General features: G+C 42.7%; 1 protein-coding gene across 1 annotated transcript; it reads left to right on the plus strand.

Moving 5' to 3' along the window:
- The first annotated feature begins 1,832 nt into the window (after nt 1-1,832).
- KIT (KIT proto-oncogene, receptor tyrosine kinase) lies at nt 1,833-57,200 on the plus strand. Its single transcript, XM_063401945.1, has 21 exons — nt 1,833-2,045; nt 20,039-20,278; nt 23,865-24,143; nt 26,714-26,850; nt 29,515-29,674; nt 32,497-32,686; nt 33,353-33,468; nt 38,676-38,790; nt 39,978-40,171; nt 41,251-41,357; nt 41,451-41,577; nt 41,836-41,940; nt 42,028-42,138; nt 43,772-43,922; nt 45,732-45,820; nt 46,176-46,303; nt 48,993-49,115; nt 52,762-52,873; nt 52,966-53,065; nt 53,701-53,806; nt 54,965-57,200. Exons 1-21 carry the CDS (start codon nt 1,949-1,951, stop codon nt 55,088-55,090), a joined length of 2,913 nt encoding a protein of 970 aa, XP_063258015.1. The 5' UTR covers nt 1,833-1,948; the 3' UTR covers nt 55,091-57,200.
- Nucleotides 57,201-71,637: the final 14,437 nt, after the last annotated feature.

Here is a 71,637-nt window from a genome sequence, read left to right on the forward strand (position 1 = left end):
GTGGCGAATACTGTTGCCACTTTGATTTTGAGATCCAACATTGAGCTAATGCTCGTTAAAATGAGGCATATGATGCAGAGCCACGCGGAGTTCGGCTTCATGTGATCAGGGATGTGCAGGACCTAAAGGCAGGCCACTAACTGAAAGAGCACTAATCAAGGAGAACAGGGAAAAACCTGCCACAATAACAACATCACATGCTCCTTGATAATGCTTTAGTGAAAACATCTTATAGTATACTCTGCCCTGCCTTTGCATCTTTAAGAAATTAAACGCTCCAAGTGTTTACATTAAAAAATTCCAGCTTTTTTTCTCCTACAGAAACAAAATCCAGAGACACCTGGAAAATCAAGGGGACACGAATAAATTAAGTGTTTCAGTTATTTTTTCCTCCCTAGACTTAATTTGATGAGGCTAGCACCCAGTAAGAAATATGATTTTAAAACGTTATTTGATTTTTAAATTGTTGGTGTGCTAACAAAAAAGTATTCCATTTTGCAGCAGAGGAAGGATTCACCTATCAAAAGAGGCTGGCTGTCAGAGATGAAAGAGAGTAAAGAAATAGAGAGAGCCGTTTTAAACATATAAGACAAGACTTTCATCTCATGCTGGACCATGTGGGACAGCGCTATTAACCTTGGGAAAAAATCTGACAGGAGTGAAAAAGAAAGGAAGATGAAGGAAAAAAAAAAGGAATGTTTTACCTTCAATAATTTTTCTGATCTGTACCGACACACTTCAAGAAGTCTACATTTATGCTTTTCCAAGGGTGAAAGTTTTGCCATGTGTCCTCTACCTCTTTCTGTACATCCAGAAGTGTTGTTATAGGTTTTCTGACAGTCTGTGCATCCTTCACCCACCTGGGTGAAGTTCAGGTGCTGCCTGTGGATACCTTGGCAGAGCATGGCTGGTCAATGCATGCACAACTCCTTTGCCTGGGTTAGCTGCATAACCTTCTTTCACCTCAGCAGTGTGTGACTGCCAAAGCAGTGTTAAAGCTAGTAATTCGTGTAGTTTGTCTTATTTCTGCCTGCAGAGCAGCTCCACTCCAGTTCTGCAGCTACAGAAGGGAGAGCTCCCAGATCCTCGTCAGTGGTCTCATCAGCGCTTAAAAAACTCCCTCTGTGGGATTCCACAATTCCTTCTCGCAATGCATTTGTAGTCTAAATCCTCCTTGCTCTTTGCAATTGCTTTCCTTACATTTAAAGAGATTTTTTTTCCCCCGAGAACTAAATGGATAACTTTTTATCTTGCCCTTGAGGGACATGAAAAACAAACGCTCGCAATCCTTTTCTTAAGGACCTTTTCCATGTTTAAGCTCCCTGTCAGTTTTCTCTCTTCCATACCAAACCAGCCACTTCTTTCAAGTCTTCGCTTTGTGCCGCAGCATACACTTTAAAGACTCACTCGAGGTGCTCTGGCCCTTGGTAGGTGATGGGCTCAGTCGATCTGAGCAGCTTGAGCCAGGGCGGAGGCGATACCTTTGGCGCCTCCAGAATCTACTGTAACACCTCCAGGAGCGATCAGTGAGGATTTCAAAGCTGGGCAAATGGCTCTGTACCTGCCCTTTGAGGGATGCTCTCTCCGTTTCCAGCCCCCGTGCTCCCCCCCACCTTTCTCCCGTTCCACATGGGCTTACGCAGCCCCGCGGCCGCGATCCCTCGGGTGCTCGGCACGGCAGAACGCCGCCCGAGAGGAGGGCGAGCGCGACAGCACCGGGCGCACGTTCAGGCTCTACCCTCTTTAATCATTCCTGTTAGGGGCTTTCTGGCGAGCCCCAGCGAGGCGCCCAGCGCTGCCCTTCCCGGGGGAGGGGAGCTGCTCACCTGCGCCCATCCCCGCGGCGGGGCGGGGGCGCGGGCGCGGGGCGGGGCCGCCTCTACTCCGCTCCCTCCCGCGGGGCTCGGGCATCTCCGCGCCGGGCGCTGCGAGCGGCGGCGGCGCCGGGATGGAGGGCGCGATCCTCGCCCGGGAGCCGGCGCACACCCTGCTGCTGCTGCTGCTGCTGCTGCTGCTGCTGCTGCTGCTGAGCCTCTTCCCCGCAGGTGGGAGCCGCGGGCGCGGGCGGGCGCGGAGCCCCGCGGGGCCGGGGTCGGCACGGGCGGCGGCGGGGAAAACTTCGGCGCTGGCGGCTCCTTCCACGGGGCAGCGCCGCGCCGGGGGTCGAGCGGCAGCCCGCGGTGTGCCCGGCATCGCCCCGGGCTGCCCTTGTGGGACGCCCCGCCGGGGGAAATAAAGTCCTTTGTTCCCTGTGCGCGGCTAGCCGGGGCTGGGAGAGGGGCCGGCAGGGAACCCCTCCACCCCCCTCCACCTCCCCGGCCGGGCTGTTTTGACAATAAACTATCCGGGGATCGGTACAAAATGTCCCCGCGGTTAAGTGCTCGTTGAACAATGGGCAGGAACGAGCGGCCGGCGTCAGGTGTCCGGCGTTGTGCAGCGGGGCGCAGCCTCCCGGGGCAGGTGCGCCCGCTGCCCCGGGTGCGGGGCTCGCTGCGGGACAAGGCACCAGGGCTGGTCTGCTCCGGCACTGACGGACCTTCGCGGTGAAGAGGAGGGCGATGGGTGCCTTTCAGGCCTTCGGGGGGGGTCAGCTGGTGCTAAAACTTTGGTGTGTTTTTGGTTCCCTTCCAGTCCTTTTTTGAAAAAGGGATTTGCTTGCTTGACCTCACAGCCCTGGAGCACAGGTCTAATGGTTTTAAATACCGCATCTGGCTGCAGAGCTGGGCAACTTCGCACATGGCTTTCAGAGCCGCCGTGCATCTCCTTGCATGGTTTGTAAGGCTTAGGAGGCGTTTGACGATGTCCAGGGGAAGGTGCTGGAAGGAGATCGCTGCTAGACTTGGGAAGAAATTTGGCCATGGGCGCTGAAGTCTGAAAGGAGTAAACGTGAAAGGTTCTTTCTCTGCTTATCTAAGAACGGGCTGAGGATGCAGGGAGGCGATGCACAGCGATAGGTGTTTAACGTGTGCTGCCACCATCAGAGAGGAGCCTTGCAGAGCACCCTGCGTGACACGGACGGGGAGGGACCCGCCAGCCTCTGCCCATGGGAGCAAATACCCCTAAAACACCAGAAGCCAACACTAGAGACAATTTACACTTCTTCATTGTAAAAGGCTTAACTTTAGGATGCGTTAATGGTTTTGTTTAGCTAACTTTTTGTTTGCTGCCTGCTGTTTATTGGTAATCTAACAGTGTGGTGTCCGGCAATTTGGGCTTTCCTATTTAGAAGTACCCATATAAGGCTGCAAAATGCTGTGGCCATAGGAGTGGGAAAGTCTCCTACCAATGAGTTATTCCTAGAAAGAAATTTTTAAAATGTTGAAATTATTAATAACTGCCAGCTTTCTTTACTTCATGTATTTCTTGCCTGCACTTTGAGGTTGTCCTTCATCGTATAGATAGACTGTCGCTAAGGAAAGCTTGGGAAACAGGTCACACTGGCAGCATGTCCTGGAAGACAGAGGTGCAGTTTCCAGAGTACTGGAGAAGCAAGGAGGGAAACTTTCTCGTGATCCTTCTTCTCGTTCTGAGTTTATACACTTACTTGTGAGAGACTTCAGGGACACAGCAGACAAAAACTTGCATGAGCAAAACCACACCATGTTGTAAGAAATAACTTGCTGCTGCAAAAGACAGCTGTCCTTGGGTAGGTATGTGCATCATCTGTGTCTCACACAGAAGTAGGAGTATTCTGGGCTAGTTTTGTGGTGCTGGGGGAGGTATCAGCGTGATGGTTTGAATCCTGGCAGTGGCATAGGAACATCAGAAGTGACAGGCGGGACAGAGCTGTCATGCTGTTCTGGATTGCTCTAGAGCTGGTTTGACCCTGTGCTGCTTTTGGTTTTGCCTCAGTGTACACACTTGTCTGGGATGATCTCCCACAGTCCCTGTTGAGACCTATCCTGTTTATCCGTATACAGATTTATAACAAGTATGTTTTTTTGGCTGTTGGTCAAGAGCTTCTTCCTTTGGTTCCAAACCGGGAAGGAGGATGTAGAAAACAGCTTAATGTAGCTTCTCAAAGGGTAAACCATTCATCTTTTCTGTTCATAGTCCCTTCCTACTTTTTGTTTTTGTTGCAAACTAACATGCTTCCATACTTCCTTCCATTTGGGACTTGCCTTGTCCTCATTTTGATGCAATATTCTGGAACAATCTTTTCTCTCTGCTTCTCCTGTCCTCCCTCAAGGCTCACTTTGTCCCCCACCATCCAGTACTCTGCCAGAGTCTCTTGCATTTCCATCCTGTGGTCATGGAAGACTGGACATGGTTCCTTTCAGCATCCATCCATCAATGCAATCTTTTTTTTTTTTTTTTTTTCCCCCAATCAGCTGCAGAGTAGTAGGAGACTCTTCCTGTGCCCAGAGGCAAGAGTGTCTGTTTTCATGATGCTCCCTGCTACCTGTCAGCCATGAAGGAGGAAGATTGAATTTGATGAGAATTCTGATTGCTGTCGTTCAGTCACCGCCTTGACCCCCTTCAAGCCATCTGAGTATCTTACCCTTCCTACCCCCGTTTCCATCTCTGCTCTCTTTCTCCTTTTCCTTCCTCCCCTGTGGCAATGCAGAGTCTCCTGTGCAGAAATGTGGCCTAAGGCCACTGCTAGGAGCAGAAAGGAAATCTCAAAGATTGCTCAATATTCAACTCTTCTTCCTTGCACTGCCACTGGGAACCCTTTCCCTACAAGTGCGTGAGTGATTTTTGTTCAGGCTTTGTAACAAAGAATGTGACAAATTTGGCAAGAAGTGAGACTCCCATTTACATCCTGTTTAAATACCATTCATAGAGACTGAAGGCATTTCCATGTGCTTGTTTTGCCAGAGAGAGCCTCTTGTCAACAGATGACTGCAGCTGGTAGTACTGTTGGGTTGTATTGGCTCTCTGTGGGTATTCCATCTCCTTTCAGCTCTCCCAGTGATTGTCCAAACTGTAACACTTCTTTGCAGGTGCCTGAATTAAGCAAAGGATCCTGAGTCACCTCCAGAGGGGACATGCTGCACCAGGATACAGGTGGAATTGGAGGGGATATGTCTTTAGCATGTGTAAACATGAGCTAGGACAGGTCTTGGGAGAAATATCTGAGTCATATTCCAGTCGGTAGGAGGTTCTGCTAGTGAAGCTTGTCCTTTTCCCTCTCTGCTCTGTTCTGAGAGACTAATGGTATCTCTGTAGTATTTGGATTTCTATCTCAACTATAATTTATTCTTACTGCAAGCTATTAGATTTTTAAGGCATATCTGGAGCTGCCAAACTAAATACCCAATACTAGGCATTTGCAGTTTGAACGAAAGCTGTTTTCTAGTCTGAACAGTAAACAGTCTGATGGAATCTGAAGGTAAGGAACAACAAATTCTGGATAAAACAAGAACCACACAGCATCAAAGAGTTTCAACAACACATATGTTTATCTACAGTACACAATGACCGATATAATCTCATATCAGTCTTGTGGAAGAGAGGCAATAATTGCTCAAGGTTAAGTCACTTTTTAGCTTTTTTTATTCCTCTGTCTACGAAGATGAATGCCTTTGCAGAGATCAAGTGTTACACATTGTCTTGCTCTAAGGATGTGACACGATTTTACAGATGTTGTTTTCTTTTTCATCTAGTACAAACATCTTCCAGGATTTTGACTCATTTCCTTAAGTCTCTTTCAGCTGTTCAGAGAATGGCTAGAGGAAATGAGGTCTGATATCCTAATGCATTGCATTTACTGTAAGTACCCTCTCACTTAAAGTACAAAGCTTTACCTTTTTAAAATTTCTGAATGTCTTTCTGACTGTTCCTGTGCTCAAGAAACAACTTGCAGATGTTTCTGTCCCTTAGAAACTCAGCTTCCCTGGTTGGGGCTTCTCAGCTGTAGCAGAGTTTAAGGTGTTTATTGTAACTTTAGGCAGGAGAGAAGACCTGATGCTGCAGCGTCTGAGGAAAGTGTATTACATCTTTTGGTCCTTTATTTTAAAAAGTCTGAAGAGAGTGCACACAGAAATTATGAAACCTTGACAGAAAAGGAATTTTTAAATTACTAATATTCTTCTATATTAGTGTATTCTATAGTATTGTGCTTGGCTTTTTCAGTGACTTTTAGGAAACTAGAAGTTTTTTTTTTCCAATAGGACCCTGTTTGACAATGAATCTTGCAAGCAGTCATAAATGAGTGTAATTTTACGTGTGTGAGCAGTCTCCTTGGCTGGCTGCCAAACATAATGACAACTGAAGTGTATTGTTTGTCCACTCGCCAAGATTGCTGCCGTTGTGATAAAAGCATAAGGAGAGTGTAAACATCTGTGTTTGAGGGGAGAATGTGACTCCTGTTTTCTAGGGGATACCAATTAGAAAGCTCAGTAAATGTTACTATCTCAGTGGATTTCCTCTTGGGGATTATATTGATTTATTCTGAAAACACGGGTTTTTCAGATTTAATGGATTTTTAATGATATTTTTCATGTTGCAAAAGAATTTTTTTTACAGCATGCAAGGCTCTTGACTTTGACAGCAAAGAGGCATGTAAATAAGAGAAAAGTTTCTAATGTTGCTATTATGCTATGCAACTTCTGGGCTGCTCCATAGGGATCATTTCTGGAAATTGAACTGAAATGAAGCATCGCTGGGTAACATTAGGAGCTAGAGGGCTTTTTTGTCACTGGGGAGGCTGACTGCATTAAATGTCTATAATTTTAAATGTCATCTTGGCAGTTGAATCTGTAATCACGTAACACAATCAAATATCTGATACGGAGAAGAATTCTCTGGTCAACTAGGCACTGGCAGTTGTAAATCTAAGTGATTAAGTGGCTGCATGGGGCTGATTTAAGTTAAGAGATGAAAACTGTGGCAGGCCAGTGTGAAGATGAGAGAGATGCATCTCTTACAGGTTCTTTGGAAGCATGGCAAATGCCAGGTTAGTCCTACATTCACATCTTTCCCTGTCACTCGTTGTGTTAAGCTAGGCAGTGCTCCTCTGCTCATCCTGGGTGACCATGCTCCTCATGGGGGACCACAGGGCTGGAACAAGTCTCCTGTAAGGCAGGCTGAGAGAGCTGGGGTTGTTCAGTTTGGAGAAGAGAAGGCCGGAGCGGATTTGTTTTACAGAAAGGCATTGTGCAAAAGCCGCACAGGAAAAAGAAATCAAGCTTGTTGGTTACAACCTGTCATTCAGAGCCTGCATGCTTAGAAGGGGTGGAAAATCCCAGTGAGCTGTGTAATAGAACTGTTTTGGGTGTTCACATACCTAGGCCATTCAGAACTAACTAGATTCCTGCTGATGGCTATCGTGAGATTTAAAACTTGCACCTGGCTCTCTTACTGAATCTGGTTTTTGTTCAGGAGTTAATGGCTGCACTGGATGTCACGTTGAACATTCTGTCTGCAGGCCTCAGGACTAGAAACTTCATTCTTTGCTGTAGGAAATCTGACTTTCTCATGCATTCATCATCATCATCAGCTGGGTTTCTAAGAGACATGGCGAGTTTTAGGAAGCTTCTGTAGAACTCTATGAGTAAGGCTGGAGGAGACCTGCAGAGCTCTGGTCTGTCCCCAGCTCTTCCTTGTAGTCAGATGGAGCAGATCTCCCCACACAGACTTCTGTTCTAACCTGCTCTAAGGCAGATTTGTGCTGCAGACTCTTACCACCTGTTTTTTCTTGTAAATAGTTATTAAAGGTCAAAAGCTTCTTCTGATACCTAATCTCCCTTGCTGGTTGCTTAATTCCATCCTTTTATTCTCCTGGTCCTTTAGATATAATGAACTACTCCTCACCACCCTTTTATAATAGTATTTTACACATCGGCAGTATAAACCCTTCAGCTTCTCTTTTCTATGATAAAGCTTTTCCAACATTTTCTTTTGGAGTGTCTTGTGTAACTCCTCCTCCTCCTGCTCTTCTCAGCCCTCTCAGACTTGTTTCCATTTCATCCAGATATGATGTGTAAGATTGACATCTGACCACAGATGAGAAATGCACTGGTTCCAGGTTCAATAAAACAGTTACCTCCCCCTGTACTATGTGCTTCAATTTGATTCAAAGCATTGTAAATCTGATTTTAATCATGATTTAAATCAGCCAACAGTAAGCCTCATTTTAACTGTTTTGCATTTGTACTTAATTATTTTGCAAAGAAAGGTTTAACCTCCTTTATTACCATTGAGATAGAGTTTTAATTAAATATAGCCTTTGCAGTTAATGTTATACTTAGTTTGATTAATCACTGTGCCTGTATTTAAGCAATTATGTAGCTTGTTATATATACACTGATCCTCATTCTTCATGTGTATGTTTTAGAATGAAAATAGAAAATGTTGACATTTCTTGTATTAGCTAATTGATTTTTACTGATGCTTTGCATCAATTACAATGAAGGAAACAAGAATTCTGAAATGTTCTTCCGTTAGATAAAAAATAGCACCACACAGAAGCCAGCCAATTCAGAAGAAAAAACTAATTGAGAAATGTTTTGAAATAAAGAATTAGTGCCTGAAAGGCCTATTTGTAGTCAAAACTGCTGGTTTCTAATCACTGTGCTACAAAAATTTTAGAACAAGTCCATGTCATTCTCTCCTTATTCTTAGAATAGCAATGGAAAGAAACATTCATGAGCTTTTTCAGCTTCAGATCAGTAGTTCCTCCTTGAATGGACTAGATGCTTAATTGAGTTGCACTGAATGAACTGAAATAAAGAAAATATTTTCTCTGCACCTGCTAGGAAACTCCAGATGCCAAAGGCTGGATTATTGCTGTAGCACAACCTGCCTAAAGGTGCTCAGGGACTTAATTTGATGAATCCAGTAGTTCTATTATCTTTACAATGTTGACAGCAAATGTACAGATTGAATAAATTTTTGCTTTTATTTTTTTGATGATTAGAGAAGCTGTAAGTTTAAATTTACGTTGCATTTTCAAAATCACTGCTTAGTCTTTTTACCTTTTCAGATGAAAACGTGCATTACAAAAATGCTGTGATTTTACTTTTCATGTAATATTAAATTAAATATACATCTTAATAGGGTATTTTTACCTGTATGCCTTATATACAATTCCATGCCAGGACTTGATCTTGAGACATTCGTTTTCTGCTGCTTAGTGGCCGGCTGAGTCTCTTCTTCACTTTTGATGTTCTTTGCTATTGTCTATATCATGGAAGTGCTTTCTATGCCTGGGTGACCATAACTTCTGTACTTTGAAAAGAAATTATGTTATCTTCCACAAAATAAAAGCTTCCTCCCAGTAGTGTTCATTTTAACACAAGCTGTTAAAGTTTCCTATTCCATAGCATGCCTGACTTCCAGGTATTATGCATAAAATTGCTGACTTTGCAGTAGTATTAATGTTATCATACCTAGGATTTGAGGTAGGTAGCACAATATGAGAGGCCAAATGGAAGGAGCAGAAGTAAGCCCTGGGTTTCTGGTCTCCTATAAGCTAGATATATTCAGAAGAGATGCTCAAATGGAATTCCCTATTTAAGCAGGCACTCAGGCTCCACTCACATTAAGTAGTCCCCTGTGCATCTCCTGAGCAGGAAGGAGGACTGCCTTTCAGTAAGCAGTTGCCTATATATATGCAATGTATATGCAATTTCTGATAAAGCTTATAAGTAAACCAGAAAATAAAAGCAAAACTACAAGTTGGACTTCTGTGATATTGGAGATGAAGTTCAACAGCCGAGTTATTTATCTCATTGCTAGAAAACTGAAGAAATGAAGCTGAATTGTTAGAAATATATCCAAGTCTCTGTATTCAAAGCACTTCTGTCTAAGACTATCGGTGACAGATATTGTTGGGTGTTGGTGTAATTGAGGTGAAATTTTTCACCCGGGGTGTTCTGAAAAATGTGCCAATGACTCCACCAGAAACTGTCCTAGTTGTAGTTTGAGATGGCATATGCAAAGATTGTCTAATATACTGGGTACCTCACTAAAAAACAACTTATTAGATTTGGTTTTGTCTGTAAAACAACACTTTTACAAGAATTTTTTACCAACATCTTAATAGAAAAGTTTAAGTGTTATTTAGACAAGGGAAATCTAATTTCTTGCAGGCTTATCAAAAATCTCTGAATACATAGACTTAATTTATATGGACAAATGTGGAAATATCCTAAAACTTGCCTCTTAAATGGATCCCGTGCCATGTGCCTGCATGACATGATGCAATGACTTGTATTTTGGTAACACAACTATATAAATACTGTTTGATTACTAAACCCAGAATTTTTCTCAATAATCTTTCAGTTCTTTCAGTGAAGGAAAAGAGAACACTAAGTATTATGGACATAAAAGATAACTGTGTCTTTTCTGTAAACCTTGGTGGACATGTTAATCTGAAAGTCTTGTTTATTGCTGTAATCTTCTAGGAAAATGTACTGAGCTAAATATCTAGAGAAAGTAAAAAGCAGTGTTCCTCTTTGTGGTATTTAATGTGGTCCATCATATGAGCAGTGATAACATAATTATGCAATTATTGGTATATTTTCCCTCCGGAGGCCTTATGTAGATGATTACCAGTGCACCTTTTAATGAAATTGCTACTATTTGATAAAATTACTGCCAAGTCTTGAAATAATTAGAATTCGCATTGCCAAAAGTCTTACATCTCCTTCCTCAGTTGAGCCTTTTCCAAATAGGCATTAATTCAGATTGCAAAACGATTTACTGTTCTCCAGTTTCCTAATTTCTCTTCATTAAAATTACCTTTTTACTGCATTTCAGAAAACATGCTTTCAAGCCTGTGTTGCTCATTACAAGGAACATTCGTTCAAAATGGAAGTTGAAAGACACTGCACCTTTTAATGTAAATGTCAGCAAAGAGAAGTGAGAAGAAAGCCATTAAAGGAATAGATGGGGTGCATGACAGCTGAATATGAATACGCTGTGCATTAGTGTGCTTTTTCATTCCTTCTATTTATGCTCCATACTTATTTGTAATTTGTTTATGTGTCTAACAGCTGACAAAACTAACCATGGGAACAGCTGGTTAATAAGTAATTTTGGAAATTAGAGGGAAGGCGGCAATAATTCAGTAAGAGTAAGGATCAGTCTAAATGTATAAATCTCAAGACTGACAAGTGCTGTGGCATATGGTTGCTTTTTTTTTTTTTTCAAATTTACTTCTGTGTGTACATACATACATATTTAGCTGTACTCTGTATTTCTTTTTGAATAAGAATTATCAGGTAGTTGTTGTAAGCTCAGACCATTCTAGTTTAAAAAAAACCCGAACAATCTGGCAGGTCAGTCATGCATGTGGTTTGGTTTTATTCATTAATGCGTTGCCTGTAGATTCCTTCCGTGGTGGGAAGTTTAGGTATAAGAGACCACACTGCATCAATGTAATATAATGAAATGAATTAATCACCTAGTGTAGGTTGTCACACATAGTGCTTCAAGATAAGCGACTGGGCTGCTGTAGTGCACATGGTACTCCTTCCATGGTACTCTTTCCAAAAAACAAACCCCCAAACAACAGAAAGCCCCAAAGCCGCAACTTCTCGAAAAAGGAGGATTCAGGGAGGTACCATACTCAGCCTTGGAAAGAAACATGGTGTGTGATCCTGCTGGAGCCGTTTAGTGTGCTAAACTAGAATTATATTCAGCTACATGTCTGCCTTTGACAAATGGCTCTATTTGCAGAATGAAGGATGCCTGTCAGAAAGGGCAAGCTGCTCAGCAGGCAGGAGCAATAGCCTGTTTGCATGGCTGGATTTTGCTCACCCCAGCGAGGGATATGAAGTCAGGGGGGAGGAGGAAGCTGTGTTTGTGTCTCTGGAGTTTCTTTCTCCAGCCCCTGGCCTTGAGGGGATGCATGGATTGGGCAGCTCTCCCGTGGTTTTGGAGGTTATGTGAGCTCTGCTAAGCCTGCTTCTGAAGTACTGAAGCAGAGTTCTGTTAGCTACATCACTAATTGGTGTGACAAGACCCCCTGTAGGAGGATCTGCTGGCTTCCACCCACAAGCCAGGGATTGTCCCAGGTGCTCATGGTTATCCTGCCTGAAGATTTTGTGAATGTTTCTCTTGGAGAGTGGGGTCTCTCCACTACAAGGTCTATAGAGTTGGCTGGATTTGTCTTCTTGCTGTCTCTGATATTGGCTCTTGTTCACTTCACTTCAAATGAAGAATTATGAGGGGTGCATAACCTCTCTCCAGCTGTAGGTGAGTGTCCTCTCAGTCTCCTGAGCTCTTTTCTCTGCAAGTGGTAAGCACCAAGTGCCTCTTCCTTGTTCTGTGAAGTGCCCCACCAGGGCATGAGGTGTGTCATGAGGCAGGTCCATGTAGGTGCAACGCTAGACTGTGGAGCTGAAAGGTTATCATAGACCTTCACTGCAAAGGGGGTGCCTCACAGCCTCTGTAGTTCCCCATGGTCATGCCTCCACAGATGATAAAGACAGCCTTTGTTCTAACCTCCTGCCACTTCCTCTCTTGGGTTTGCCATGGGTGGGAATCAGCTGGCTGGTTCCACACTTGTTCTTTGTGTGGGAAATGTTCATTTCTCCTTGATGCTGTTTGCAGATGGAGTCAGCTTGGCTGTGCCTTTGAGTGCTGTGCTGGTGAGCTCCCGCCTCCTGCTCTCCACAGTGCCCTTCCTCTGCCCCTTCCCTTTTGGGGTGAGGGGGCAAACAGGGCTGGGTGAGAAGACAGGGGTTGCCCTCATGCAGCTGGGTAAAAGTCAAAGCCCTCATTAATCCTGGTCTTCTGCTTAGCAATGTATAGCTTCCAAGAATCGAAAACTTCAGAGCGAGCACAAGCTCACGAGCTTGTAATTTTTGCTTGGAAAACACGGCATTGAAGAGTCTGTTGGTCAGCAGATAGCACCGACCCTGGGAGATGGGTTAGAAACAAACAGCTTCGTTCTGCAGTGAGCCTTAATCAGCCCGGGCTTAAGTATGTGTCCAGTGATAGATAATTTTTCAGTCTCTGAAAAGAAGTTGGGGCAGAGGAGACAGTCAGCAAGGATTTGTCTTTCAGATATGCTGAGAGTCCATGACAGTTGCAGGGGTAATCATGTATTGGGTATTTTTTTGGTCTACGTCTTTGAGGAAGACAGTAGTGTGGGTGTTGGTGTGGATAGTTTCTTTTGCTAGCCACCTTTTCCCCCACAGCCTGGCTGAAACAGGATCTCATGTAGCTTTCAGATCAAATAATTTAAAACTGACATTTGTCATTGCTAAACTTTCATCTAGCATAAGGGAGAGTGTCTGTTTAGTGAAGTGGAACAAAACAAGTAAGCATATGATAGCATCTCTCCTTCGAAAAATCTGGGAGATTTTGTACATCAGAGTAAATTCAAGTTGTTCCAGTGCAATTAACATGAAAGTTTGACACTTTATCTTTTTCCTTGAGGCATGAAATGGCAGGACAAAGAAAATGTAATTGGAAGGATCTTACATTCATGTCCATCATAGCATATGTCAACTGCCATAGTGGCTTTATCAAACAAGGGACAGAGTTGGAAAGGTGATACTCCTCAATTAGACCTGTGTGTAAATACTCTAGAGAAGATTGAGCAAGCTTCTGGCTAGGACCTCTGCACTTGTGTAAAAGAGATAGTTTTGCTTCTGCTCTTCTTTCAGACCTGCAGGGGGCTTGTGTGTCTGAAAACATGTTCATTTTTCCAGCAGTGCTGCGTGTGTTGAAAGAGGATATTACTTCCCTGCAAGCCATGTCTTGCTGATATCCCTGGACCATTGCATCTACAACAGTGCCACTACTTTAACTGATAAAGCATATCTCTTGTTTCTGCTCTCTTATGTTGTTGTAGATGAAAAACCACGGTGAGTGAGGTCTGTGTGATAGCCCTTGAAATGAAGCCAGTGCCCAGAATGTATAGGCACTGAAAAAAAAATAGTCTCCCCAATTGTATCCAATCCCCACAATCTTGCACAAAATTGTGGACATTTTGTCACTTGAAGTTTAGCCCCTCTGTGCATTTATGATAGAAAAACATTAACTGCTTTAGAAATCATGGTCAGGATCAGGTCGCGGTCAGGTCATTGTTTTTGTTGTGCCGTGTTTGTACAGCTTAAATGATGATGAGTGTGAAGGTTATGGACAGCTGCAAGGGGAGAAGGCAGAAACTGAGAAGAGCCTGCCATGCCCTTTCAGTGTGTGCCAGCCCTTGGGGAGGCAGGGTGAGGGACCTGCCCTTGCTGGGCAGCAGTGAACCTGTTGGCAGGGCGCTGCTGCTCCCGTGGGCTCGGCAGAGAGGCTGGTCCTGGATGCGAGCAGGTCGTGGCTGCGCTGTGAAGCCACACTGTGCTTCTGCCTTGGGAGATGTTTGATGCAACTTAAAAGTGGAAGGGCGTGGGATAAGGCACAGGGTTTTTTGTTTTATTTTTCTTTGGAAGCAATCTGTTGTGCTTTAGAGCTGCCACAAACTTCTTGTTCCTTTTAATGTTTAGATGAGAGTTGAAAGAAGAAGCGGCCACAGACAGACTAACCTGTTGGCCTAAGGTTGTGCAGGAAATCTGTGGCAGAGCTGGGAATAAATTCCACAGTGTTTGACTCTTCATCTTAGTCCATGGCAGTCCCACATCCTTTGTTTGCTTGGCAGCTGGAGATGGTTTCCAGTTGCTTGCGAGCTTGATGTGGACTTGCACCTGATGTGCTCTTTCTATACTACAGGAGTGTTGTGCTGAGGCTGAAAAGCTCCAGCATAAACTGTTTTTTTTTCCCAGGATGGTTCACTCGTTAGCCAGAGCTTTTGTTGTTTGCACATCCCTTAATTGTTACAGGAACATTCTGCTGCCCTAATCATATCCCTGCAATTTGACCTGCATTTCCTATCAGTATTATCTAGAGCTGTTTGATTTTCTAATTCCTCCAGCCTGATTTTCCCAGATGTTCCTTCTGCATGCAGAATTCACAACTGCTCTACTCCTCCCCTTTCCTCCCTCTCCCTTCATTTTAATATATTCATATATTCTTTTTTTTTCGGTTACACAGCCTTGTTCTCAAGTGATTCCAGCATTGTAGTTTTTAACTCAAGTTTGTTGTATTAAAAGGAGGAGTTAGGGTTGTGGAAGTGAAGCTCTTCAGCTGTAGGACTCAAATTTAGTATATCCAAAATGGAACTTGGGTTGTCCAACTCTGAGCTTATAAGTTTATTTTAATTTTTTTTTTAAATTGTGACTTATTTGCCATTATCAGTGTATTTTTGTTAACATGTAATAACTACACCCTCTAGTTGCCTTTGAGAACAACTCTAGAGGGTCATCCAGAATCCCAGTGTAGTTCTCTGGCTCTGCGGTGTGTGGGGACGTTGAATGTCATGGTGGGATTCACAGTTTGTGATCGACAGTGGGATCATCTGCCCCGCTTGAGACCACAGGACCCATGTGGCCAGAAGACAGGTTTCCTCTCGTCTCCCTGTCCTGAGTTGTTCCCGTGATCAGTTGGGCCTCATTGAGATGGGGACACTCAGCCGAATAGTGAAGTAGTATCCCACCTCCTTTTCAGCGGCGTGAAGAGGTGGAGAGAGGGTGGAGGCATGCCTTCATGTGGGGTAGATGACAAAGTTATCTAGCCTGGAAAACTTTAGTTGGGATATAGCGGTGGGTTCCTCCATCCCATTGCTCAGAAATTTTACAGTCCTGCTAGTGGCTGGTAAAGCCATGATCCTGCCTGAGCTGAACACAGAGCTCTGGAAGGAGACAGCAGACACTGTATCCCATGGGGTTTGGCACTTGAAGATCCCTTACCATGTCTAGCATATATACTGCCAACACAACTGATTGCTGAATTATGAGTCTTGGTGTCGTGGCTGTGATTACATGGTTGATGTTACTGGAGTCCCCAAGAGCAACAGGGGGCCTGGAAGGAGCCCCATCACTCGGGTGCCATACAAATGGAGCAGTCTCAGACATGAGTCTGAGAGAAGATGATGAGAGAGCAGATGCTCTCAGACACATGCTGTGGGGATTAGTGCACCGGATTACAAGTTGTTAGTTAAACTCTCAGATTTCTGTCACTTAATTATTCCTCCAAAAAGAAGATACAAAGGCATTCTCATCTTTCAAAGCACCATTTAAATTCTGGTTTTAGAGACAGATGATATTTTGGTGCATAATACGAAGAAAATCTAATAGTCATTGTGTTTACAACTGGTTGTCCCTACACTGTCATAGTTTTTTCGCAGAGGCATTATTTTCAGAAGGCAAGAGAAAAAAACCCTTTACACTCTGGGAATCCTTTGCACAAGGCATTATGCAATTTGTAAACTGTCTTGCTGAGAATTCATAGAATGTGTAAAAGGAACCATAGCAAAATAATCTCAAATTACGGGTGATACTTCACCACATTGTGCTAGTTTCCTCTTTTTTTTTTTCCAGCTCTGCTACATAATGTATTTCTTGTGCATCTGGACAGGTCAGGCCCAGCTGTGTTGTCTACTACCTTTGAAAACTTTCCAATAACTTGCTAGATAGTCCAGATAGTAATTGTTGCAAAAATTTGAACTCCTAGCTGGAATGGATAGGATGAGACCTAGGGGAGAGAGCAGGTGGGACGCATAAACATTCCATAAAAATCTGAAATTATGTTTTTCTAGTCTTTCTGACAATTATTTTTTGTTGGATACTTTTTTATCTGCTCAGTCATGTGAGTTTATATAGGGAATTAGTGGAACTCATGAAAAATTTTTGGTGGTGCTGGAAAAACAGGCACTGGTGGACTTATCTGTTTGGTTTAGCACTGGTAAGTCTTCATCTGAGGGAGATGGCGAGGGAACAAGGGCTTCCTCCAAAACCCAGACTATGAACAAAGTGATTAGTCTGTGCAGGTGGTCTGACCATCCTTTGCTTCCTACTCTATGGCAGATTTGTCAGGAAGAGGAGCAGTTACCTGACCTGATCTTAATCCAGTATATACCTTAAGAACAACAACAAAGCTGTGAGATGAGTGAATTAAGTCTAGAGTGTATAACCTCATTCCAAGTAATTATCCGCTTGTTTTTCCTGAACGTCTGTTGTCATCTGTGTGAGTAGGCAAGTTCAGCCTCTGAATGGAGCTGCAGAGTGTGTTTTTGCGTGCAAGTAGTGTTGGGTTTTGAGAAATGCTACCCCCAGCTCAGTCATGGCTGTTACACGTCCAGTCCAGCTGTGCAAAGCTGTGCTGTGCATGAGAGGGACATGGCAGTGAGTATTTGTAGGACTATTGAGCTGGCCTTCATAAGGGGAAGGTTTGTCACTGCAGGACCTGTCAGCATTTACACAGTGATAAGCACAACACAGTGATATGTATGGTTTGACAAACTCATCCTCAGGTAGCAGGCCAGTTGTGACATTAAGCTTTACACTGCTACCTCTCATGGGTCCATTTTCTTTTGCAAACCTGTTGGTGATACCCTACACTTGACCTTTGCACACCCCTGTGCCCTAGGGTTGTGTGCTTGGGTTTGGGAAGGAGGAGAAGCCTGATGTCTGTCTGCAGGACTTTACAGGCCGGTTTTGTCTGGGCAGTTTGGAGCCTGCCCTCACCCTGTGTGTCATTATTGGGCTGGGTGAACACCCAGGAGGGAAGTGGAGGGAGCAGTTCAGCAAGCCTGGCTGGCTTGGCATTTCCTCAGGGGCAAGTAAATGAGTTTGTTCTCCATGTGGCTGTGGACACTTGGACTGGAGCCAGCTCTTGCTGCAGCTGAGGCTGCTGCTGAAGGAGGGGGAGCACAGCTGGGCCAGCAGGCTGGTGTGCTCATCCCTGCTGCCTGCATCGTGCCAGGGGTTGGCAGCTGAGGCCAGGCCACAGCAGCACGTCGCCTTGTGCTGGTGAAGGAGAGCTGTCCTGTGGCCTGATGAGGGCACACATTGGTGTTTGCTCCATGGCAGGGGCTGTGTGACCTGCCCAGGACTGTGCTCCTCGAGACAGTGGGCAGTGGGGGCCATCCTGGTCCAGCTCATGTGCACCTCCCTGGCAGGGCCCAAGCTGAGACCTTGCTGGCTGCAGATGGAGTGACGCCAGTGAAGGTTGTCCACATCTTCTGCTTTCTCAATCCTCCCTGACTCAGCTGTTAAGCTAGTGCCAGGACAGGTATAGCACACCACACTTTTCCTGTTTTAGGCAGCTCATGTAATTTGTCACTTGAACTGCCCTGTGGTCTGTGGGAAGCAAACAGAGTAGTCTTCCCAAGAGGTCCCCATGAAGGACCTGCATAGTTGTTCAGGAGCCCTTCTCAGAGGTCTTTGCCCTCTGTCTTCTCACATGCCAACATTTCCTGGCTTTGATCTGGGGGGTTTGAAAATTAGAGGTCTTCTTGCCTCAGCCCTGATATCAGGCACAGCTTTGCCCAGGGCAAAAGATTTTTCCAGCTTTCCTGTTTACCATGCTGCTGCTGTCTGGGGGTTGTTCTTCTAAGACCTTGGACTTTCACTCTTCTTTTTTGAGCTACTATACCACAACTCTGACACATACCTGCTCTTTGAGGTAGCAGATTTCAAATTAAAAGTTGGTGTTTTTCTGCCTTTTTCTGGCAATTTTTATTTCTAGGATGGTTGTTTATTTGATCAGTCATGGAAGCATATATGCAGGATTAGTGGACCTCATGTGGAAAATTGCTTGGTGACACTGGAAGAAAGAGTGCCAGTTAACTTAAACACTGATAAATTCTAATTCCAAGGAGGCTCTTTTCAGACTACAAACAAACAAAGTAATTAGTCTGTGCAGGTGGTCTGACAATCCTTTGCTTCCTACTCTGTGGCGGATTTGTCAGGAAGAGGAGCAGTTACCTGACCTGATCTTAATCCAGTATATACCTTAAGAACAACTAAAGCTGTGAGATGAGTGAATTAAGTCTGGAGTGTATAACCTCATCCCAAGTAATTATCCGATTGTTTTTCCTGAACATCTGTTGTCATCTGTGTGGGTAGGCAAGTTCAGCCTCTGAAAGGAGCTGCAGAGTGTGTTTTTGTGTGCAAGTAGTATTTTCACTGGCATGGCTCTGCTACTACACACGGATGTTGTACAGTCTTGTACAGCTGTGTGACATGAGCAAACAGCACAGTTATTGTAAGCTCAGGATTGCTCGTAGCACTGAAGACTGCTCTGAAAGGGGAAGGGTTTGTCACTGCAAGATCACCTCAGTATTTGAATATGTTCTGATGTCCAAGTAGGTTGGAAACAGTGAAAAAATCTCTGGATTTTTGACTATGAATTCCATTTTTGTAGGCTCACTAAGACTTTCAAATCATGGATATGCTAACTCAGCAACCTCCTGATTGGCTTGCCCTAACACTAGAGACAAGGAAGCATGAATGTGCCCCTTTCTCTGTGTGGACAGTTGGGGAGTGGTTGGGAACTGGGAACTGGAGCTGCTAATTTTACAGAGGTTTATTTTGTGAGAATGTTTAAAACGTGTTGGGATGTGTTCAGTGAAAAAGAAGCTAAATGGTCAATTAGAGCAGCGTTGGTGACTGGGAGATTGGTGCCTCAGTGAAACTAATTAGGATGGAAACTTGAAGAATATTTGCATGATTTTTTTTTTAATGTAAGAAATGTTGAATTGGCACTTTAGGTAAGGAAGCAAGCAAGTATGGAAAGCATGTAGTGACGCCTTCATTAAACTGGACACTTCTAATTCAAGAGTATGAGTGAAGCATATAAATACATGGGAGAGCAGTTATAAAAAGATAACTGTTGAGCAAGGAGACTTTAGTTCTTGGCAACATACTGAGTAAATGACAAAGAATGATTAAAAGTGCTGCCATGTAGGATCAGACTCATTTGTTCTTGAATTTAATTTTTAAATAGCTTGGGTCTGTTCCCATTCAAAAGCCAAAACATTGCAGAAAGTGGTGCATCTGAAACTTCAAAAGGTTTTTTAGATGCCAGTTTCCACCTGCACTGGTGGAAAGGCCTGCCAAAGGTCTTACAAGCCAAAAGGTGTCTGTAGAATTGCAAAGTGCCATTGCAGCTTACTATTTTTAAGAAAGAATTCCAAAAATGTTAGTTGCACATATACAGCTATACATATACAGCTATAAATAATAATTTTGCTGCAGAAGAAAAGAGAATATTGTATTGACAGACATTCTATTTTCTTCTTTTTTTTTTCCAGGTGGTGCTCTGTCCCATGTAGAGTCTTTATGGGTTGTGAATAAAGGGGAGGAATTAAGGCTGACGTGCAACGAGGAGGGACCTGTGACTTGGAATTTCCAGAACTCGGACCCATCGGCAAAAGCGAAGAGTTCCAATGAGAAAGTGTGGTACACCAAAAATGCAACGGTCAGAGACATAGGCAGATACACATGCAGAAGCAAAGGGAGTATTGTCTCCTCTTACTATGTTTTTGTTAGAGGTAAATATCAGTGAAGGCATTACTTTTGCTTCCCATCCCTTCCCTTCTCTGCCCCCCCCCCCATCTCCACTCCCAAAATAATAGGATAATAAATGTTGGAGGACATAATGAATTTGAAGTACAACAGGAGAATACATTTTGGCAGAAGAAATCTTCCCTGTTCAGTAGGAAGAAACCTCATTCTCTGCTTCGCTTGCAATGGCCTTTGTCAGCAGCACAAAGTTCTTGATGAGTTCATCTTTACATCCCCATTGATTTTGTGCTGAACTTTATCCAAGTTCCCTTTCTGAATGCTACCTAAGTGACCTGATTCTGTTGTATGAGTCAGTTACACATTGAAGAAGCAAGAAATATGTAGAAATGTCTTTTTATTTCTATGCCATCCATCAGTATGGAGTCACATAAAGTTTGGTCCCAAGCTTTTAATTTACTGAGGCAGTCAGCCTAAAGGATTTGGTCTTCTGAGACTGTGCTCCCAGGCCTAAGCCAGCAAACAGTGATGATTCCTTTGCCTTCAGCTTCTGATCTACCTTCTGACTGATCAGAAATGTCTCAGACAGGAAAAAAAGTGCTTCTGCTCTAACACATTTCTTAATCGCTTATTACTCTTCTTTGTGCAGTGTTTTCTTCAGATTTCTTTTCTGCTGATGTATGTCTGAATCAACTGCCCTCGAGCTCTCAGTTTATCGTGCCTGGCATTCCATTTACTTTCTGAGGAAAACGATTATTTTGCTTTTCCTTCACATAGCTTTGGTAGTCTTCCTAACCTGTTGATGGAGAAAAGTCCTATGGCATCCACTTTCTTGAAAACAGCATTCCTTGACCAACAGGGGTTGTCTCAAAGAGCCCCCTCTGAACCCTGCTAGTCCTTTGAGAACTACTGCAAGGTTGTTCTCCAAGACAGGGAGATACCAGCACAGCACAGTGAAGGTCATTTTCTCAAGGACAGATATCTGTCATAGCAGCCACACAATTTAAAGAGTGCTTCTTAAACGCTTCTGAGTTCTGCAAATAGCCATGCAGCTACCGTGGATAAGGTTTTTGGCTTTATGTTTTTCTCTGAGACTGACTATGACTACTATGAATCTGACATGTATTTTCCTTATATGTGGTAAACAATCTTGACTTTACCTACTATGATTTTTTTCCCGAAGGTCATGGTAATTATCCCAGACAGCTATGATCATAGAGATGTTTTTGTCTTCCATTACATGAGTGACTCCTTCACGTCTGGATAGCAGGCAGCTCTCCTGAGCATGCTTACCAAAGCATCAGGGAAGTTGTGTGGCCCTCATGCAATGTTACTATCTTTTTTGTCTCAGTTGTGTGAAAAACGTGCAACCTTAACTTTGACAAGTTCCTGGCTGTGAAAGAAGTATGTTTGTGAGGTTGACCAGCATTTTGCATCAGGCGTGGCTTAATGATATCTTACATCACCTGTAAGATGCTGCTATATGCTCTGCTGCTTGTAAGGTTGCCACAAACACCCCATTGTACTTTGCTGTTTGTAAAGGTGGGAGTGAAGAGAGAACAGGACCGAGAACCTCGGTCCTGCATAGTGCCACCTAAAATGGTGGCATATGTTGATATCTTATGTTCTTCTGAACCTACTGAATCCAAATTTCTTCTGTTTCTGAGACCAAGAATGACACAGTGTTGACAGACTGTAGATGTGTACCTGCTTCACCTTTCTGTTTTGGCAGAAAGTGCCTGTGTTGTATCTATAAAAGCATTTTTTTCCTGATCTAAGCAATCATAGTTCAGACTCCTGCGTAAGAGAGAAAAATCTCGTGATTTTGATCTCAAGTCTTTTCAGATGGAAGCACTGATAAACACTGCCATATCTTGTGTTGGAACCTGCAGGATGGCCAGAAGGCAAGTGCAACCCAAGATGTCCATGGGGTAGAAGGCTGTGAAAGGAAGAGTATGACCATGAGCAGCCTTGTTTGTGTCTGGATTCTCTATAGGAATCCCTTTCTTGTCTTCTCACTGCACTATTCCCTTCCAGATGGGGATTGAAGATGCCAGGAGAGCACCTCTGCAATTCTGCTTGCTCCAGTCCAGACCTTCCCTGCTATTTCAGCTATTAGTGCAACAGGTCTTTGTTCCTGCTATCTTCAAAAATTCGGGGTTTTTTTTTTGATTTGCAGGAAGCCATACTTTCTGCCTAATGAAGAGATCTTGGTTCTGTCCATACTGGAGAAAGGGGGACTGAGTAGAAAGCAATCAGTTATGTCTGTTGGCAGGGACTTTTAGATGAGCACTTTTAATCCATCCTCTTCCAGCTCTGAAGTGACAGCTAGTCATAGCATTTCTTTTAAGATCTCTGTGCAAAATGTCACATTTTAGTTCTGTTCAGAAATTATTTACTTTTTTTTCATTTCTTAGTAGTCTCCATCCTCTAATTCTAGACTGATGTGTCAAAATTTGTAGTTTGTGGGAGCTTCTTAGTTGGTAATATCAAATTCAGCTAAAGCTACCACCCTCACTCTAAGCTAGAAACCAGCCAGTAACCTCTGCTCAGTGATGAGGAACCCCTGATGTAGTGAATTGCTTACATAAACATCCCAGGCTTCATTTTCAGTCTGGTACTTCTTGTCTTAAACCAAATACACATTGTCCATCGTCTTAAACAAATTCTCTCAGTCTTCCTTGGTAAGCCATGGTTTGTTGATCTCTAATCATTCAAGTTGTAAGCATGTTTGCAAAAAAGAAAGAAAACTTTTCTCTCTGTTTTTGTTTTCCTAATTCATTCTACTCTGTAGAGAGGGTAGGTGGAACCAGAAATAAACTTCTACAGAGTGTTTGTCATCACACACTCCTTTATTTTTGTGTTTGCCAGCTTCTTAGCATTTCAAGGTCATGACATATCATGGGCTTCAACTTTCATTGTAGAAGTGTTGAAATTACTATATGTTTGTGTGCTGTGGTTTGCTGAGATGAAATGCTATAGGAGAGGTCCCTTGTGAAAGATTGCATGATGATTTTCTCAATCAGATATGCTGTTTGTATGCCCAGTTTTTCTTCTAAGGAGGCTAAAAATAGTCTATGCTTTCAGGGAACGGAGAGAAAGAGAGAAGTTGTTTGCTGCTTCCTCTGGTAGCAATGTGTTTTCATTTAGATTATGTGTTTTACAGAAGTGAAAGCCATAATTTAGGTGCTTTTCAACTTCCATTTGCTCATAAATTTCTTTCAAATCCTCCTGTGGGCATGAAACTTTACAGCCCTGCCACTAGCTAAAAGCAAATTACTTCTAGTGGTCTGTGAAAATCTGTTTACTGTTGTGGGGGTACTTTGGACATAAACAAGGCAAAAAATGCCCTCCATCTCCAAATAAAAAATCAGTAAGATTATTTTTAGTGCACATGATTCTTTAGTGTATCTGGTATTGAATGTAAGTACACATCTCCTGTTGTGCTGCTCTTTGAGGAGAAAATTTAATATCTCTTGGTAAACATGAGTTAGGCAATACTCAGTTTTACTGGCTGAAAGTAAAACTTTGTTTGACAAGTGTCCAATTGTAGAGTTAGAGTAGTCAGAAGTTCCCATGCCAGCTTGTCTGACAGATCTTTGTGTTTCCTCACAGATCCAAATGTGCTCTTCCTCGTTGATTCTCTGATCTATGGAAAAGAAGACAGTGACATCCTGCTAGTGTGCCCACTAACAGATCCAAATGTTACGAATTTCACACTGAAGAAATGTGATGGCAAACGCCTCCCCATAAATATGACCTTCATTCCCAATCCCCAGAAAGGCATTGTTATAAAGAACGTACAGAGGTCGTTCAAGGGCTGCTACCAGTGCTTGGCCAGGCACAATGGAGTTGAGAAGATATCAGAGAAGATCTTCCTGAATGTGAGACCAGGTAACACAGGGTTTTTTGCCTTCTTGGAGAGACCCTGATTCCCAGGAGGTGTAGAGAAGGGCTGTGAAGCCTGGCTGCTGTCCAAAGGAAAGTGGTGAGCTTAGAAAGCTTGTTTTGGGCAAGTTGTGTCAGGGCACAGATTTATCTCGTGACATTTAGCTTGTGGCTGTGTTCAGAAGGTTTGGCCATGATGAGTTTTATTTTCTGCTCCTGGTGATTTCCAAGCATTTTTTTCATCATTATAAGAAATATGGCTTATGCTGGTAAATTCTGAGGGCAAACCAGCACCCTGAGGTTTATGCAGGCAAAATTATTTTGGTGCCTGACTCCTGTGTCTGTTGCCCACAAGTGACAGTAGCAAGAAACTGATTGATGGCATTGAAGAAGAGGGATTTGGTGAAGAGGCAGAGCTTGTGGAAGGAGAAGGTCATTGTCTTCATATTATTGAGTGAAGATGGTCACAACAGCAGCTGTGTGCACTGCTGATGATGGTGAATGCATTGTGGCTGAGCTGCTACACGCAGCTCTACACTTGGCAAACCTGTTGGTGATACCCTACACTTGACCTTCACATACCACTGTGCCCTAAGGTTGTGTGCTTGGGTTTGGGAAGGAGGAGAAGCCTGATGTCTGTCTGCAGGACTTTACAGGCCGGTTTTGTCTGGGCAGTTTGGAGCCTGCCCTCACCCTGTGTGTCATTATTGGGCTGGGTGAACACCCAGGAGGGAAGTGGAGGGAGCAGTTCAGCAAGCCTGGCTGGCTTGGCATTTCCTCAGGGGCAAGTAAATGAGTTTGTTCTCATGAATGAGATGTAGCTGAGTGTGTAGCTGTGGACACTTGGACTGGAACCAGCTCTTGCTGCAGCTGAGGCTGCTGCTGAAGGAGGGGGAGCACAGCTGGGCCAGCAGGCTGGTGTGCTCATCCCTGCTGCCTGCATCGTGCCAGGGGTTGGCAGCTGCACGTCACCTTGTGCTGGTGAAGAAGAGCTGTCCTGTGGCCTGATGAGGGCACACACTGGTGTTTACTCCATGGCAGTGTCCGTGTGACCTGCCCATTCTCCTTGGAGGTGAGGCAAGAGGTTGAGGAGTGAGTACCATCTCAAGTGTGGAGTTTGCTATCGCAAGTTTTTCTTTTCCTTATGATTTGGAAATTCGACATTGTCGCTCTCAGTATTGTAATTACTGTGCTGTAGTGTTCAGTCCTTACTGAGTTCACCAAGTAAAACTCCCACTTTCTCACTGGCTCAACATTTAAATCCATTAGAGATACTTTGGTGGGTAATGTTTTTGTAGTTATAACCATGGCACTCAGACCCTCAGATGTGAGCTTCTGGTGCAGAGAGTCTGAAGAGGCATCTGTGAAACAGGGAGCTGTGCAGGAGTACTGAGACACACAACAGCTATGGTAGCACAGGGGGTGTTTATGTACAGCCATTCTCAAAACAGTGAGGGGCTTTATGGAATTAGGGCTTTTTTGGGGATGTCCAGAGATGTTTCTGGCAGATGAGTACATAGAATGCCTTCTGGACTGGCATCCTCCTGTCACTTGGGTACTGCTGAATGCTGAGGGGGATTTTTGTGTGAGCCTTTATATCTGAAGAGAGCACACATATTTCTTTGTTCTCGTCTGTAGCTTCTTAGAGCAACATGAGAAGAACATTGTTAAAGTATGAATGGCTGAGAAGCATGGGGTTTTCCTGAGTTTTGCACAATTTACCCAGGATAACTACAAAAGTCGTGTCAGAGGCAGAAAGAGAGTCTGGAGGACCTTATCTGATACATGCTGCATTCACAGTTTGTCTTCCTGTGCAAAAGCCCTAGTGGGAAGATAACTGGAGTATAATAAAAGAGGAGAATTTGAAGAAAGGATGAAGAAAATAGAAGAACAACCCCCAAAGGGAACAGAGGAAGAGCTGAAGAGCTTTGCAGAGGCAGGAGACACACAGTCCTCAGATACATCTTGAGTGTTGACAAAAGCCATCCTGAAGCAGAGCAGGGTACAGCTGCCCCACGTCTGCATGTCGCCACCTGCTTTTTGGGTGACAAACTGCAAGCCGTCACTGTAGCAGAGGTTGTGGTGCTTTCAGGCACAGGTGTGCAGAAGTCCTTGAGCTGTACCTGTCCTTCCTAGGCTGCCCATCAGGAGCTTTTCAGGGAGCTGTCAGACTGTACTCTCTGTTGGCTGTAGTGTTTTGTAATTAAAATCTGCAGTTAGTGCTGGGCTGCTGTTCTTCAATGACTGATCCTTACGGTGTTTTCAGTTCCAGAGTGCTACTTTTTAATCACTGTCACAAAATTAATCGTCTCATTGATGGTTCAACATCATTCAGGTTTCTTCATGCAAGTTGCTATGCACTAACAAGTATTATCTAACTTTTAAGTATAATTTGAAGTGAGGTTGAAGCAGAAATGTGCTTGTTGTAAAGGAACAACTGTGTAGTATGTTAAAAAATTTGAATACATCTCAGAGCCTTGATTTTATTGGAAAGTTAATTAATGACTGTTGATTTTTATCCCCCCTGGAAGAGCTGAGACTAATGAAAAGTAATAAACTTCTAAATTGTTTTCCAGTTCACAAAACTCTTCCTGTCATCACCTTATCAAAAAGCTATGAGCTTCTCAAAGAGGGGGAAGAATTTGAAGTTACATGCATAATCACAGATGTGGATAGCAGTGTACAAGCTAGCTGGATTTCTCACAAAAGTGGGGTAAGTTCCTTTAAGTGTATCATGTGTCCCTCAGCACAGTACACAGACTCTCTGTAGTCATTCACATGCTTGTCTTGGGTACCTGATGCTGTGCTGATTTGGATTTGTTGCATTTACAAAAATTCAGTATCCCACAGACTGGTGAGAGGGCAACAACTGTTCTGTTCCCATGAGGATGGCTGGGAGGAAAAGCATCTGCATGGGCTTCTCTTTCCAAAAAGAAATTAAAGTTAGGCTCTTCAATGTGAAATTTAGGTGACCTCTGTTGAGCTTCCTAAAAATGGAAGCATGGAGTGCCTACACATCACATTGCAGTCAATGGAAGCTGCAAATATCAACACATGGACTGCAAATTACATATTCTAGTTGTTATCATTAACAGTAAAATACCTTCTAATTAGCATGGGGTTGTGTGTGACAGGAATAGTAGTAAGCATTCGCAGGAATGATTAATTCATTTAAATTACATGGTGTGCCTCACTAACTGGAAAACCTCTGGAAAATGAACCAGTGAACTGGCTTCTGTCTGCCAGTGATAGGTGATAGTTACTGACTGGCATCACCAAATTAAATTATTGAGAGGCTCAGTGCTCCAGGAGTTTGATACTGGCAGCACAACCATTTTGCAGAAAAGGGGCAGAGAGGTTCCCTTCCCTCTTAAGCCAGTGTGCCGCCAGCTCTGCCTTGAAATGAGCAGCAGACATTGGGTTGTTTTTGAGAATGCTTCTTGATCTTCTGAGTGTACCCTGAAATTTAAATTAATCAAAACCTTTGTGGAGACCTTTTAATAACTCCTACCATATACTCTCCCATGCTAATTGACTGATCTTTTACTGCTAGTTGTAGTGACCAGAATGCATAATTCTCAGCCCATGTATATGGAAGAAAAGACTCCTGTGATATTTGGATAAATCACATCTCCTCAGGCACATAACAAGCAGGAGTCCTGTTCCCTGGGGCTGGGCATGCTGTGCTTAGCTAATCCACCAGCTCTGGTAAAGCTGTTCTTGCTAAGTGCTGTTCCAGAAATCCCACCCCACAGCTCTGAACATTGAGAAGGTCTAAGTGAAAAAAGGTGGTTTGGGACATGCAGATCTGCTTTTGTTCCTGTGCAAGGCCTTCATCTGAGAATTTCATTTCTTCTCTCATTCCCCTCCCTTTCCTGTGTTACAGATTGATGGAATTGAGGCCTTCTATTCATTTTTTGTGCTTTATAACTTTTCATTTAAGGTGTAAAAGCCACAAAGTATTTTCACAATAAGTTTGACTTTTCTGTCCTTTCTGGTAAATAGCAGGAGCTGCTGTCTTTGAAATACTATCAAATTAAATTTTGTGTTGAAAGAGGACACATAAATTTCATATTTAAGTAGCTTCAGAATTACATTTTGTCTTGAATAGATGAGAGCAAAAAAAAAACCAAAATGGTTTTTGCATGTATGACTAAAGTTCCCACCACTTTGGAAAATTAGGAGTCTGGCTATTAGCAACCACATCCTTACTAAATATACTTCTCTTGTGATTATTATAAGTCAGGAGGAATCAAAATTGCATTGAGAAGCTTTAATTTGTCTAGAAGCTCTTGGAACTTCCAAGAATTGCAATAATTCAATTAGAAAATTAGTAAGTCCAAATCTGCATTTGGTTTAATCAGTGTAAATTTTATCAGTCTTTCCAATCATACCGAACGTTTTCACAGAGACTAAAGTCAGCATCTCAAAGCATTATTTATTTTTCTGTGCATATGTTTAGAATCGTGACATATTTAAGAGAATGACGCTTCCAGTTTCCTTTAAGATTAATAAATTCAGATTGCTGTGGACCAAGAATCAGAGAAGGTACCAGAGGGAGGATGCAGTGGGTCTGGATGCTGCCAGCAGGGTCTCTGCAGCATGCCTGCCATCAGGAGACACTGTGGCCTTGGAACATACAGCAACATGGTTAAAATGAAGCCCCAGGACCTTAAATTCTCTCTAGTCATTTGCTGAGAAGCTTTGCAACCATTAGAGAGTTGCTGAGCTTCAGGCACCTTTTGAGGGGTGAACCACACTTCTGAGATGCAGTGACTTGGTACAAGAGCTTCAGCTTCTGAGCATTAGGAAGGTCAGGACCCAGTGGACATTTTGCATCAAGCCCTACAGTTAGAAGTGCTGTTTGTGCAAATAAAACCTTCAGTTGGTTACTCACCCTCTCACCAGTACTCACCTTAGTACTGGAAATCTAGCCAGAATGATCTGGGTGTGACCTTGGACACAACAGCCTTGTCATCAGGTGATGGGACCATTTGAAGAAGTAGAGGTCTGGTTCTTTGGCTTGGGCTGGTCTCCTCCATTTGGCTCTCTTGGGGCAGGTGAGCACAGCCCCAAACTCACCCTACCCCCCACCCCATGTACCTCCACATTCTTGCCTCAGAAGGGAGCTCGAGGAGGAAAAAAAAATGGGGAGGGGATAGGACTTGGGAGAGGACATTATCTCCCAAAGGCAGCTGATCACACACTTGTTTTGCATGGAGAGATTCTAGTGACAGGTTTGTCGCTCTGGCTTAAAATTCCGGTTTAAAGTTATGAATATTAATGTAGCAAAGTTATAATTACTTCTATTTTTAATTTATCTAGGAAAGATGATGCATACACAGTGTTTTAGATGTTAATTGTTTTTTACCGACAGATTGTTACGAGCAAAAGCAGAAATTTGGGTGATTATGGATACGAAAGGAAATTAACATTGAACATCCGTTCAGTGGGAGTTAATGATTCTGGAGAATTCACATGCCAAGCAGAAAACTCTTTCGGAAGAACCAATGCCACAGTAACCTTGAAAGCTCTAGGTAAATACTTCTTGTAGAAATCTTAACAATTCTAAGAGCAGGAGATGAAAAGTGAGAACACTGGGGAGCCTTCCCTTCTGTCTCTCTCCTTTTCCTCAAACCTCAGCAAGTAAAGTTGGTTTTCCCTAGAGGTTATTGCTGGCTGGTACCATATGGGATGGCTCAGGAAGTTGTGGTGTGTATGACTGCTTTAACTTCTATAACCCTTTGCTTATTATTGGAAAGTGATACTAGAGCAGCCACCCAGCAGTGTTTCTGTCCCTCTGGTTTGTCTCACCCTTCCTGGTTTAATCTAAAATTTAAACCGATTTTAACAAAGCAATTAATTTACCTTCTCCTGGTACTGTCCCTATGCTTAAGTAATTTGGCAGCACAAGTGTGAAGCACATCTTCAATAGCTGCCTTCCAAGCGCAGGGAATTTCACTGAGTGTGCCAATGTTTCTTACGTAGTAGCTGTATTTGCATCTCTATTTAAAATAATGCTGTGAGCAACATCGTGGTGCACATAGACAGCATGAAATTGTTCTGGACGTCACCCCCTTATTAAACCCACTATCCATCACTTCATGTTTTAGATCATGTCCCTAAACAGTGAGCAAACTCCCTTCCTCCTCTTGTTTACTAACAGATGTGTTTAGAGTCTGCCATAGATTAACTTGGGTGACACACGGTGCCTTTTGGATTTTAAAGCTGCTGAAACCTGCTCATTTGATAAATTGAGTACAATTAAGGACATGTTGGTGTAGTTAATAAGATAATTCTGGTCTGTGTAGTTGCTACAACTGTTTCAGTTCCATTCAGGGGTGCAGTAACTGAGGGAAGTGTAGCCCTGGATTCTTTTTTTCCTTTTCAAATCCGTTTTTTCTGTTGCACAGACAGGCACTCTGGCCACACTGCTTGTTTTGCTTTCCCTGGTAACGTAAATAAAACAGAAGTGTTTGACTTGTGTGGGTCAGATCTTCAGCAGACAGGCAGAGGTTTGAGTGCTCTTAACCTTGTTGTGCCTGGTCGAGGGGGTAGGGCTCCAATGACAGGGATGTTTTCCTCTTTTTTTTTTTACAAGAGAGACTGCATTCATATGTAAAAGAGTGAAACAGTGTGAAGTATGAAAGAAGTTCTCCCTAAGGGGATCAATGTGAAAGCTTTTATTATAAGAGGAGGGAAGTTCTTCACTACAGAAATTCTTAGTACTACTACATATGCAAATGTAGCTTTAAAAAGGATTGACTTTGGAAAGTCTGGAGTTTAAAATAAGGCATGGTATTATAAAAAGTGAGAAATAAAATTTTTGTTTAGTAAAATACAAAGTTTGTATTTAATAAAAAATGCCAGAGAAAAGGTGGAATCTTTCCTTTCTAAGATAGTTTTCTCTCTCCACCCTCTCAAATTTGACTTACATAAGCTCCAACTTTTGGATACCTTTTACTTTTTTTTGTTAAACTGACTGTATTTACCTGAACTGTGCCAGCTCCCAGGGTCCTGGGAAACGGTGTATGGTGTGTACATAGAGAGAGATCTGGGATTGCAATAGGTACTGAATCACTGTGGCTTTAACATTAGCCAAAAATTCTACAAGAAATAGTGTGTATTTTTTGTAAAATGCCTGATTACTTTTTCTATCAGTTAATTTATCAAACTGTAGAAGGTACTAGAACTGCATTACAGGGACCAAGAACATTATAATAAAATTTTATTTGAAGAGAGTTGGGGCTGATTTTGAATATAGCTTACATAGGGAATCCTGTGTTTATACAGAAAATTAAAAAAAGCTCTGCAAAGAAACTGCAAACCTTCAGTTTCCAGATTTGAAATCTTTTCCTCTTTTCTAATGATGGAGACCATTTTAGAGCATACTTGCCTGCTATGAATTTACTTCATCCTTTCTTCTTCAAAGCATCTGTCAAGTGCTCTGGCAGATCCATATGCTTTCACCAAGCCCCACTGGCTCTGGTTTTCCCAAGCTCGGGTGCCCAGCTGGCCACAGCAGTTTGATTACTAGAAAGTGGGAAGAAGCAGGGATCTGAGATTGACTTTAGGTCTAAATTCAAGCTCTCAGTAAATGTGTTCCCTTGTAATTGCAATCTGCCTGTCAAACTGATAATTCCCTTATGAATTTCTGTAATTGGACTGAAAAACTTGTCTTTTTAAAGTGAATTCTCAATCTGATGAGTTTATTAATGAAATTAAAACCACTACAGCAAGGATGTTGTTAGACATGATATTTTGGAACGGAACTGCACAGTGATAAATGGTATGTGCCAAATGAAAGATTAAGTCCCAGCAACAGATGTACAGAAATGCCTTAGTTTAAGATGACTGGTATCCAGGCCTGTGGACTTAGCACATTTTTCTCTAATTACAGCTTCTAATAGCTTCATTTGTAATGTTGTTCTTAATTACACTTGACAGAGAAAGCTTTAATACTCTACTATACTGTAATAAATTATTTTAGTTTGCTTTTTCTCGTAATGTTGCTTTCACACCAGACAGTTAACAAGTCAAATTTTTGAAAAAATAGAGATACTTGAGTATAATCAAACACATGGTTGCATTTTTACAAAAGCATATAGAAAGTATTTGTCACCAGAAGATGGAATTATTTATGCAAAGGCACTCAAGGCTGCTTTAAGTCCTGTGACTCATGCTATATGTAGCTAGTAGCCTTGGTTTTGGCAGGTAAGGGTTTAAGTTCTGCTTTGCAGATAAGGGTTCCTGTTTCACAGTTGCATGTTTGATCACAAGTCGTGGAAGTGTGGTTAGAGTACTCACAGTCTTCTAAATGGCCCTGAATTTGTTTTTCTCCTCCTCTTACAACCATCAGCTAAAGGATTTGTCCATTTGTTTGCAACAATGAATACCACAATAGATATAAATGCAGGACAAAATGGAAACTTAACAGTTGAATATGAGGCATATCCAAAACCAAAGGAGGAAGTCTGGATGTACATGAACGAAACATTACAGAATTCTTCAGACCATGATGTCAAGTTCAAGACTGTGGGCAATAACAGGTAATATGCATGGCTGTAGGTGTCGATTTCACTTTGGGACAGCAGACTAGAGTCGGCTCTGGAAAGAGGAAAATGGGGATGGTGAGAAAATTGTGACTTTAAAAGATGTAGTATATGTGGCTTGCCACAGTAACTGGTGCAAAGTCTGCCGACCTACATTTGGAATAGCGTCGAGCTAACCCCACCATCTGAGGACCAGCATTCTGTTTACTCACCACTCGCCTACATTCCTGTCCAATAAGCAAAAAAGGGAATTAAGATTGGTTGTATGCAGAAACTCCCTTCACTGTCACAGCAGACTCCAGTGCTCTGGATAAAATCTTCTGCTTTTATTTCTGCTGGGCACTGTTCGCTCCTGATCCCTTGTCTTCCAAAAATCCAGTGCAGCTCCTGGAGCATGTAGCCTAGGTTGTGAACGTGGGTCTCCTCCTCAGTGAAAAGAGGAGCAGGTGGTGATGCATGCACGGTCTGAGCCTGATGCTCAGCTGCCACCCAGGCACACATCTGGGTGTTACAAGTGGCAAAACTTCTGGATGTTGGAAGTGCAGTGGCAGTCATAATGTGAGATAAGAGTCTGCACAAAATTCCCTCCTTATTTTTCATGCAGCGATTGCCTGTTCAGAGCAAGCTGTGTGTCTTAGTAATGCTTAAATTTTTTCTTTACAGTTACACAAGTGAACTTCACCTTACACGATTAAAAGGAACAGAAGGAGGCATTTACACATTTTTTGTGTCCAACTCTGATGCCAGCTCCTCTGTAACATTTAATGTCTATGTGAAAAGTAAGTAAAGTGAACAGTCTGAAATATTTCATTATCACAGTCATTGTATTTTATACAACATAATGTATGCACAAGATGTCACAGTGTGCCTCAGCATATGAGAGGCTTTCTGAAGTGAAGCACATGCTGGAAAACTAAATGTCAAGATATAAAAGTGCAGAGTACTCACACAAATCCACCTACTATCCAGCATGACCTTATATTCTAGCAAATGTATTCCAGAGATTACCAGAGAGCAGCTAGGTTGTTTATATAGGAAAAAAAAACCCTGTAGCACCTGGAAACATGATCTCAAAAATAAGTGTGTATCATAAACCTTTTACAATTTGAGGTGGAGCAGGATACACAGGGATTATAATTTGCATTTTTGGCAACCAAGTTAAGCTTTTAATTGTTCTTAATTTGTTTGAGTTTGAAAGCTTGTCAGGAGAATTACTCACATTTAGATGCCTTTTGGCATCTAAATACTTCTGTATAATAGTATAAATCACCATTGTTTTAGGGAAATCTGCATAGCTTTACAAGTGTGTGTGTTGTCATCTTTGGGACATGCTTGTTAAGAAAGAGCAATGGCCTCAGTTCCAAATAGCGTTCTTTAAGACAAAAGCTAAATTTCAAAATTAATTCAGTGAAACCTTCAGAAAACCCTGTCCTTAGTGGTGCCATCCTCTTAGAGCTTTTCATGCACAAGGCAGACAAATACTGGCTGCTGCTAAAGGCCAAGCTTAAGGAAAATTAAGCCAAGAGGTTTGAACCCAGCAGGAGGAACTGTATCGAAAGTAAGTGAATGTGCTGCAAATGCAGTTTTGTGTTGCTGCTGTGCTTTAGCAGCAATGTGTCCTTTTTTAGGCATAGTTTTATGCAGTGGACTGTCAAGACTTCCATAAATGCATCAAGTCCTTGCTGTTAATTTCTGAATTCTTCTCATTTAGCACTGAAGATCAGTGTTTGTAGCCGCTCTATTAGCAATGACATAGTTTGGGTCTAGAAGTGTCATTAGGGTCCTTTAAGAACATGGTATTTCTTCCTTCATCTGTGAATGCTGACACGTGCATTGGGTCTTCTGTTTCCTAGCTCTGATTTCTGGGGTAAGGGTACCTGTGATCTCAGATGTCCTTTGTCTCAGTGGGTGAATGTGGGTCACAGTCGTGAGGGATAATTCTGGTGTTTTAAAGATTAATGGAACAAAATGTTGAGCCAGAAGTTTAATTTCTCTGAAGGAATGGGAGAAATTGCAGGTTGCCTATAGTCTGGGCACAAGAACTGTAAAAACGCTGTCTCACAGTTTTGGCATCATCAGGTGTCAGTTCTCAATGCAGATCTCCGTGTTTCTGCTTTTGAGGCGTGTGCTACTTAATAAAAGCTGAAAATCCCTGTGGATCATGGTTAGGAAACCAGACCAGGAAGAGAATAGAGGAGAATGGACAAGGCAAGGTGGTGCATAGACACTTCCATTCTTCTAAATGGCTTGTCCATACAACCAGCAGCATTCAAGTCTATTTCCTTATTTCTTCAACTACTGGTCGTGCAAGTAGCAAGATCAGTCTTAGGATGCCATGAGGACACTTAAGCAGTCTCATAGAGCCCATGTTATCATGCACTGAGGCCCTGGGTGGATTGCAGCCATACTGAAGCAATTGGATTTGATGCATTTAACTCAAAAAGTTTCTTTTGGCATTTTGACCAAGCTCCTGTAAACATTTTGAAAAAAAAGAGACTAATAGATTGGTCTCTCTAGGGGTTGTTTTTAACAAAGATAACCCTTAGAAAAGGGGGTTTCACTGGTTTGTAAAATGCTTATCATTTAGCTGTGAAACACAAACTGCATGACAACATGCAGACTAACTGCCACAGGTGAGTCATGTATGGGTGGGTCAGATCCTGGTCTAATGGTGTGTCCTCACCTGACATTGTTGTCAGGGATTTTGCATAAATTGCTTAGATGTAGCTGGGGATGTTTACATTTATAGCTTTGGCATGTAATCAGCAGAAAATAACCCAACAGGTAAAACAAGATTCATAATCAGGAGAATGTCTTCACGTAAACAAATACTGATGCCAAAGCATTTGTTGAAAGACGTGAAAAACCCAGTGCAGAAGTATTTGCTTTGGATTTAAACATATTTAGCAATTTCATATGCTAATCTGAAACAATACTAAATTGCTTTTTAAATAGTGTAGTAATTCATAATAAATGTATAGAGGTAAGCAGCTCTAAAATTAGGAGCCAAAAAGAAAATTAGAGCTTGACAAGCAGCATGCTGTACTCAGTTACAATTAAAAAACTGTAGAAATCTCCAGAGTGGTAAGGTATGGTGTATCTAGCAATTAGTAGAGGAATCTTCCAACTAGTAACTGAATTTAGTGCAAAATAATATCTCAGCTTAATTATAGTCAACAAAACATTATCTATGCAGTTGGGGGTCCTGCTGCAAAGAGGAAACTGGTCATGGTATTATAGATCCCATGAAACCAAGCTCAGCTGTTTTCCTGTCATTGGATTATGCAGTGAGCAATGAGGAATCACTGTGATATAGTAAAAAGATTTGTTCCTATCCAGAAAATGTAGCTCCTGCAGGAAAAAAAACCTCTCTCTTTGTCTGGGATGACTGACAATACCTATTAAGTGTTACTTTTTAGACATTTACTTCATTAACAATGAAGAAAGGGAAACTGGCAATAGAAAGCAATTAAACGCAGAATTTCATTATATAGAACACTAAATTAAAATAGGAATGACCTCTTATAAGTTGTCTTTGATACATTCAGAATCAACATTAATAAAATCTGAAAAGCAATTAATAAACTTAGTGAAATTAGAAGTTTAAGACATTTAATGCCTGATTATAGGAGGCAGTATGTATATATGCTGAACAATGTAATGAAATGTGAAATATTTAAGGGGTTAAAGTCAGAATAGTTAGCAACATCTAGTCATTAGAAGTCTGTCTGATAGCAGGAGGGGTAATTAGGCAGTGCAAGTCATAAAATCTAGCACAGTAAAATTCCTTTTAAAAAGAAGATGTGTGATGACAGCTTGGCATCTGTTTACGAGAGCCAGTCCATCTTTGCTGCAGCATCCTCTGAAGTACCTACACTGGTGGTTGAGGAAGGTGCTCTGGCTGCCAGAAAGGGGTGCAGGTGCTGAGATGTGTGCATGGCCTGAGCTGGCAGAGGAGCAGCCCGTGAGGAGTGCAGTAGCAGCTGTCTCAGTCCCCCTGGGTACTGGCGTGGGGGGCTCTCTGCTGCCTCAAGTGAAATGCATCCCTTAATACCTCAGAGCCAGGGAGGCTTGGGAGCCCTCAGTGCTGGTGGGGAGAGGCTGATCATGCTAATTGCCACATCAAAGTGCTTCACCAGCACATGACAGGCAGAGCTGCTCCTCGGACAGCACTTCCCAGAGGTGCTGCAGCTCAGCTTCCTGTGGCACCAAGGCTGGACCGCTCTGCCTGCGCTGCATAGCCTGAAATCTCCTTCCACTCTTGCAGGATGAGTCCATGTGGGCTTGTGGCCATGTAGACAGGCTTTTATTGCACTAGGTTTTTACAGTGGAAAGAGCCTAACTAGTATGGGCATTTTTGTTTCCCTCAGCTTCAGATGTTACATGGAGACGAACTCTGGCACAGTGTTTGTTCCAGGGCTTGATGCACAGATGCCTCTTACATTTGACCTCTCAGTTCTCTCATTTCTTGAGTTACGTTGTGCTGTAATGTTGCTGAAAATACAGCATATACCTAAACAAATAGCACATGGGTTGTAGTTTAGCTAATTACAATTTCACAATCCAGCCATTTTGATTGGAATTTCAGAAATGTGAATTGCATTCTGTGAGCATTGAGACTGGGTTAGGTGCTGTGTGCTCTCAGAAAGTTCCTCACCAAATGAGTAATGCTGAAAATCAGTCTCAACATTTTGCAACAATGTTTGGTTCTTGGTGTTTTGCATAAAACACAACATGCGGATTTAGAAATGAAAGAACATTCGGTTCCTGTGACATGAGTCAGAAGGAGGTGGTATGTGATTGAGAATGTACGTGTGCTTTGTTGATTAATTTAATCAGGGAGTAGAATATTCACTAAAAACTAACACTGTGCAGTCTTCGTACATGGGTTTTATCTGAAATAAATGTATGGTTTCCCACTGCAGTCTATACAGCTTCACTGCTCTCTAGAATTATGAGTTCATCTTACATTTTGGTAAAGCCATATTAACTGATAATGGGCTCTTGTATCTATCAGGTGAGCAGCATCACTGCAATGCAGTCTTTCATAGTTTCTTTCATTAACTTCTGTTCAGGTGATTTTGCAAGGAAGATAAGGTTGTTAAGGGAAGTAAGGTCACTAATTCCAATTTCATCAGGAAAAAAACCTTGCTGTGTTGGTGGTACTCTTGGCTGAAACCCATGGTGAGCTAATGACTGAAGCCCAGCCGACTTCACTGGTTTTCTGCTACTCTTGAAACAGGGGCTTCTAAAACAACTGCAGCATTAACTCCTGTGCAGGATGTGAGAGAAGGCATTGGCTGGATGAATTGCTTTCTAAACTACCAGAGCAATCACAGATTCTCATTTGGAAAGCTAGTATGTTCAGCCAAGTGTTGACTTCCTCTACCTGCAGTGTTTCAGAGAATCAGGCAGGTGAGCAGTTCAGTGTCTTAGAGGGATGTGTCTCCTCTGTCGGGAGGTCTGCCCTGGTTGCCTTGCATTGTACTTCCTTTCCTGGCTGCAGTGGTAATATTGAATAGACCATTCAGACGTCAGAGGGATGTGGTTTGACAGATTTAGTAGGCTTTTAACTGGGAAGAAACTGTCCTTTTTACAGACAGGTGAAGTCATGCTGTGCAGGAATGGGAACTTTACTGTTGTTCAAGCACACACTTCTTTGGGTTGTTTAAGCTCTTAGCTTTTAGGATCTTTCATCAAATCTTAGGTTTAGGATCTTTCATCAAATCAAATCAAATAGTCAGGGGAGTTGAGGTATTCCTCTAAGGTCCAGTCCAAGCATTCAGTGTAAGAACTAATATTTTCACAGATGTTCGATTTTTGAAGGACGCCAGTTCAGACCCAGACATCCTTGAGCATAAGAAGGTCTTGCTCACCTGAGTGATTCTATGGATTATGAGACACACAGGTTGCTGGTGTGAAGAGAAAATAGCAGTGTAAATTCTGTGTTCCTCTAATGGATGACTATTGCTTTTCTTTATTGCAGCAAAACCTGAGATTCTCACTCTGGATATACTTAGCAATGGTGTTCTTCAGTGTGTAGCAGCTGGGTTTCCAGCCCCTACCATATACTGGTATTTTTGCCCAGGAACTGAGCAGAGGTAAGTTAAGTAAAAAGAGTCTCCAAAGGTTATTTTAGATGCAACACGTCCAATTGCTAATTAAAAATTAAGAACATGAAATGACTTGGTAGTAGTTACATTCAAATGTTGTATCATGATTTTCATGCTTTTTGGCGTTGCATTATTTGTAGTAGTTTGTGAGAAGGCAGGGATACATTTAATTTTTCTCCTCTGTATTCTGTCCTTGAAGGGGGAATAACCAACACTTTCTGTTGTGTAAAAGTAAAAGCCAAAGTTTCTGCTGCACGCTGCTTGGCCCCAAATGACACATGTTCTATATGCAATTTCACAGAATGGCAATCAGAGAATCACTTGCGAATATGGCTGTTATAATTTGTTTTATTGTGTAATGAAGTAATTTTTCCAGACGTAATGTAATTAGATTTCTGTTCACATGAAACATATGACAAGTAAACAAATCCAGTGTTGTTATGAGTAAAGACGGATGTTTTTAAAACCAGGTATTTGTAAGAAGATTGTAGAGTTTCACTGTGAAGTGAGTGAGCATTTGTGAAGCAAGTTTTAAGGTTTTGCTTGACTTCCACCATGGTTATAGGTGTCATACTAGCAAGTAATGGTTGTAGGTACCATACTAGCAAACAATCTCCTTCCCACCGCTGTAATCTGTTTTATTTCTAAAATAATTATTTTCTTAATGGTTTCAAATAGTACCTTTTTTATAATCTTAAATATGTGCTATGTAGTAAACATGTGACATATGAAGAAGAAGCAAGATCTTGATAGAAAAGAGCTGGCTATTTTCTGACTGCATGTAAGCTTAATGGTGTTTATGTATATCATGGACTTGTTTGGTGCTGTAACAAGATGGTGTTTGGGGAACATTTTCAGAAGTGGGTAATAGACCAAACTGCTTGACAATGGAATTGAAAATGCATGTTGAATGGTATAAAACCCACAGAGAAGTTACAGACCTGTAGGTGTGTCTAACCAAAAGCAAATGCAAAGACGTCATGGTCTCCAGTTGGGCCAGGCTAGGTGTATGTATCCATTTCTCCTACTACATACAAGACCATGAGACACTGTGAGTAGGCTGTTTCAGGGTTAAGATCCTAAGCTGAATCTCTCTGTAGACCCAGAGTTGTTCAGTTGGTCTGGCACTTCAGGTAGCAATCCACTGCAGGTCAATGTCAATATTGTTTCTCCAGGTGTTTTGATTCACCAACATTATCCCCCATGGATGTCAAAATTGGTTACACAAATTCATCAGCACCGTCATTTGAACGAGTCCTGGTTGAGAGCACCATTAATGCCAGCATGTTCAGGAGCACCGGCACTGTGTGCTGTGAGGCCTCCAGCAATGGGGACAGGAGCTCTGCTTTCTTCAACTTTGCTATTAAAGGTAATGTCCACAAAACATGGGTGGTGTTTGGCTCTTTCTGGAAAAGGATTTTAAGTGGTTTTGCTGTAAGAAAGTTGACAGTACTGTGGCTGAGCACATGATAACATACTATGTTGCGTGCTCTGCCTGTCAAAGTCTTGCTTTAATTTTTCAATGACTATTGTGGTACTTTCTTTTTATGGCACCTGTTCTGCAGTGCAGTAAGTAGGTGGGTTTCTTCTGTCTGTGCAGCACAGAGGAAAACCACCTACAGCATTACCCTGGCTTTCCCCCTCTCTCTCCCTTTTGTTTTCCTGTCACTGTGTGTTTTGACTATTTAGGCCATCACTCCTTTTTTCAAAGAAAAATTGCATTTTATTTTAGGTTTTTACAATGTCTCAGGAAAACTGCAGTCCCCAACTTGCCTGGAGCCTAAGTGTCCTGCTGCTATAAAAGAAATAACAACAACATACTGCAACAGGGCTTATGAGTTTTGTAGTGGTATTTGTAGGTTTGTGGGGGAGAAGAAAAACCCACTAGAACATAGATGATTTGAAATGTGTTTGTAAAGCTGTGCTCTTCTTTGCAAAACCAAATGTTCTGCTTCTTTCTTTTTCTGTTGCACCCAGATATAACATACAAACAAATAATGCCAGATTTGGGGCAGATGGGTTGTAGTAGAATGGTATTTCTTCACTACTTGGCACAACCTCTTCTTGTAAAGACTTTGCTGTAGTGATCATACTTAGGTGGGGGCAAAGGGGAAGAGAAGAAATTGGGACTTAAGATAAAAGCTTCTTTCTTTAATCTAACTTGACCGAGATCACGCAAACCCTTGAATTAACTGATCTTAGTGCCAAACCTCCTGAATTAATGAAGCTGAGACCCAGAAGGCATTGAACTGCATGGTTTCTGTGCCAGCTCCATCTCCCACAGCTCATTCAGGAAAGACATTATGATACACTGGAGCGCATCTGGGAAAGTCAAAACCCCAAACTGTATTTCACAAAGAAGAACCAAGGAAAGATTTCCACCTGCATCTTTTTTAATTTAGTTTTTCTTGTTCAGTATTTTTAGGAGAATTTTCTGTTTCTTTCCAGAGCAAATCCGTACACATACCCTTTTCACTCCTTTACTAACTGCATTTGGAGTTGCTGCAGGACTGATGTGCATCGTAGTCATGATCCTGGTGTACATATATTTGCAGGTAAAATCAGAAACCCCTTTGCCCAAATCAAAAAAAGTGTGTGAACTACTTGTGGAATCTTTAGTAGTAACAGCTGTTCTCCTTCTTTTCCAGAAACCCAAGTACGAAGTTCAGTGGAAAGTTGTTGAAGAAATACATGGAAACAACTATGTTTACATAGATCCAACACAGCTTCCTTATGATCACAAATGGGAATTTCCTAGGAACCGTTTGAGTTTTGGTTAGTTTAGATTTATTTAAATTCATGTGCAAGGTAGAACCTTCAGGTGTCATATGAGACTTTGGTCAAACACAGCAGGGTTTTGTCACAAAGGTGTTGTGCAATAATGCAGATAGTGATAATTGCTCATTCTTGCCTTGGGACAAAAGACAAGCAGGCGTGTCTGCAATAGCTTCCTTGATACAACAAAATCAAATGTTGAGCCCTACAGGAGGAAGTACTCAAAGTCATTACAGAGTATTGTGTTTGCTTTATTAGGTAAAACCCTTGGCGCTGGAGCTTTTGGGAAAGTTGTTGAAGCCACTGCCTATGGTTTATTTAAGTCTGATGCTGCTATGACAGTAGCAGTGAAGATGTTGAAAAGTAAGTTGCTGTAGTGTACTGTATGGTGTTTTCTCTCTTCCACCTGGTTGGTGTGTTCCATACTGAACGCTGTGCTTTGCCTTGCAGCAAGTGCCCATTTAACGGAGAGAGAGGCCTTGATGTCAGAGCTTAAAGTGCTGAGTTACCTTGGAAACCACATTAATATTGTGAATCTGCTTGGAGCTTGCACGATTGGAGGTGGGGTTATCTGCAGATTATTGTTTGTTTCTGTTCTTTTCTTACTGCCAGGAGGAGGAACTTTGTGAAGAAGAATCCAAGGTGCACCTCTAAGTGTAGAAATCATAAATTTTGTCTTAAAATCTTACATTTCTTACTTACGTTGCAGATTATTATAATTATCACCTGTGATTTACCAAATCTAGATTTTTGGCTCATTGTAAAAACAGTAGTAAGACCACTGTCACTGCAGCTAAATGGGAAGGTTGCTTTTATTCTCTTTTATGTGAACCATTGGGTGCTTTCTTCTTGAGAGATGACAAAATGTACAGTATAGATTTTTACCTCCACCACACTGTTCCTCATTAATGAGGGCTGGTTCCTTGCTGGTATCCAAGGTGAAGTCAACAGGCTTGTCTTGTCTTCCAGCTTTATGTTTAAACTGCAAACACATCTGTTAAGGCACCACTAAAGGTGTAAATTCTAAGCAGCAGAAAGTTGAGAAAGTAATTTTCCAAATAAAGTATTGCTCAACCCTAATGTTTCACATTTAGTGTTAACTTCATAAATTTGCTTCCTTACATAATAGAAGCTACGAAAGCTCCTGAAGTGTCAATAGAGAGTGATAGAAACATGTATTTTTAATTTGTATGCATTTTAGTATGAAAGAGGGTATTGCTTCTTACACATTTTTCAAAGAAAAGGAGCTTGTAAAAATTTGTAGTTTTAGACAAAGGCAAAACATTTCTCACAACTAATGATTTAAAAATAGGATGAAACAATTTTATTCAAGCAGCCAACTAAGTAGACTCACTGGCCTGAGTGCATGTCTTTCTCAGTGGAAAAAATGTGGTGTCTGTAACAAAATGACTCCACAGACACTTCTTTTGCTACTGTGAAAGCTATAATTTTTAACTGCAGAAAAATGGAAATAAACCAGTAAGGTTAGGCAACGATGGTACAGAGTAAACTTAGAATATTAAAATGAAATCAGAAAGGGGAATCAAGTCATCTTCAGCGTGGATGTTTATAGATCAGATATACCTCTTTTGAATGAATGACTCCAGCTATGGACCTTGAATATGTAATTACGCTGCGTGTTGTTTCATCTCTAAGGCCTTGTTCAATGTAGTTTTCTGTTGCAGCAGGCTGTTCTGTTTGAATGATTTTTCCTATTATACTGCGGAATATAACACTCTACATCATTTCCAAAACATTACTGAAGGAGTGTGAAGCTCTACTGCAAACAGAAGTGAATCAAAAGGATTAATATTTGAAGCTTGAATTACTCTTAACATTTGGAACAAATAACTTCCTTCAGGAAGTGAGCAAAATCAAACAGATGTGTCTGGCCAGAAACATTATCACATGAAGAAACAGAAGAAGACTTATTTGTTTAATTTTTGTACAATGCAATGCTATTGAGGGGCAGAACATTAATTGGGACACAGCTTTAGCTGGACCATAGTTGTTCATCTGTGAAAAGGAAAACGCTGGTTACTTTTCTGTAACTTTCCAAGTCTAGACAGTGCTAGGCAGTGTGATTTTTTTTAATAGTCCAGCCTGTGTGCTTCATTGAATGCTAGCTTTATGTAAGGTTCTCTGCTTTAAAAACAATATTCACCAGCTTTCTAAATCTTACATGCATCTACAGGTCCCACTCTGGTCATCACAGAATATTGCTGTTATGGTGATCTTTTAAATTTTCTGAGACGGAAACGGGATTCATTTATTTGTCCAAAACATGAAGAACATGCAGATGCAGCTGTTTATGAGAACCTTTTGCATCAGTCAGAGCCTGCAGCGTAAGTATGACCTGCTGAAATGTTCTTGTGTTTTTAAAAGATTGGGAAGGAGGAGAAATCAAAGTTTATTAGGGACAAGAGGTGTGGAGAAACATTTAATGCAGCAGGCTTTGACGATTCTCTGCTGCACAAGAAAACAATTTAATTAAGAGGCTATGTGTTCAGGGGGTGCTTTATTCTAACAGAATGTCATTATATACAGAGTGGGTTGTATGCACTATTTGTTTTGCTTCTTTATGAAATTTTCTGCAGTTATTTCATGCACCTCATTGGCTCCAATCTTTGTACATATTTGTGTTTATTGTTATTAAACATTGGTTGTGCTTATTTAGCAGCTTGAATGACAATTTTCCCAGTGTCAGGCTGTTAGTACCCTGAGTTCTCCCAAGTTCCTGCCTTCAGAAATGACTTCTTACAAAATCAATCTAGTGTCTTAAAATGTCAGCATCAGGCTGCCACTGACAGCTCACTGCATTTTGTGGTGAAACATCCTGTGTCATGACTCTGAGATTGCTCTTGTACTTAATTCATCTGTATATTTTTAACTGGTGTGTTTTATATACCATCCCAGAGTTCTTTCCAAGGGCGTTTCCAAGCAGACTTCCTTCCTTTTGCAAAGTGAAAGGCAGCTTACCAAAACCTGGGGGCTATTACACTACCTGCCCATTCTAAATTTTAGTCTTTTACTGCCCCAGTGGGCCCATTACATTGTGTTGGTAGTTACAAAAGAAGCAGGCAGACCCAAGGAGTTGGAAAAGTTCTTTATCCCAGCAAGGCATAGAAGCTGTTTGTGCCATTGCAATAAATGGGTAGCTGGTGATGCCCCAGAGAGGTTGGGACCACTGGAGTGATGAACATAAGGCTGTGATTTGCCATTGGAGGTGTGCCCTCTGTTCAGTGAAGGGATCTTGCTGATTCAGGACACTGAGTTATTGTAAACTGAGTTTACAAACTACAGATTGTAAATTGAGTTATTAACTGCAGAGTATTTACAAAATTCTCCTGTTAGTATTTACTGCTGCTGAATGTGTCAGATGTGTTTCTGGTGGCAACTGAAGCTCTTGGTGATCTCATTGCTCCTTCCCATGTTGGCTCAGTGGCTGCATTTATTGTTGTTTAAGCAGATGTTTCAGGCTAAGGAAGTATATGAATTCTAATGGCAATGAAGTGAAAAATGCCAAAGTACATGCATCATTTCTAAAGGTGCCTAACTGTATATTTATAAACCGTATAGTATGAAAATCTCTATGTTTGAATTATATATAGCAATAAGAAACTTTAAACTTAAAAGAATGTAGCAGATGGCTATCCCAAGCCTTGGCTGATTTTTTGAAATACATATGAATCCCCTATGGAACTTGGGAATTTCTGAATTTAACATTTTTTTACCATTTGTCTTCTGCATTTCAATTGCCAGTTGAGCTGCTGAAATATTCTGGTAGAAGTTGGCCTAAGCAGAAAAAAGAAGTACTAGCAGATCCTGTGAAACATCTGGATGTTAATTTAGAGAAATTTCTTTCTTTAGAGAAAGAAGTCTGTATAAATTGTATTCATGTAAATGGTTTTGTTTACTCACCTGAGCCAGACTCCAGACTTTGAGGTGTACCATTAGCTGTACCAACAAACCTCTCTTTCTGTACATTTCCCGAGGTGTTTCCTCATTTTTTTCACACACTCATGAATTTTGAGTCAACTGATCATTTATAAAGCAATTATTCAGAAGGTTGGCCTGATGTTGGCTTTTTGTTTGGATAGCTTTTGAAACCTTTTTCACTAAACTATGTTTCTTTTGTTCTGTTGCCTCTACAGTGATGTTGCCAATGAGTACATGGACATGAAACCAGGAGTGTCATATGCAGTCCCACCAAAGGCTGACAAAAAACGACCTGTGAAGTCTGGTGAGTTCAGTGACAAGGAATTCTGTGTGCTGATGGGAGTGCAGGAAGACAGGCTTCATGGATTTGTTCAGTTTTAGCAGATTTGTCTTCTGTGAATGAAGACACTTAAAACTCAGTAATTGATGCGAGAAGGCTTGAAAAAGAACAGTGTGCTAAATTACAGTGTCTTGTATTTCTTCACACTTAAATGGAGTTTCAGGATTATTTTTTACTTTTTGGTGATGGGCTATTTATGTAATTCTAGATTGGTACTCACTAAAATTACTGTTTTGTTTAATGTCAAAACAGCTCTACGTGATTTCTACATGATTACACTTGCTTAACTCAAAAGCTGTTGTTGTTTATATATGTGTAGGATCCTACACTGATCAGGATGTTACCCTTTCTATGCCAGAAGATGATGAACTTGCTTTAGATGTAGAAGATCTGCTAAGCTTTTCTTACCAGGTGGCAAAGGGCATGAGCTTCCTTGCTTCCAAAAATGTAAGTTAAGAATTTTTCAAAGATGGTCAAAATCAGTAGATTTTTCATCACTTCATTGTTTTGATGTGATCTGTATGTTTAAATGCTGAACATTGCTATGTTCTTTTCAGCAAGCACTGCAAACTGATAGGCTTCCTCTCCTACCTGAAGCTTTACCTGATGTTGGAGTTGTGTACTGTGCTTACTGGCCAAAAGTGATGTTTTATGTCCCCTAAAGCAGAAGTCATTGCCATTGTATGTCCACTGTTGAGGATAATAGAATCAGTGTGACAGTATCTATTTGCATGAGTTTTAAACAATGCTGCACTTGCTACCTCTCTCATGCAGAATACTGCCTTAAATGGGGGAGATAGCACATTGTGTGCTCTTTTTTTGTGAGCCTGGCTTAATTCACAGGAGAAGTCTTGATTTTTCATTTTCTGGAAAGATAAAATCAGCTGTGAGACCCACAAAAAATGTTGATTGGCTATACTGAACACAATAGGCATTCCTCTCGATTTCATAGGAGAAGTGTTGCTTAACAGAAGGGGATTTATAAAGAAGACTTAAGCACAGCATCTTCCTATTAGTACTATTACTATCTTCCTCTGGTTATTATTACATTTTATTGTAAAAATGCCATTTAACATGTAAACGTTGTAACTAATGTAGCTACTACAGGTGCACCTTAAATAAAGTGCAAAACCAAACTTAGACAATTTAGAGAAAGGAAGACAATCCTGTGTTACTATTGGGAAAAGTGTCTCGAACTCTGCTCTGAGGAAAGTGTATGTTGAGAGTTCCTTTTGCACTTGTTTTTTTTTTCTCCCATTGTTCCATATTCCAAACCAAGCCATAAGCTTCCCATTGGTTTATTTTTCATCTATCAACACATTCAAAACAGGCCTGACATGCAAACATATCATATTACAGATGATACACAGATTCCTGTGTATTCCTGCATCCTTCACTGTTGAGGACATCCAGTGCTTAGCACACACCTTCTGTATTTCTTCTGTTTTCCTGAAGAGTACCCCTGGATCCACTATGTATTATTCCTGGTGACTTGTTTTTTATAGTCTTTCCATTTTTATGGACACAGTGGCATTAAATAGAAAAGGCAGCAAAGAATGTAACATCACCTCCCCTTGAGGATGGGAACTAATGCACAGTATTGCTTTGGCAGTGCCGAGTTAACACTTTATCATAGAATTAAATTGCAGTGTACTAATATGTTAGTGGTCCTCTTCAGTTGTTGTGTGCTTACACTCTTTTGGCTCCTGCAGTTAAATTGGTTAATGCAGAGTGCTGTAGGCTGGTGGATAAGGTGCCTCAGGCTGCCCCACATCCTTGAGGCACAGGTTCCGTGAGGACCAGCACGCAGGGTGCCCAGCTGCTCTCCCGCAACTTGCTTGTGTGTCAGGGCTGTGCAGGAGTCGGGACAGGAGCTTGTTCTGGGAGGGCAATTACCTTAAGCATTCGGTGCCTTAATCACAAGACAGAGCTTTCTCCCTTGGACAAAGTCTCTATTCAGTGCAGGCTGCACTGATTCTGGAGGAACAAGGCAGAGTCGTCCCTTCGCCTTACTGCTGCAGTGCTGTATGACAGCTTCACAACACAAAGTGCAGAATGCATTGTGTACAGAGCTGAGTGAGAGTCTACCCAAACAGTGGAACTATTAAGAATCGTTCCTCGTGTAAACATGCCAAAGGGACGGAGATTAAATTATTTGTGCAATCTACAGTTACTTTCTCAACTTGATTTTCATAACTTTTGATATTTTAGGTCATTTTTTGGCTAGAAATTCTAAAATATCTACAAGGAAAAAAGAAAAATTGAACTGTCTTCAATGCACCTGTGGCCTGTGTGCTAAATACCATCAGTAAAGCTGAAGCTTAATACTCTCCTTCCCTGATGAAAAAAGAAATCATTTTGTTAGAGAATCACCTCCCTTCTCTAACAAACACACATGGGCTCCACAGTTTTATACAAAGAGACACGGCTGCTGGGAAACTCAACACCCTTCTGGAGCTGCAGTTACCAACACATGCCCACTTCTAAAGTAAAAACTGGAATATAAGGTGGTTAGGTCACTGAATGCTGACCGTCTGTTGAAAGATGTGAGAATTTCCACTATTTTAAAATACTTAAGTCTGTTTAAGCTCTTGTAGGTACTTTTAAATTCAGCTTTTCCAGAGGAGCATTTCTGTTATAGGATTCATTTTCTGTGTTTGTGTGCTTTGAAGTTGTTACCATAATTTCCCCTATTTTCAGATTTTCAGCACTTTTCTATCAATGGCAGTAGTTACTTAATAGAGTATTGGGCATATTTTGGGAACAAACCACGTTTTCCCTCTTTTTGTCCTATATTAGGAAACCAGCCAGTGATGGTTTTGATAAATCAGAAAAAAGTACATTAAATTTTAGCTGAGAATGTGAAACACTGCAATATTCAATGACTGCAACTGATATTTTCTAAAATAAATGCATTGAGAGCCTTGTTAATGTGAGTTGATGTAATTATTGTAAAGATAAGGCATCAGAATGTTTACTCATCTGAGTAAGCTTATTAGCACATGGCTTCAGTGTGATTTACAGCTTGCCTTAAAATGCATAATACAGTAAGTTACATAGCTAAGTAAACATGTAACAAAGCAATAGCCTTTTAGGAATATTATTAACTAGTTTTGTTTGTTTGTCTACTATTTAGTGCATTCACAGGGATCTGGCAGCAAGAAATATTCTTCTAACTCACGGTCGAATTACAAAAATCTGTGACTTTGGCCTGGCAAGAGATATAAGGAATGACTCAAATTACGTGGTCAAAGGAAATGTAAGTATACAGGATACTTTATACACTTGTGTTAAGCGAGTTCCTATTGTCTTGACATGCAAAGAAAAGTCTTTCTTAGTTAGGTGGAAATCTAGATTTTCCAGTTCTGGTGTGTGTGTGTATATATATATATATCTGTGTTGGCTAGGAGGGGAAATTTCTGACATAGACATGTGTGCTGACAAAATCCTTGGTTTATACTTGTTATACTGGAAAATATGTGCTTATACATGAATGTATGTTGTAGTGGAAGAAATATTTTTGCTGCACCAATATAATGTCCAGTCTTCTTATTATACATGAATGTACTCAAACTTACTGCTCTGTAAGTAATTGCTAGTTTTGTCAAGGAAATACTCTGGTATCCCAGTCCTAAATTTTGGAATTACTTGGAAACTTCTTCCCTGGGCAACAAATTGCACTATTGGCCCATTATTGAAATAGTTTATTTAAAAAAATATCTAAATAATCAGAGAATTGAGGCTTATCCTTTTCTGTAAGGGATCACTCAGACAATGAAAACCCAAGTGTGAATTTACTGATTAGAGCATCAATGGGAGGCAAAAACGTCTTGGTTTTCTCTGGTTCCATATCAACATCCTAACCTCGTATGTGTAACAAACACAGCTTTAGCTTCCAGCTGGAGTTCAAACTCTGTAACAGGGTTGGAACAAGACACTACCTTTCGATGAGAAAGGTTTAAAACCACCCATGTAGAAGAGTACCAATCTCACAAGTACCTACGAAACCTCTGGAGGGGTACAAAGGCACTTTGAAGTGATGCCGATGATCTTGGCAGCACTTGCAGTCCCCTTTAAAGTGCCAGTGCAGTAAAAAGAGCCCTACTACAAAAGAAAATGGAGCTTCTCTGTGGTTAAGCTGGAGAAGTGTTTATGAAGTATAGGTGTTTTGCATCTCAGACTGATTTATGCTGCCTGGCTTAGTGTTAAGTGTTTTAAGTCTGTATCAGATAGGTGTAGCCAGCTGCTGCCTTCAGAGTAGATATGCTTTCACTTGCACTGTTTTTCAAAGGAGAAGATCCCTGTTCAGCAAGGCAGCCCTTGTCCCCAGTCCAGCTGAGGGCTCCATGATCTTAATGATGAGGGGCTGGTCATTACTTAGGGGCTTGACAACACATGAACTGAAGCTTACCAGTCCTGGATTTGGCAAGCTGATAAAGAGAGAAGATCCCACACCTGACCATCTCTCACCAAAGGGGTTTGCCACTCAGTTAACTTCAGTCAATCCATGGTAGCTCAGGTATCTGGCATAACTCTGCTGCTGTGCTGCAGCCCAGCAGGCCTTGATGTCTCAGGTGCCTACAGCATCCTTATTTTGGGCTGTGGAACAGACATGTTTATTTGTTTTCTTCAAAACAGTGTCAGTACCAGACACTGGTTGCTTAGAAGTTGAGGTTAGGGAGCAATAGGAGCTGAAATTATTCATGAATAACTGCTGTGACAAAATATTGAGTAGCATTTAGTGTAACCAAGCTATTTTCAGGCTCAGGGGCAGGTCAAGAGTTGCCTGATCATAAAGGGTCCTGGGAGCAGGAGGTTTAGACCATCAGCTTAGGAGGGAAGTGTGCAATTGAGTTTAATTTGTCTAGGTTATCCTTTAAGTTTCCTGAGTGCATAGAATCACAGAATCATAGAATGGTTTGGGTTGGAAGGGACCTTCTAAGATTATCTAGTCCAACACCCCTGCCATGTGCAAGGACATCTTTCACTAGATCAGGTTGCTTAGAGCACCGTCCAACCTGACCTTGAACATCTCCAGTGTTGGAAATGTTGCCCAGATGAAGTATCCACAACCTCTCTGGACTACCTGTTCCAGTTTCTCACCATCCTCATCATATTTTTTTCCTTGTTTCCAATCTAAATCCATGCCCTTTCACTTTAAAACCACTGCACTTGTTCAGTCACCACAGGCCCCAGTAAAATGTCTCTCTCCATCTTTGTTATAAGTCCTCTTTATACATTGGAAGGCCTCAATGAGGTCTCCCTTCTCTTCTTCAGACGGAATAACCCCAGCTCTCTCAAACTTTCTTCACATGAGATGTGTTCAAGTCCTCTGATCGTTGGAAGAAAGAGGTCTGGTTTCTTCCAAACCAGGACAAATGTTTAAGACAGAGGCCTGACCAGGTCCTGCAATCAGACAGGGAAAGGACAAACCAGGGAGAGGGCAGTAGAAGCAAATGCAAAGGCTTCCTTTGTCCTTTCTTCTGCTCCATTAACATTCATAAGGGATGTTTCTATTCCCACAGAAACTTAGATAAATCACAGAATCATAGAATTTTTCAGGTGGTAAAAGATCTCTGAGGTCATTCACTCCAACTGCTAACCCAGCACTACCAAGTCCCCTAAACCATTTCTCTAAGCCCCGCATCTACATGTCTTTTAAATATGTACAGGGTTGGTGACTCCATCACTTCCCCAGGCAGCCTGTTCCAATGCTTGACAACCCTTTTAGTGAAGAATTCTTCCTAATACCCAATCCAAACCTCCCCTGGCACAATTCAAGGCCATTTTCTGTGGTCCTGTCACTTATTGTGTAGAAGAGACAGATCCCCACCTTACTACAGCCTCCTTCTAGGTAGGTGCAGAGAGCACTAAGGTCCTCCCCAGCCTCCTTTTCTTTGGGATAAACATCCCAGCCGGCTCAGCTGCTCCCTGTAGGGCTTTATGCTCCTGACTCTTCATTACCTTTGTTGCCTTTATTTGGAAACACTCCAGCACCTGAATGTCAGTGTTGTAGTGAGGGGCCCAGACCTGGCCACAGGATCTGAGGTGCAGCCTCACCAGTGCTGGGTACAGGGGACAGTCACTGCCCTGCTCCTGCTGGCCACACCATTGCTGACACAGGCCAGGATGCCATTGGCCCTCTTGGCCACCTGGGCACAGCTGGCTCATGTTCAGCTGCTGTCATGGTTCAACTGCTGCCCAGGTCCTTTTCTGCTGGGTGGCTTTCCACACATTCTTACCCCAGCCTGTAGCACTGCAGGGGGTTGTTGGGACCAAAGGACAGGACCTGCTACTTGGCCTTATTGAACCTCATATAACTGGCTTGGTTTATCAATCCAGTTTGTCCAGATACCTCTGTAGAACCTTCCTGCCCTCCAATTCCAGCAGATCAACACTTCTGCCAAAAAAAAAATATATATATATATATATATATATAAAACATTTAATTTAATTTTTTCTACTGATAGACAGAGGAGCTAATGCAGATTTATTGGCCAAAGCCTTGAAGCATCTTGACTATGTGAATCTCACTTGTCTGCCTGTGTCAGCCAGTCCATCAAAGTAGATTTGCTTACATGCTTAAGGAACTGTGCCATGATCACTTACATTATTTTCCTCCGACTTCTTGATGTCCTTTATTAACTAGACAGAAAGAGTCAAAGAGTATTCAGAAAATCAGAGTGCAAGGAACTCTTATTAGCTTGGTAGACCCTCAGAAAGATGGATCAGTAGCAGTGCAGCACCTGGAGATGCTAAAATGCTAAAAGTTTCATTTTTGGTTGGGTACTTCTTGATTTTAAAAGTATTTAATGCACATGAAAAACAGAACAGGTTGATTTTACCTTGTTAATTCTGTATGCCTTATGTCCATTGTCTTACTTTATTCCCTCTTCCCCGGAAAGGCTCGTCTTCCTGTGAAGTGGATGGCACCTGAAAGTATTTTCAATTGTGTCTACACCTTTGAGAGTGACGTCTGGTCTTATGGGATATTGCTTTGGGAGCTCTTTTCTTTAGGTAAGCTCCTTCAAGATCTGTACTTCATATCTGCTTCATTTTGGGGTTTTCTGTAGATGCAGAAATCATGTTGTCACCTGCTCTCTCAACAGGAAGCAGCCCCTATCCAGGGATACCTGTGGACTCCAAGTTCTATAAAATGATCAAGGAGGGATACAGGATGTTCAGCCCTGAGTGTGCACCGCCTGAAATGTAAGTGAGCAACCAGCACCTCCAGTCACCCAAACATCAGTAAAGATGCGAAGGAAGGGAAGCAGAAGCTTCTTGCACTAAGGTTCATTGCACTGCCCCATTGTCATTTTTCAAAGTTCTTTTCATGTTTTAAATAATTCATATACTCTAACTAGCACAATACACGCCTGTGTTGTTACAAGCAATGAAATAGGCTCATGCCTTGTGCCATCTGATTGCTTTGTCATGGCACCTGCTCTCTGTCAATAAATTATTGACAGATCACAGAACATAATTAAACATTTTTACTTCAGATAAAGAAGTCAGTGAGATGTGTCAGCAGACTGTACAGCGTCTGCATTTGTGCTGTACTTCATGACAGCAAGAGGACTGGCTACTGGTCTTCTTTATGAGACATTCCTAATTCACTATTTTGTAGATGGATTGGCATTTAACAAGCTGTCAAAGAACACTGTGTCCAGAGCCTCCCATTAGTAGTGAGTTCTCTGTTGTCACAAACACAGATGTTAGCAGCACCATTCCTGTTCTTAAAGTAATTTAAAGATGCAAGACTTTCATTTCAAATAATAATGCAGAAGAGGTAAGAACTCTCAGGATTTCTTCATGAGCAGTACTTAGCTTTGGTATCTTTACAGGTATGACATAATGAAGAGTTGCTGGGATGCTGATCCTTTACAGAGACCCACATTTAAACAAATTGTACAAATGATAGAGCAGCAGCTTTCAGATAATGCCCCCCGGGTAAGTTACTGATTAAGCAGTTTCAAGCAAGATGTTTTACTAGACCTGTGAGAAGCAAAGAGCCCAGGCACTGCATTTCTAGTATTACTTATGTAGCTTTTCAGCATCAGTCTAGGTAGTAGGAATGATGTTTGGGCTGTTCCATTAGACAGTAGCTATCTAAGCCCATAGCCAAAATTTACTAGCTGCAGAACATTTTTTGCATTACTGATGTTTCTCACTCACAGTAGACCTGTCACAACAATTTTGATGTTATAAAATGCAGTGGTACTGCATAAATTCATCTTACCCTAAACTGTGAAAAATTCTGTTAATCTGGGAAACATCTCAGAAATAAAGTATAATTAGTTTTTATTAGGAAAGCTATTGGATGAAGGGTGGAGCCTTTGGCGCTCTTCTGTATCTTCTCAATTGCCTCCATATATATTTATATATATTTATATAACCTTGGAGGTACGTTGTGACAAATTGTATGTGCTGGTCTTCCAGCCATTCCATACTGAGAGCTTATTCTGAGCAGGCAACTGGACAAAACAGTGCAAAGAAAACCTGGAGACACAGCCTAAACTTGGATTTTCCCTCTTCATAACTTTGTGTGCTATTAGAGTTTACAAAACTCCATTTAGTTCAGAGTTTATAAAACTCCATTTAAACCTGATTTAAAAATAAAGCTTCCTTATACCTTCTGGATGCCTCGTTTGGGCAGAGAGTGCATGGCTTCCTGACAATTTGAGAAAAGAGGAAACTGAGAGCTGCTGGTGTTCGATTGCATCCTGTAGTGTATTTTTGGCAGGTGCAGGCATTACTAAAACAAAAGCAAGAATCTGAAGGAATTATTAGTGATGTTGCTCAGGGAGCTTAGTAATAACCTGAGCTTTTTTTTTTTTTTTTTTTTTTTTGAGCTCAGCTGAAATTTGGCATGCAGTTGGAAGCTAGTGTTTTTAGTAACTGAGATTGAGCTTCATGATTCTTTAAAATAGCAGTTAAGCCCAAGACCTTTTGAAACTGTTTTGATTTGCAAAGGAGCTCCTGAGCTGGAACCCTTCCACAGCAGTGTGTAGTACACAGTGGGAAAAGGCTAAGAAAAAGGAATGCTCTCCAAGAATGTGTGAGGGGAACAGTCTGCAGAGTATTGACACCAGTCTTTGGTTTCTGCAGGTTTATGCCAACTTCTCAACCCCACCTTCCAGTCAAGGAAATGCTCCAGATCACTCAGTGAGGATTAACTCGGTGGGCAGCAGTGCTTCATCTACTCAGCCTCTCCTGGTATGCGAAGATGTTTGAGTGGCATGTGAGGAAGAGGAGATCACATGTGTTAGCTGTTTGTGTTGTGCAGGGGCTGAGAGAGGGATGACTTCAATAATTTCTCTTTCTTCTACTCACTCCTACCACTGTGTAGCTGAAACGTTGTTGTAATACTGTCCTTTACCATGCACTGTTATACATAAACCTAATCTGCTGAGCACGGTTACAGGCATCATTGCAGTGTTAATTGAAGCTGTATATATTTCGCTATGTTGTGTGTATTTGCAGTAGAGAGCCAGATGTGAAGGAAAAAAAAAACAACCAGCAAAAGAAATCCTAAGCCAGGGGGTGGAATTAGATGTCTGTAGATCAAACCAAATCTTCAGTGATTCTTCTCTGGATCTGTGCCTGGAATGCATACAGTCATTTTCTAGTTAATCTTGTTTTTCTGAGTTTACGAAATAAACAAGTATTAAGTTAATGGTTTTTTAAACCCCTTTCCACATCGAGCCAAGCTTGAGAGGCTTTCCTAGGCAGGTATCAGAGGTTGGAGGCCAGGAAGGGTGCTGTATTTAACTGGGAAAAAGAGGTGAAGGAACCAAGACCCGTCCAAAGTTGATCTGCACTGGAGCTGGAAACCCTCCTGGGAGCTCTGGGGTTTAAGCCAGAGGAGAGGGGAGGAAGAGCACGGATTCCCATTTTTATTTCCCACCTGCACTGTCACCCTTGCAGACCGGTTGCACGGTTTCCATGGATATATGCACTGCTTCCCACCGGTGCATTCCCTGCCGGGATGAAGCTGCCCATTGCTGGGTCTCACTCCACCATGGAGCCTGAACTGCTTCTGTGGCCCTCTGCCTGGGGTGCCTAAAAACTTTGACATTTGTTTTGCTAATAGTTGCACCTAAAGGTGTTAAACAAAAATAGGTGGGCCCTGCCAAACTGATCAAAAAAGAGGAGGAAGGCTGCTTCCAGTAAGCTGTGTGGCTGGAGAGGAGGCCGTTTAACGAGCCATCTTATCTAAGGGAGAGCAGAGAAAAAAAGTGCTCCCCTGGGGGCCCTTTCTTTATCTTGTCCTACCCAGGTGAATCTTTCCCACAGGCAGTCTTGGGTAGTGCTAGCTGGAAAGAGCTATTTTCCTCCACACCAAGTTGTTTCTGTACTCCGGAGATGATAATGAAGAAAAGTCTTAATTGAGAAGTGCCAAATTTATAAATGGCATAAAGGAAAGAATCCTTTTATTCTTTGACAGACATGAAGCTTTGGAGTCAGCATCTGTTGAGCCCAGGGTTGTGCTTAAAAGTGTTTTCTAACCCCTTCTCACCAGGAACACTGCTGGTTCTTTTCTTCCTTTGTTTTTGACCCCTGAAAATAAGTAAAGGCGTTGAGAGAAGCACTTCTCAGAGGCAGAGTACCTGTTTATTTACAATGCACTTACGCACTCTGTAACTTTTACTTTGCCAGGATTTTGGTTGAGTTTACATGCAATTCAAATGTGTAACTAACTGCCCAAATACAAGGTAATTGTAAATACACACACTGGTAGTATATTTTGGGTTACATTGAATACTGCGCTTCTTCTATGACTGTGCATTTGGTTTCATGTTACAGGAATCCCTTTTTCAGAGTTAAATGAAAAAAATTAGCCATTTGCACTGAACTTACTTAGGCTGTTGCACCTTTCCAAAGTTAGCCAGTTTGTTTGGATGCACTCTTACGCATACTAGTTGTTGAGCATTTTCAGTTTAATGCTATAAAAGCTCTTTTGTAACGTGTTGGCTTTTGGAGCAACTGTAGACAAACTAGTTGTTATAGATGTCTCGGTACTTTACAGACACTTAGCTGAAAGAGGTTTGGGTTTTTTCGTTCTTGAAATTTATATTTTTATAATTTGGGGGGGGGTTGAAACTTATTTTGCAATGGCTTGGTGTTTTGAATGGGTTTATGCATTGTTTTTGTAAATATGGAAATGTAGCAATAATGTCCTTTTGACTATTCTCGGTCCTTGAGTCTCAAAAATATTTTTTTATATATATATGCAAAAAATATATGTATAAATATGTGTTTGAAAGTTTATGAAACACTTATGGATATGTTGCTCAGTTGTAGAATTGCAGTTAAGAAAAGTTCAAATAAATCTGTAAATATGTATTAACTACCAATGTGTATTATGTTAAGACAGAATATTTTCATGTATATCTTAATAAAGTCCTGGGTTGAAGCAAAATCTCAGTGGCTGGCCACACATAGGTCAAGTCTGGCATTCTGAAACACTTTTGCAAATACATGCCAGAAATTTTTATTTGCTATGTTAGTTCTTTACCTGTGAATATGTGGGGCAGATACTTAAAAATTTCAATGCAGCTTTGTTCTGGAAGAAAGTTGCAGTTAGAAAATTGATCTTGTAGACCATTGGTGCAGTTTATGTGTCATGAATAATATTTAAAATGAAGATGTCTCGATGTTGCTAAGGGTATAACTGCAGAGGCAGTTGGAGCCACTCAAAGGCTGCAGGGATGCTGAATATTCCCCCTTCCTTCAACAAGTGTGCATGCTCTTGACCCCTCTTTCAGAGTGGCACGAGAGCTTGTGCTGGACTGGCCAAGTGCAGCACTGCAGGGAGGCAGCAGGAGATATCTGGGCCTGCTGCAGTGGGAGGGGGGTCAAGAAGGGAGAGCTTCCCTTGCTTGAGCAGGTGCTCTGTGTCTTAGTGGGAGACCCTCTGGTGTAGTCACTCCATGTTTGAAATCTGTGACACCCCTGCTCACACTTGTTCCTGTGCTGCCTAAGGGTTTGCTTGGTTGGTATGTGATCTAATAGTAGTTATATAGCCTATAAGTCTCTAGAATTACCCTGCTAAAACCCTACTAACTTATATGAGCCTCCCAAAACCTCAACTCTCTTGGTCCTTAAACATTCCCGTTCTGTCTGCAGACCACCTTGAAAAACTCCACTCCTTCAGCTTTCTTTGTGAAACAGCTTCCTTATTTTTTTTTTTTTTCTTTCACACAGGCCTTCACTTTGCTTGTTAAAACTAAGGAAATTATAACCTAGTTTTGTCAGGAGCCATGAGGTACAAGCTTTGTTACAATTGGCATTGGCATTGTTTTTAATAATGCTCCAGAAGATACCAAGATGGTGTCTGACATGGAACCTTTTTTTATTTCCTATCTTGTCTACCCCCACATTCAAGCAGAGTAGAGTTCTTCAGATTCAGCTGCAAGAATCTGAGGGATTCTTGCAGCTGAATTGTACAAATAATTTGTGAATTCTCATTTAGCATAGCCAAAGGGGCTATTTTATGTATTTATTTGGTTAGCACATCATTAATTTTATTTTCCTGAAATGTTTCCCGTTCTGAAACACCCTAGGATATAGCATCTCTGTTTTCTGAAAAAACATTTTGCTCTTATTTTCTTACTACAAGGCTTGCAGTGGTTACCACCTCCATTCCTGCTCATGGTCAAACAGCGCATTTCCTTCTGCGTTATTTTATTGTGCCAATCCTAAGCAATAGCTTTCATGGAAAAGCACATGTTGACATTTAATATGTATTTTATCCGCCCTTCAAAGCATTATTGTACCCAGCTATAAAGAGCACTGATCATGGGAGAAGTTGGACAACAGCATCCTTAATTCTAGTGTTGTAGGCTGAAACCCAGAGAGTGGAATGTTTCCCTCTTCTTGTATATGGATTAGGGAACTTCCTACTTGTCCTGAAGGGAGGTATGAATCTCAACAGGGGAAGGAACAGTTGCACAGACTTTCTAGCTTCTGTTTTAGAACCTAAGTTGTAACAAAAATGTGATAATCTACTCTGCAGTTCAGTCCTGGCTTCCAGAAACTTCTGTAACTGTGAGTAATGGACCTTCAATTGCCATATTTCCTGCACACTAATTTCTTAGATTATGCTGTAACTAGTAATTTTCTGTCCAGAAATTGCTCTGAAGCTATGTTTCCTGAAAGATTGTCCGTATTTCTTAAATTGATTATCATTCACTCTTCTTGGAGAGGATCATTATCTGTCAGTCGCCAGCCGGGCAGCAGAGATTATTTACTAGCAGCGGTAGCTCCAGCCACTTGATTTTTCTGTCTGTGCCCTAGAAATCATTTTAGCTAGGTTGTGGCAGGCAGCAGGAACCAGTACACCCCAAAGGGCCCGCTGGGCTTTGAGTGTGTGCTCCCCACCAAGCGCTGCCAGCAGCATCAGATAAGGGCTTTGCATGGCACATTGAGCGTTATCCAGCCATCGGGTCCCCACATGGGAAGGCACAAGGTGTAGCTTCCCCTGCAGACCAGTAAATGTCAGTGTGTAGCACAGCTTACCCCCAGGACTTTCTCTAGCTGCAGAAAGTGCAAAATTTGTACGTTTTGAGACACGGGAGTGCCAGTGGCTGGCTGCTCTTCCGCAAGTTATACTGCACGTATTTTTGACTGGTTCAAGTACCATTACTGGGCAGGGGACCTTGCTCTTAATGTGTGGTTGTGAGTGGAGCTGGTGTGGCCACCAGACCCCTTCTCTGTGCCTAAAGGGTGCCCGCTTAGAGAGAGAGCCCCTCTCCTCCCCTCCAGGGGGGTTACCCAGCAACAGAGCCTTTCTGTGCATGTGCTTCTTGTGCTGTTACTGCTAAGGCGTACGTCCTTCTGGTACTTTTCCATTTGATAATCAAATAGCAGATTCATAACCCACAGTTCAAGAAATAAAACTAAACAATGTTGAAGCATTAATATTTTAAAATTAAATCAGTTCCTCACAGCAGGGCAATAAAAAAGGGCAGTGGCAACCTCACAGATGCTGGTTTTGGCATTTTCTCTTGAGTCAAAATAGCAAAGCCGATTCAAGCTGCTTTGTGAGATGAAAGCATAGTTGCATTTTCCCCTTCAGCCATTTTTCATTTAAAAGCAGTTTGCATTTTTCTTCTTTTGCTGGGACTAAACACTAGCCAGTTACTTCCAGAAATTAGAACTATTTAAAATTTCCCACATTCTTGTGTAACGTATTTTGGGTTTTAAGTCACTCTGGTCGATAGGATGTGTCTGAGCCAAAGGACAAGGGAAGGACTTGTACTAGAAACAACAGATCAAAAGTGGCAAATGCTGCACCAAAAGCAGTAAGTAGTTGCACAACCCCTGCTGTCTGAGGACAGCCTGGAGTTGCTGCATTGCTTAGAGAAGTGGAAGCCTGTCAAGCTTCTTGGGCTGGATACAGAGAGGAAGAAGTATTGGCTTTATCCCTTCAGAAGTCAGGCCTGTAAAAGTGTCTTCTCTAATCCTGGTGTTTGCAAAGCTTTTCTTTTGAGGGAAGAGGGAGGAATGACTGGTGTAATACATTTTAGCTGTTCAATCTGAAAACACCGACACTAAAATGGGTAGTGCTGGAGAGTTAAGTGCATTTTACAATACCTTCTCTTTTAATAATGAAAAGAAATGTTTGTAGAGGATGTTTGGCAGCATCCTTTGAACTATATTGATGAAATAAATTAAGTAGGATAAAATCAGATAGCTTCACTACAAGTAGTTATCTAAATTTTGAAGTAGGCTTTTGTTTGTTTGGTTGGTTTTTTTTGGTTTTTGTTGTTGTTGTTTTGGGGTTTTTTGTTTTTTGGTTTTTTGGGGTTTTTTTTTTGTTTTTTGGGCTTTTTTGGGTTTTTTTGTTTGTTTGTTTGGGTTTGTTTTTTTGTTTTTTTGGGTTTTTTTGTTTTTTTGTTTTTTTTCCTTTAGAGCTTCTAGCTTTTGGGGGCATGAAGAAAATACGAAAAATGAGCTGTACTGATAACCAGTCCCTCCCCATGAAATTAATAGAACATAAGGATTATAATTACGTTCAGAAATTTATTGTTAAACTACTGGAGACTTCAGAGGGCTGGAGCAATGCCAGGGAATACCTGAGCCTGGTAATGGGGAGTGGCTGCTCAGAAGTAGGGCACTGGGTTACAGGGAGGTAGGAGGATGTCTTGGTTTGAAAGACAGATATCTGCTAGGAAGGGGCAGGACCTCCCTAGAGATGGAGAATTCAAATCCCCTCCCTCCAAATTATTCCAATTAAAAGGAAAATTAAAGGAGCTTTCAGGCAGTTATGGGGGTAGGAATAACAGTTCTTTACTAATATATATGACAAAACGACAAACAAACAACAACTACAGCATCAATAATAAACAGAACCAAGAACCTTGAGGGCTTTCTTTTACAAAAGCCCAGAGCAGTTTGATCTGGATGCCCCTGCAGGACTCCGAGAGGCCGAACTGGAAGGAAGGAAAAGTCCCGGGCTGGTGGATGAGATGAGGAGCTCTGCGCTGGCAGCTGGAACAGCAGGGGTGTCCCGGCAGGGCTGGGCAGTGCAGGGCTACAGAGTAGCAGGAGAGCCTCAAAGGTCCGAAGAAGCAGCGGCGGCGGTGGGGGGAGAGGCTGGAGAAAGCGAGTTCAGGATTCCCGGGTACACAGCAGATGACGATAGATTTCCCAGGACGAGGCAGAGGCAGAGGGCAGCCTGACCGTCCTCCTCGGCGCTGAGAGCAAGAGTGCCTCCCCCTCCCCCAGATCTGTCTTTTTTGCCTTCCCCAAGGCTCATCATCTCTCCCCTCTGAAGGACACTCCCAGGGACTCAAAAACAATAGGTGTAGCTTCGTGCTGCCATATCCCTCAAGCACTCTTTTTGTTCTGACTAAGTAGTCATTAAGGCTTCTTGGAAACTTATGGGAAAAAATTCTGTGAGAAGAAAAAAAAACCAAATCTAACCCCCAACATCATCCACCCCGAATTTTTTTCCATACCAACCTATTACATTGAATTTAAACCTTTAAAATATATATATATATATACACATGCATGACCTAAATTATATACATCTATACATACAGATATGGGTACAGACACATGATGTGGGTAGTTCATCCTAAAACAAGGTCTCCTTGAGGTATGCATCGGGTCTCTCCATCCCTTTGCATCACCCACCAGGTGCATCCTGGTCCCTGAGCGAAGACAACCCCACGGACGGGATTGTCTTTGCTGGAGGCAGAATTAATCCAAACAGTTTTTCCCAGCATACCTCTCATGTGTACTACTGGAACCTTATCTCCATCTGTTGTTCTCAGGGGCTCAGATTGGGCAGGGCCTGCTCGGTTGGTGGAACCTCGAGTGTTCACTAACCATGTGGCCTTTGCTAAATTAATCTCCCAGTTTTTGAAAGTCCCCCCACCCAATGCCTTCAAGGTGGTTTTAAGCAGGCCATTGCACCGTTCAACTTTCCCGGCTGCTGGTGCGTGATAAGGAATATGGTACACCCACTCAACACCATGTTCCCTAGCCCAGGCTGCTATAAGGCTGTTCTTGAAATGGGTCCCATTGTCTGACTCGATTCTCTCAGGGGTGCCATGTCTCCACAGGACTTGCTTTTCCAGGCCCAGAATGGTGTTCCTGGCAGTAGCATGAGGCACAGGGTAGGTTTCCAGCCATCCAGTGGTGGCTTCCACCATGGTCAGCACGTAGCGCTTGCCTTGGCGGGTTTGGGGAAGGGTGATGTAGTCAATTTGCCAGGCTTCCCCATACCTGTATTTGGACCACCGCCCGCCATACCATAGGGGCTTCACTCGCTTAGCCTGCTTGATTGCAGCACATGTCTCACAGTCATGGATAACCTGAGAAATGCTGTCCATGGTTAGATCCACCCCTCGGTCTCGTGCCCACTTATAGGTGGCATCTCTGCCCTGATGACCTGAGGCGTCGTGGGCCCATCGAGCTAGGAACAACTCTCCCTTGTGTTGCCAATCTAGGTCTATCTTTGACACTTCTATCTTGGCGGCTTGATCTACTTGCTCGTTGTTTCGGTGCTCCTCATTAGCCCGACTCTTGGGGACGTGGGCGTCTACATGGCGGACTTTTACAGGTAGCTTGACTACCCGAGCAGCAATGTCTTTCCACTCATCAGCAGCCCAGATTGGTTTTCCCCCACGCTGCCAGTTGGCCTTTTTCCACCTTTCCAGCCAACCCCACAGAGCATTGGCTACCATCCATGAATCAGTGTAGAGGTAGAGCTTTGGCCACTTCTCTCTTTCAGCAATGTCCAGGGCCAACTGAACAGCCTTGAGTTCTGCAAGTTGACTTGATCCACCTTCTCCTTCAGTGGCTTGTGCAACCTGTCGTGTGGGGCTCCATACAGCTGCTTTCCACTTGCGGTTCATCCCTACGATGCGACAGGAACCATCAGTGAAAAGAGCGTAGCACGTTTCTTCTGCTGGCAGCTGATTATACGGCGGAGCTTCTTCGGCACGTGTCACTTGCTCTTGTTCCTCTTCATCTGTGAGATCAAAGTTTTCACTTTCTGGCCAGTTTGTGATTATCTCCAAAATCCCAGGGCGATTTGGGTTTCCGATACGGGCGCGCTGAGTGATGAGGGCAGTCCATTTGCTCCATGTGGCATCGGTGGCATGGTGGGTAGAGGGAACCTTTCCTTTGAACATCCACCCCAGCACAGGTAGTCGGGGTGCCAGGAGGAGTTGGGCTTCTGTGCCAATCACTTCTGAGGCAGCCTGGACTCCTTCATAGGCAGCCAAGATTTCTTTTCTCTGTTGGGGTGTAGTTGGCTTCAGACCCTCTGTAGCTCCGACTCCAGAATCCCAGTGGTCGACCCCGAGTCTCACCAGGCACCTTCTGCCAAAGGCTCCAGGACAGGCCATGGTTCCCGGCTGCAGAGTAGAGCACGTTCTTCACTTCTGGTCCTGTCCTGACTGGGCCAAGGGCCACTGCATGAGCGATCTCCTGCTTGATCTGGGCAAAGGCTTGTTGCTGTTCAGGGCCCCAGTGGAAATCGTTCTTCTTGCGGGTAACCAGATAGAGAGGGCTCACAATCTGGCTGTACTCGGGAATGTGCATTCTCCAAAAGCCTATGGCGCCTAGGAAAGCTTGTGTTTCCTTCTTGCTGGTCGGTGGAGACATCGCAGTGATCTTGTTGATGACCTCAATGGGAATCTGACGCCGCCCATCTTCCCACTTTACTCCCAGGAACTGGATCTCCTTGGCAGGTCCCTTGACTTTGCTCTTTTTGATGGCAAAACCAGCTTCCAGGAGAATCTGGATGATCTTCTCTCCTTTCTCAAACACTTCCCTTGCCGTGTTCCCCCACACAATGATGTCATCAATGTACTGTAGGTGTTCTGGAGCTTCACCCTTTTCCAGTGCAGCCTGGATCAGTCCATGGCAGATGGTGGGACTGTGCTTCCACCCCTGGGGCAGTCGGTTCCAGGTGTACTGCATGCCCCTCCAGGTGAAAGCAAACTGAGGCCTACATTCTGCAGCCAGAGGAATGGAGAAAAACGCATTAGCAATGTCGATTGTGGCGTACCACTTCGCTGCTTTGGACTCCAGCTCGTACTGGAGTTCCAGCATGTCTGGCACAGCGGCGCTCAGCGGTGGAGTCACTTCATTCAAGCCACGATAGTCCACAGTCAGTCTCCATTCTCCGTCAGACTTGCGCACAGGCCAAATGGGGCTGTTGAAGGGTGAGTGGGTTTTACTGACCACCCCTTGGCTCTCCAGCTCTCGGATCATCTTGTGAATGGGGATCACAGCATCTCGATTCGTCCGATACTGCCGGCGATGCACTGTCGAGGTGGCAACAGGTACTCGTTGCTCTTCTACCTTCAGGAGTCCTACTGCAGATGGGTTCTCTGATAATCCAGGCAAGGTGTTCAATTTCTTAATGCCCTCTGCCTCCACAGCAGCTATTCCAAAAGCCCATCTGAACCCCTTAGGGTCTTTGTAATAGCCATTCCTGAGATAGTCCATGCCCAGAATACACGGAGCCTCTGGGCCAGTCACAACCGGATGTTTCTGCCACTCCTTCCCGGTCAGGCTCACCTCGGCTTCTAACTGAGTCAATTCTTGTGATCCCCCTGTCACCCCGGCAATGGAAATAGGTTCTGCTCCCTCATGTTCTGACGGCATTAGGGTACACTGAGAACCGGTGTCAACCAAAGATTTATATTTCTGTGGCTCTGATGTGCCAGGCTATAGAACCCACACAGTCCAAAAGACTCGGTTTTCCCGTGCCTCTTCCTGGCTAGAGGCAGGGCCCCTCTAGCACCGGTTACTACTCTCTTCCTGTGTATACATAGTAGAGGTTCCTTCAAGGGGGTCTGACAGAGCATCCTCATTTCTGTAATACCTGACAGCCTGGTCATGGGAGGCTGAGGCTACCTTCATTCTAGTGGAACCCCCTCGGTTAGTGTTTCTCTCTTTGAGCTCACGCACCCGTGCTGCTAGGGCAGAAGTGGGTTTCCCATCCCACCTTCCCATGTCTTCCCCATGGTCACGCAGGAAGGACCACAGGTCAGCTCGTGGGATGTACTCTCTCTCTCTAGCTGAAGGACGTTGGGTTCTGACTCTGGGGCCTGTGGCTCGCACCGGTGCCACATGGGAACTGTTCCTCCTCATCTCCTCCCTCACCTCCCTTATCTCCTCTTGGAGTTCTTTAACCACGGCAGAGACCTGAGTCTGTATTGGGCCACTGATCATACTGTCAAAATTTCTAAGCTTGCTGGCTACAGAACCTACAGTCACTCGGCTGGTATCAGCATTAATCATTGACATGAATGTTTTATATTCAGATGGCCCTTTAGTTGCTAGATTCCACAACATTTGCCCTGTGCACCTGACATTGTCGGGGTCATTGTTATGCTGTCCATCCCTCCCAAAAACCACCTCCAGTATTGCCACTTCTCTCAGCTGTTGGATCCCTTCCTCAACAGTCTTCCAGCGCATGCTAAGGTGGTGCTCCTGCATTCTGTCTCTGTGGACAAACCTCTCCCTTACACTCATTAAAAGCCGGTCCCAAAGGTGAAGGGGTCCTTGCTCTTTTACAAATACCTGATTCACACCTGAGTCTTGGGTCAAGGGTCCCATATTCCTTGCCTCACCACCATCCAGTTGCACACCTCTACCCATAAGGTCCCAGACCCTAAGTAACCAGGCTGTATAAGGCTCACGTCCCCGTCGTGCAACATCTTTTTGCAGAGTACGGAGATTTTCATATGACAGGGACTCGGTAATGATCTCAACTTCTGGCTCCCCTGTGGGTTGTGAGGGCCTTCCTTTTTTATCTTTATCACTTGGGTGCTCTGATTTCACCTTATATTTCTTCCTTTCCACAGGGGCAACTGCTGCTGGCTGTGACTGCCCCTGTGGTTCAGCTGGAACCTGGACAGTTGTAACGTCTGTGGGTTCCACTGCTGCACCTTCAGACTCTTCCTCTTCAGGGCAGGGGGAGGGTTTGCCAGCAGCTGGGGCTAATGAGGCCACCACTAGGGAAGTGTGCTCTTTTAGCATCTTGCCCATCTCCTTCACCAGAACTCCCACCCAATCTGGGTGGTTCATTCCTGAGGTGGGCTTTATGTCAGGGTCAGGTGGTGGGGCAGCATCTCCAGTCTCTAGGGCAGTGTCAGGCTCCATGGCAGCACTCTCAGTCTCTAGGGCAGTATCTTTATTCTCTGGGGTAGGTATCAGGGTGGTTATCCAGGCCAATCTCCCCTTATCTCAGAATATTAAATAGAATAGGCCTGTGAGCAATACTAGCCATTGTATGATATCATTAGCATTCAGAGAAGATTTAAACCCTTCAAAAACTGGTGGAATAGACCCAAAGAGCTGAGTAAAGGGTTGGGAAAAAATTTCCCCTGGTGTCATTTCCTCACAATAGGTACCATTGTTAAAGTAACCCCACAAACAAACACTTAGAGTGTGATAGCCATGTATCCATGTGCCTGCCTTCCAGAGGAAGTTAAAAATCCATGAATTCCTCACCTTATTAACCCATAGTGCAAACTGGATAACAGCCACAGTAGCCTTAGTTATAGGGCCCATGTTTAAATAAGGGCCTGCAAATGGGAGAAACACAGCCACAACCACATGCCACCCAAACCAAGGTAAGCTAGACCACATGATGCTATTTAGGGAGGTTTCTATACCCAGTGCACAAGGTCACTTAAGAACTGTTATTCCTTTTCCTCTCAATGCCCTCAAGCCCCACAGTGGGCGCCAATAATCTGTCTTGGTTTGAAAGACAGATATCTGCTAGGAAGGGGCAGGACCTCCCTAGAGATGGAGAATTCAAATCCCCTCCCTCCAAATTATTCCAATTAAAAGGAAAATTAAAGGAGCTTTCAGGCAGTTATGGGGGTAGGAATAACAGTTCTTTACTAATATATATGACAAAACGACAAACAAACAACAACTACAGCATCAATAATAAACAGAACCAAGAACCTTGAGGGCTTTCTTTTACAAAAGCCCAGAGCAGTTTGATCTGGATGCCCCTGCAGGACTCCGAGAGGCCGAACTGGAAGGAAGGAAAAGTCCCGGGCTGGTGGATGAGATGAGGAGCTCTGCGCTGGCAGCTGGAACAGCAGGGGTGTCCCGGCAGGGCTGGGCAGTGCAGGGCTACAGAGTAGCAGGAGAGCCTCAAAGGTCCGAAGAAGCAGCGGCGGCGGTGGGGGGAGAGGCTGGAGAAAGCGAGTTCAGGATTCCCGGGTACACAGCAGATGACGATAGATTTCCCAGGACGAGGCAGAGGCAGAGGGCAGCCTGACCGTCCTCCTCGGCGCTGAGAGCAAGAGTGCCTCCCCCTCCCCCAGATCTGTCTTTTTTGCCTTCCCCAAGGCTCATCATCTCTCCCCTCTGAAGGACACTCCCAGGGACTCAAAAACAATAGGTGTAGCTTCGTGCTGCCATATCCCTCAAGCACTCTTTTTGTTCTGACTAAGTAGTCATTAAGGCTTCTTGGAAACTTATGGGAAAAAATTCTGTGAGAAGAAAAAAAAACCAAATCTAACCCCCAACAGAGGACAGGAGCCAGAGGACATGGCTGACCAGTGCCTTGCTGCACCCTGTCTGGCCATCAACTGTCAGCTCCTGAGAGATTTCTTAGCATTTCTCAGACCTCTTTGAATGGCAGCAGTTGTTTTGAGTTTCACATGAAAGGTTGCAGGAAAAAAAACCCAGCTGATTTGATTTTGGTCACTTGAGTGGAAGAAAAAAACAAAACTTTTTTTTTAAATTAGACATTCTTTCAAGATTCCTCCATTGACTGCAAGTAGTGTTGCACTGCCTGCACTCTGCTGTGTGGTTCCTTCTGGGAGGCACCAGCAGGATCAAGGCAGCAAGAGCAGTGGGATTCCACCATGGGATGAGCATCCCTACCATTGCTCACCAGACAGCTTCTGTGTGGAGCCACATATGGCACTTCTAGGGCCAAGAAGAACATCTGCACTGTATCTCATTGGCCCCTTGCAAGGAAGCCACCAGCACTTGACAGGGGCAGGAATTTCTCTAGCACTGAGAGGAGTTAACCCAGAGGATTTGCTTCCCAGGTAGTCTCTGTTACTCTGTCAGTTAATCCCAGCAGGAAGCATATTAGCTGCTTTTCTACAGTCTCTGGCCCAAAGAGCTGAAATGAAAAAAAAAGTGGTTTAGGATCTTTTATCCTTTGGGTTTCTTTGTTCATTTGTGTCTTTGTTGGTTGGTTGCTTGGTTGGTTTGGTTTGCATTTTTTTCTTGCTCCTTTATGAAGTTGCCTTGCCACCCTCAGGTCTTGCTGAGTTCGATATTTTTGATTTTTCTGTGAAGGAGTACAATACTGGAGAAGATCCTGGTTTTAGGCAAACTGCTCAAGGCCTCTCTCTAGCAGGAGTCTCAGCTCTCTCTTTAGGATGTGTGTGTCATGTAGGGCTGTAGCCCCAGGCAAACTCACTGCTGGGGCAGACAGCACCCTTTGACCCAAGCTCCTCCCAAGCTCCTCTGGCCTCTTCTTTGAACAGCTTTAGGAACAAATCTCCTTTTAATCATCTTTGTAAGCTATTACTGCAATTACACAGGATCCTGAGGCCGTGTGATAGTCATGTGGGCTGATCACCACCCCGGCACGTTTCCAATCACAAGTAATAGATTGATCCACCTCGTTGGGATCACAGCTGTCAGCTCTGCCCCAGCCAATGCCTTTGTGAACAGCCATGTGACAGTGGTTAGGACCTGCTCTTGTCATTTCTTCAAAGCAAAGAGCATTCCCCCCTGAATGGAAGGAGGGGAGGGAAGGGAGGGCTAAAGAAGAACCATGTTTTGTCATGTTCTTCATGGCAGTAAAATAATTCAGACTGAAAACTTACCTGCTTTGTTACACTTTGCCCTTAGTTCAGAGTTAGAGAGAGAAAATTTAGGGTCTTGATAGAAGGTCAAAGTATTTTGCATTATACGTTACAGGATCATTTGTAATGTAGTTACAAATGATGAAGAAAATATCTGTTCGCCAGTTGGAAAGTAAGAAATTTAACGCTTTCATTTACCATTGAGTAACTAGACAGCCCAAGGAACCACTTATATCACAAGAAATATTTTCAGAAATAAAATCACCAAGGATGTTTTCTGGCCTGATGCCCACATGTCTGGCAGAGCAACACACACGACTGGTGTTGCCAGCCCAGCGAGCATGTGCAGATTCATCATCTTTTCAAGATTTTTTCTTCTGATATCAACAGCCTCTCAGAAGCAGAGCCTGATTTTTGCCCAAGCTTATGGATATGGACAAATTAAAACTATGGACAAGTATCTGCACCCCTTGCCTGCCTACCCAAGCCTTCTCCTTCCAGTCAAGAACAGATAGGAAGAAGCTGTAGTTTTATACTTGTGTGCAGCCAGTTCTAGAGCAAAGATGGCCCAGAGAACCACGGACCCCTCTTGTGCTGTGCTGTGAGATCGTTACAGTCATATGATGAGCTATCTGGATTGTTTGGCACCCAAATTGTGATCTGTGGTTACATACAAGCCTAACCGCAGCAATACCTGCAAATATGGTTAAAGCTGATCTACAGCATGTCAGCTGGAGAAGGAAATGTGTCTGCTCCTTTGCACAAGGAACTTGAACAAAAACTGTTTTGTTTCTCCTTCATGATGAAAAAACAGCCTCTGGGGCTCAGTGCAAGTTTTAGAAAACAGGCTAAAAACAGCTTTCCTAGACTTAAGCATTACTATCCTCTGGGATGTTTCCCTCTAGTAAAAACTAAAGAGCTGAACCATCAAGTAGATGGTTATTTAAATTAAAGAGAGTAATTTTTCTGGTGGCATATTAAACATGAATTGCACACTAGCACACATTTTTCTAGGTTCAAATTCATATCAAAATATGAAATTGCTCAATGCATCAAAAAGTGGGAAGGAGAGGAGGCAGGAAAGCCAAGCTTTGTGATGTCAGAGCTGACCGGCTGGGCTGAGCCTCTCAGGGGACAGTTGTACCTGCTGTGAAATCCAGTGCAGCTGGAGGTCATTCCTTCAGTCGGGAGGCCAGGACAGACCTTTCGTAAACTCACATGAAAGCGGAAGGTGAGACAGCTGCAGTTTGCAGGAGGGAAGGAGCCCTGCACTGAGGCTGAGTTGTAACAGCCATACTGAGAATGTGGTGTCAGACACCCAACAAAGACCCCAAACATGGGGAGATCCAGCCTCAAAGCTGATCATCTATGGAGACTTCATCTGTTTACCTGGAAAATTATTTCTGGTATTTGGTGTCACACTCTTGGACAGCAGCCCCATCAGTTGCATCAGGGGAGGTTGGAAACACGTGGTCCGTCACCTGCACCTCGGGAATAGCTGCCTCATGGCAGGGATGTATCTTCTTAATCCAAAGCAGTGACCAATATTTGGTACTCTGCACCACAAGGCTGGATATTTCTTCTAATTTTCCATCCTGCCTAGTGTCACGGTGAATATTTGTGATTCATCTCTTCCACTAAATTTCTTTTTTAGGAGCCCAAAAGTAAGAGAAGCTTTCTTCAAAAGAAAATGAGTCAAATATTTTCCTACTTCCCTAAGCAGAGTTGTGCAGACTTGATGCAGTTGGTAATGAGGTTCCAGGTCATTTCTTATTTTGGGTACCATCTGCTGCAATGGGAAATAACAACCAAGTGTATTTTATAAACACCATATGAATACGGTTCATTTTGTCTGATAATGTCCAAAACCTCTCTCCTAAGTATATGCTGAACTTGAAAAGAGCATTCCCGAACATCCGTAAAGCTTCAGAAAGTCTATCACTTCCAAGCAGACAGACCCAATACAATTCTTTCGAAATAGATGTTAGCATTTTACCCCAAGTGTAGAAAGTGGGCTCTACAAGGCTGTTGTGACAGCCAGCTCTACGTCTATGCATCATGACTTATGCATATTATGCATATTATGACATGACTATGCATGCCAGACTAACCATGGAGACTTTAAAAGAAGAAGAAATACTTTGGAATTTGCATTATTCTTTCACCTTTCCTTTGTGCAGCATTTTTACTCTTGCTGTCAAGAGGCCTTTAGACATGAAAAAAAATCTGATTATTTTTGACAAGTCTGCCAAGAAAACTATTTTATTAAGTGCCTGCAGATGCAACTTGCTAAACTAACTGTTTGCTTGTGAGGATACTCATTGTTACTAGGATAGCTCCTGCCAAAGCATCTTCCTCATTACGTCCTTATCAGTGCTTTCCAGCACCCACCTGTAGTCCTTGCTACAGCTGCTCTTCTCCTCCGTGCTTACCACAGAAGTATGTGGGAAGAAGTGT

This window comes from Prinia subflava, chromosome 7 (genome assembly GCF_021018805.1).
Source record: "Prinia subflava isolate CZ2003 ecotype Zambia chromosome 7, Cam_Psub_1.2, whole genome shotgun sequence".
Lineage (NCBI taxonomy): Eukaryota > Metazoa > Chordata > Aves > Passeriformes > Cisticolidae > Prinia > Prinia subflava.

Excerpts from the sequence above, each read along its gene's own strand:
- KIT (XM_063401945.1), top strand. The coding sequence starts at position 1,949 with ATGGAGGGCGCGATCCTCGCCCGGGAGCCGGCGCACACCCTGCTGCTG. Across the intron at positions 33,469-38,675 it reads ATTTAATGTCTATGTGAAAA|CAAAACCTGAGATTCTCACT; the intron begins GTAAGTAAAGTG and ends TCTTTATTGCAG. Across the intron at positions 53,807-54,964 it reads TTTCAGATAATGCCCCCCGG|GTTTATGCCAACTTCTCAAC; the intron begins GTAAGTTACTGA and ends TGGTTTCTGCAG.